The 72,089-nt window shown below is 49.8% G+C and overlaps 1 protein-coding gene across 1 annotated transcript; it reads left to right on the forward strand.

Annotated features, from left to right (window-relative positions):
• Positions 1-26,881: 26,881 nt before the first annotated feature.
• On the forward strand, positions 26,882-43,556 carry LOC119111863 (lactadherin). The gene is made up of 10 exons (XM_037235701.1): positions 26,882-27,125; positions 32,112-32,186; positions 33,017-33,210; positions 34,040-34,162; positions 34,646-34,784; positions 40,469-40,609; positions 40,960-41,132; positions 41,398-41,590; positions 41,943-42,176; positions 42,606-43,556. The coding sequence occupies exons 2-10, from the start codon at positions 32,114-32,116 to the stop codon at positions 42,875-42,877; spliced, it is 1,542 nt and encodes a 513-aa protein (XP_037091596.1). The 5' UTR covers positions 26,882-27,125; positions 32,112-32,113; the 3' UTR covers positions 42,878-43,556.
• Positions 43,557-72,089: the final 28,533 nt, after the last annotated feature.

Below are 72,089 nucleotides of genomic sequence, written 5' to 3' on the forward strand. Positions count from 1 at the left end.
GTGCGACCGCCAGACTGGCCGGAGACCAGTCCGGCGTCTGGACGTGATCGCACCCACCACCCACACCCGTCCTCTGGCCGTGTTCGCGCCAGTCAGGCACCTCTCGCGCCGGCCGCCGGTCGCCGGGCGCGGGGAGCGGGGACGGCGTGCACACAGCTGGCGTGCTGTCCAGGGATGGGCGAGGGCATCAGTGACCCGCTGCGTGTCGTGTCAACGACATGATTTCGCAGACGATTTCAGGCGTATGCTTCTCAAGCTGAGCTAACGTTGTGTTAGAGTAAGCGACTACGTGTGAGTGTGAAATACAGATGGCATTGCTAACAAACACTTGGTAGATTAGATTAAATGCGTTTTGTGCGTTTGTTTCATACGTGCATGTTCGGAACATACCAAAGAAAATATGCCCATCGTTTTCTCTTCTCCAAATTGAATAACGTAGAAAATCGGTCGACGTTTTTTTTTATTCTTGCGCGCTTTGCTGCACATATTCCACTGTTATATATGTTGCGCGTGATTTTAAAAAAATCATCACAAGCAAAAATCCTTGAAAAATCAAGAAAGCTGTCGCTAGTCCTGAGCTCCATCGTTCAGCAGGGCGGCGCGGGTGTCGCACGAGCCGTCTCCGTTCTCTCGAGCGTCGCATCCCATGGGACAATCCGTCATCACCCGGAGTGGGCGCGGTTCGCAGCTAACGGTCACACGTGGGACCGTGTTACAGAGCCCGTGATGGATCGCAGCCGAGAAACAATGAGGTATTGACCCAGACGGGCCTGGAAAACATCTGACTGAGTCAACAGGGCAGACCGAATTCCTCCGCCTGGCAAGATCCCGCGGCGAAGATGGTCAGTGCCCGGCGGGGCTAGCTGTTGTACAATGCGGTGTCGTGACTCCGACGCAGAAACAAAGGTCGTTGATTTTCTGAAATTGGAGTGTAGGCCACATACCAGGCGATTTAAGAACGCATAAATGCTTAAAAAAGCGATCAGACACAATGTTTTCCTCAAGGTATCTCACGTATTCATAACAAATGCCAGATGCCTTTGGCCGCCGCGTTGAGTGACGACGGAAGCGCTCACCAACAACGGCAAGGCTGACAAGACCATCTGGGGATTACCAAACTGCCTTTACTCTTCAGCGGTCTGTGCGCTGGTCCTTTTTTATGTTTTAGTTACAAATGTTTTGAAAGTGGTCCGACGACCCGCTGGCAGCAATTCTTAGTAAAGCTACTTGTAACCTGGTTGTGAATGTGAATATGGGACGGCTAGTTGCGCATCGCCTCCTGTGGAAGAACTATCCGTGCAAACACTGCACTCCATCGAAACTGCTTCAAGTTGTCCAGGTTAGCTGGCATTATTCTATTAAAACAGTTGCATTACCAGGCACTTGTAATGAGTTGAATGGAATCTTCCACATTTGAAAATATTGAAGCAAACATCAAAGATGATGAAATAAGCCCACTTATAACTGCTGGTATACTTTTGAGTGGAAAAGGCTACTCTAGGCAACACGATTTTCCTGTTTAGTAAATATGCTCCTCTAAGCGTCTTTGTTTGACTTCGTCATCGTATTTTGCACAACACTGATTGAGCGCCAATTGACATCCGTTATATTTATAAGTTGTACCCACCAACGTCACATATGAACGACCAGGCAGCTATATTTTTTCGGTCTTGATCGCCGTATAACCAATGGAATGACTGGAGTTGAATACCGTTGATATGACGTCATGGATGCCTGGGTAACCTTGAAATGGTCCCCCCCCCCGAAAAAAGTCTGCACATCTTCGCAGGTATGGAGCTCAGAAACTACAAGGATTCAGTTCTTCAGAAGGGCAGGGCTGTGAACTGCACCGAATGATCATCAAGATGTACTCCTTCTAACCCCGAAGCCAAACACGTATGCAGCCAACTGTCTAAGAGCTTCGTATGAGCTAAATTGGACCCAATAAGGTAACTCCGACAAAGCTTGGAAATTTGCGTAGGTCTTTAGTGCAGTGACGGTTCTCAGCTGCCATGGAGACAGGGAGTGCAGATGTTAAATGGAACCACTTTTACGTGATCCTCAACGGCTTGCAACATAATACAGTTCACTCAAAAACTGACACAGACGGCGAAATAACTCATCAGTTATGCTTCCCATAATGTTCCAAATTCCGCTTTGCTGCGTTTTGCAGGTGCAAGTTTAGACAGCGCATATCATAGCACCGGGTACTTATTGGTGCTGGTTGTCAGCTTAGATGAAGGTTCAGTCGTCCTTTTTTATCTAAGACTAGCTGTATCGTATGCGTGGTTTAGAAGAAATATGCCGGAATTGTAATTCAGCAGCTCTGGGTTCGAATCCTGGGGCTGACGCGTTGTTTGGCCCGACTGAAATGGACAGGTCAGCTGACAGCTGGCCAAGGAGGGCTGGTTGACCCAGGCCCGGCCGCAGCATTGTGCGGCACGTAAAATCCCCTGCATCCACGTCTGGTGAAAGGGCGGAAGCAAAGCTATTCGTTGAACTCAATGGCACCAGGGCACACGTAACAAGATATGTTTAGCTGGCGCTATGAACCCAAAGCCACGCCTGCGAACCGTTCGCAACAAAGTTATTGATAGAAACTGGTTGTCGATTGTATTATGCGGCTTGGCATACGCCATTAAGCTCAAGCAAAATATCTATCTCTCCTCTAGAACCAAACTGCGCATCGCGGAAGCATGTCGTCTAGCTTCAACATTTTGAGCAGTGGCTCAACATAGGACTGGTTTGGGGTAAGAACATTGGCTCTGCAGCTCACCTCCTTCACGCCTTCACAAACCGTCGAAGTGCAACGGCCGAGGGGCATGTATGCGCACGTAGGGCACTTTTACCTCCATATTCGCATGAATAATAGGGCTATTCAAAACAAATGGGAGGCCTGGATTAGAACTGGTGGATCATGAAAAACTGTATACGGTAGCTCTCATGAAGCTAATGGCTCTACCAACTTACATCGACTCATGTTATTGCGCACAGTAAAAACTCAATTAGCTGTCATGTAATCATCGGGTTGGCGAGTGAGCGGGTAAGTAGCGACTCTGTCAGCCGCTGAACGCCAGCTGAGCAGAGCTTGATGCGCGTGTCAGCGTGTAGCGGGCCGCTCTCACTGACGCGCCAGAGGTCGGGCGCCGCCGTCACCCAGTGTACGAAGTGGTGCAGGCCCAGGGCCGGCCAGCGGTGTAGCAGGATGTCTCTGACGGTCACGGTCTGATGCATGAGGAGTCAGCACATGTTGGTGGAGGTCCGAGGCGATGCTTCTGCGCTTAAGTGCCGTGAGCCGCCTGGGACGTGGGTACACGTTGGGAAAAGGGAACGGTACTATTGGTGGCCATGGTGGGGATGACATCGTTGAACTGAAGAAAATGCTCCTGACTGGGCTATGTGTTTATGTTTCCAAACTGTTTTAAATTAATAACTGTTTTGGAGGCAAGTAGGCGCACCCACTTCGAGCCATGCATGAAGCATAAATATGGTGTTATATTGGGATGTCGACAGTGTTGTAGATCAGGGAGCAAGACAGGTATCCTTGTATTCACAATTCACAATTGCTGCCTTGTGCCGCACAACCCGCTTGCATTACCTGAAATCTCCCCAGTTTCTAGACAAATGGCCGTGTAGCCTGAGTATCGAAATTTTTTATTTTACCCTTTCCTGCACCAGCGTGACGTCGCAGTTTCTCCGATTATTTCAAAACATACCATCGCTTGTTTACCATTTGACTGAAGCATGCAGGGACTATATCACGAAGTTCTGTTCACGGTGTTTGTTGGCGACAAGAGCACATTGTTGTGGTGCTTTATCGCGAAGTTGATTGTTATGTCATCATTGAAACAATTTTGAGAAGAAGCTGCCTTCGGGTTTCAGCCATCATTTTCATCTGTTCCATGCAGAAGAAGAAGCCAGCTGTTTGTATTTCACGCAGTGGAGGCGATATAATAAATCACTTGAATATTATGCTGTAAAAATTACAAATATCATTTCCATAAACCTATTTACTTCTATTATCTAGCTTCTAATGCAAAGTTAGCGATCGGAGAAGGTGAGCGAAAATACAACAGAAAGCTCGATCTTTGGCCTCTTGTGCTCACATCATTGAATTACACAGCATCTGGTGAATATGTCACCAGACGTGCATTCCCGGCCAGGTTTTGGCCCGCTCGCCGTCAGACAGCCACCTGTCCCATGACGTGCATTCGCGGCCAGGTTTTGGCCCGCTCGCCGTCAGACAGCCACCTGTCCCATACCGCACACGACGGTGTGTGCTCCGCTCCGCTCATTACATTCCCATCCCGATTACCGGCCGACAAATTACCATTTCTCGTTACCACCGGCGGCGGACGGCCGCACCGGAAGGCTTGGTCGGCTCGCGCCCTGCTCTCACGCGCAGGTCGGCGCGTGGGCCCTTGTTAATAGTGATGGATGGTGGCCGGGCCCAACGGATGGAGCATGCCAAACGACCCGTTAGGCAAAGTGCGTGAACCCAATGCATGCTTAATGTGGTGGGCAGTCAGTCGTTCTCTGGCAACGCTATGCACCAGGTCATTGCATGGAAACTAAGAAAACGTCCAACTCGTGCGCGGCCGTAACTGATGTCGTGCTTCGGCAAGGAACACTTTACTGTTAGTAGGCAGGTTCCGATCCACAAGTGCTAACAAAGTGTACGTTAGTGGGTGGGCTCTGGTAGTTGTAACGGCCTAGCACTTGACTCTTGACGGATCAGAAAGAAAACGATGAAAATCACAAAAAAAGGATTGAAACAAGGCTAACCTACAAACAGTACATAGCTGACTGAGCAGTTTCCTCAAATTGCATTCCCCGTGTCATGGCATGCACGCGGTGTTTGTAGTCTGCGGTGTATCAACCAGACAGATGCTGTTTCATACGAGCTGTTATTCAAAACGCGGCAGCACCTACGAAATCAAATTATACGAATGAGACTTCGACATGCAATGTGAACTTCATTCTTGACGAGATTTCGTGTAAGATCTGTTCCCACGCTTTCACCACCCCAATATCTTGCACCCCGCAGCATAACTTCCAATTAACGGAACAATACGATTTCCCTACATGGCCGGTGCGCGGATCTTGCTGGGGCGATGTTATGTGCCCGGGTGTGAGCGGCAAGGTCAGTCGTGCAGTTACGCCGCGCCGCGAGACTTCAGTGAGGAGTGTACACATGTAAATAGAAGCAGAGCGAGGAGAGAGGGAGAAAGGGAAGAGGGAGGGTGAGAAGAGAGAGAGGAGTAGGAGAGACAGGAGAGAGAGAGAGAGAGGAGAGAGGAGGAGGAGATTCGAGAGCGAGGCAGAGTTTGAGAGAGAGATGACCGAGAGTGAGAGATGAAGAGAGAGGAGAGAGAGAGAGAGAGAGATGAGACGAGAGAGAGAGGAGAGAGAGGAGGAGAGAGAGACGCGAGAGATGAGAGAGAGATGGAGCGTGAGAGGAGAGAGATAGATGATGAGAGATGAGGATAGCAGAGAGGAGTAGAGATGAGAGACGAGAGAGAGGAGGAGAGAGACCGAGAGAGGAGAGAGAGAGAGAGTGGAGAAGAGAGGGACCCGAGCGGACCGAAGACCGAGACCGAGACCGAGACCGAGACCGAGATCGAGACCTTGTCCGGTTGGACTGGTATCATATTCCGGACTTGCGAACATTTGAACCAGTGGCTCAAGCACATGGATTCCTTTTACAAATGAAGACCGGCTCATCACTTGAATGCTCACCGGATGCATCACTGTACTTGGGCTCGGAGTTGGACATAGGTAAGACTCACACTCAAAGATTCTACAAGCTTAAAGCTTGACCTTATACTGAAGTCAAAATCGATCAGGACTTAATGCGGCCTGAAATTAAATTGGACAGAGTCGATTCGTTGGTTACTTATCCCGAGCTATGCTATTCTCCACTGCCATCCTCGCCAGGCGGGGGAAGTTAAGCGCTTCTCAGGGTCCCACACATCACACAAATAAATACAAGCTGAAGGTTTCACCGAGGTATGACAAAACCATGCTGTTGCCGCCACGGGCCAATCGCAAAGTTACTTGAGGCCACGAAAGGTCTGTGTGAGTCGAGGGACACATCAAATTACCTTAAATTGTAACTGAAATGAAAATAGGCTAAGGCAGTGAATGCTGAAGAGTAAGGATGGAGAAACTGTATTTATACACTTTTCTTATTATCAGCACGGGCCAGGTCGTGCTACCATTCTCAAATGATGTACTTGAACAGTGACCTAGCATTCTTCTTTTTGGCTACCATAACAGATATGTTCGGCTCAGTGCTTGTGGTGGATGCTAGTGTGTGTGGCAACACCATCTGCCAGTCAGTACCTACCTGTTGACGCTGCCTGGACGGTCATTGGTATTGGCTCAGGCATGCTTTTGTTTGATCTAATTCCCCTCTCCACTCAGCCCTCGTATTATCCTCTCGGGGGGGATTCCCCGCTTCTATTCTATATATCTATTCCCCGGTTGAGATTGCCCGGTCTGTCATATCCTAATACTGCTGCAGTTTTCAGCGAAATGTATTTACCCTGTGGATAGACATGTCTGCTCAAGCTCTTTGACTTTATCTGGACCGGTTGCTTTCCATGATATTGGATAAGGAGTTGACAGAAGTTGAATTGAGGAACAGGCATATGAAACTTAGGCAGTCTGCACCTATTAGTTGCTTTGTAATCGCCGGAAATGGAAGAAAGCACTAAACTTTTGCCCGGTCCGGCCAGATATTCCAATAACATCAGCTCCGTCAATGATCACAGCCAATGAGAAAAAAAAGTTTCGGGCTCAATCGATTGAGCTTAATCCGTTAAGTCGGTTGTCTCAAATATGCCAACCTTGAATCAGGTCCCTGGCCGGTGAGCGATCTAAATGTTGACTTCGACCTGTTGCTTGTTGCTTGCTTCAAAACCCCAATTTATCAATCTAATCGAGAACTACAAAGTGTATACCAATTTACTCAACATGATCGCTCTCCCTGTATTTTTTTTTATTTTTTAGATGCCTCCCTGAAATGAATTTGCAGCTACCCAACCAGTCTGATGATCTGATGATTAGTATTGTATGTGCCTCACCTCAATGGTAAAGCATCCTTTTCGGCGCATCTTACGTGTTACAAATGTGCCATATTTGTAGCGACCGCTTTGATCCGTTGTCCGTTGGTGGCAGAGCCCGTGTGCATTAGCTTTACACGCCAAAGGCCAACATCTTGCTGGCAGACATGAAATTCGACCTTTTGAAGACCTTTTAGACAAATACCAGCACGTAATCTGGAAGTGACATCAATGAAGCCGCATCATGCTGAGTTAGAAGCCCATGCAGTTTTCAAGAGTTTTTCCTCGACAGAAATTATATCGCCATAGCAAAACGGTGCGTGTCTTTAATTTCGAATAGCACTTGAACGTGCCAACAAAAAAATGCTAACCGTTCTGCGATAGTCGAGCTAAGGTGAGTGATTTCAAAATGATATCGAGCCATTGCCCATTAGCATAGCTTCCATAAGTGGTGGCGGATGGCAGGTAAAAACATGAGGAAGATGCACCGCAGATGGTCTGTCTAGACATATTCAGCTGGCTGCTACTCTGTGAACAAATTATTGATCTGATCACGTCGCCTGTGTCACAATAGCTGGAGCCTTGCTTAGTAGGCATCCGGGAGTTCTTGGATGCCTTTTACCAAGCCGGTTATGAGCAAGCCTGTTTTTATCGGCTGCTGCTCACGATACAGTCGCTGGTCCAATTAGGATCATCAAAAACGACGTGGTTCGGCGACGGTCGGCCGGCCGAAAACCGCCGCCCACTCTTGACGAATGCACTCATGTATGGGGTTTTTGTAATGGTGGTAGTATCCTAACAGACATCGCGTATATAGCAACAATTGCATGCACACATCTCTCTAGCACTCTAAATATCCACCTCTATCTACCTTTCTACCTCCATCTACCTCTCTACCTCTATCTACTTCTCTACTTCTATCTACCCCTCTATTCTAACTCACCTTACCACCCCTCCTCTCCTCCCTCCCGCTGTTATCTGTCCATCGGTACCACGCCTGCTCTTTCATGAAAAGACCAGCCTTAAGCTAACACATGGATCGAACGCAATCTTAAATATTCGCTCACTGAGTTTGTTCATCACATGTGCAGAACTTGAGATCGTGTCTATCCCTTGTCTCATGTGGAGCACGTGGCGTACGGATCAATCTGAAAAGGCCCACTCGCCCTGTGCTATCGATTTAATACACAATCATTTGACCATTCAGCCCATTGGTTTAAAACCCCATTTATTGTTAGAAGAGGATTCGAGAAGTTCATATTTTACATGCTTATCTTTCACGCAAAGCCGGTGGTGATTGAAGGGATAACGCGGGTCTCACTTCGACTTTTCTAGCTGAAACTTCACTGGAATATAGAGCACTGATTTCGTATGAGCTGCGATTCAGTTAATGATGATGCACGACCGGGTCTGGAGGTTTATGGTGTATTATGGCGTCGGGTTGTTGATATCTCCTTATTGCATACCAAATATTAAAGGCAGATCCAAAGTGCAACAAAAAAAATATCACGTCACACGTCTGTTCTCCGATCCGAAGCATACAATGACGGCTGAGATCGATTCGGTTAGAGCGATTCCTTGCAAATATCCTATATGGTTGAACTTCTTAACCGCCAAGCTCACTGCCCCATGCGTTTTCGTTCACGTTCGTCGGCGTTCATCAGTGGCAGTCGCCGAACTAGTCAGGTCCAAACATCTGTATTTGAAATGTTTCTGAGGTGCGACCAATCGCCGTCATCCACGTCAGCAGTGGCGGCCAGCGCCCGACACGCCTGGGTGTGAGCGGGCCCTGTGGGGGCAGGGGTTTACGCTGATTGTAAACGCTGGTGCTATCATGTCTGCCTGATGTTCCTTATTTTGCTGTTGTTTTTTTTTCAATGCGACGAGCGCAATTCTATGGGCATAGAAACAGGATCGAAGGGATCATGAACCATTCACTTCCCGTGATAACTGACCACTAGTCCTAAGGTGATACACAAAAACTGACATAAAAGTGAGTTTACCCCTCCCCCACACACGCACACTTTTTGACACGCCTCTATGTCCTTGAGTACCGTGCATAGGGGTCTTTACATGTCACCTTTCAATGACAAGTACAGTAAAATCCGTACGATGTAAGAGCCGTTTTACTGTTGTAGGTGAGAAATCAAACCTTCCATAAAGTGAAGCCTAAAGGTGCCTTAGATTCAAAGTGCAAACAAGGCGAATCATGCTTCACCTGCTTAGAGGGTCCTTACGCTGCAAATATCCAGGAATGTATAATACTGCAAGGCATGCATTATGCATGGCTTAAATTGTGATGGATGCAAGTGTAAGCCAAATGCTTCGAGCAATTAGTGCTGCCACCCTAGTAATCACCATCGCCAACCCTCTACGTGATGGCTGCCTGGTTCGTTACCAGTCCTCTACGTGAAGATGAGCGAGTTCGTCACCAGTCCTCCGCGTGATGATGAGCGGGTTCGTCACCAGTCCTCCGCGTGATGGCGGGCGTGTCCGCCATCAGTCCTCCGCGCGATGACGGGCGTGTCCGTGACCAGCTGACGGGCGACCAGCCGTGCAGGGCTGGTTGCAGGGAGCCGGCCCGGTGACCCGAGTATAGCGGGTATAGCTCAGTCGTACGATCAGATAGCGCAGTATTCACGACTAGGATTAGCGGGGTTAATGCGTGGCTTTAGGGAACAGGAGCCAACTAGTCTTCAGCACAGAAGCGTTACTTACGGTCCGCTGGCATGCCAGCTCAGTACATGTAGCATGCACACAGGTATTCCGCTTCACATGACGGGGAGAAAATAGTCACTCAGGCTCTACAAGAAAAATGGTATCGAACAGTATTTGGCAAGTCTTGCATTGCAGTTTCCTTGCTGTGCTTCCGATGTAGTCTATTGGCTGCCTATGGCGCGTTGAAGTCTCGCTACATGCCAATTTAGCAGAACGTTGTAATACGATCGATCCTCAGAATAGCATTATTTGTCTGCGGAGCATTATATAATATTTGACACAAATTTAACTTCAAATACTTTAATTAGTTTTAAGCTTGTTACCTACGGTAAAGATGCTGTGTCAGAATGAGTACAAGCCACGACGAACATCACTTCGCCGAACATAAAAACCATGGCAGGCATTTTGACATCAATAATAAATAATCGTCAGGCGTCAATAATCGCATCAACCAATGCAATGATTTCGTATCAGAATAAGATATCACACCGCGTCGCTTCGTCCTGCAGGTGGGATAGCATCTGGAGATGGCTTTCGCGACAGACGTCGGTCCCTGTCCATCTATCAGGCTACAGTAACGATGGCGTCATCAAGCCATCGTCAGGCAATTTAGTGGCAACGACCTACTATTGGTCGGAGGAGGAAGTCACCTGCGGCCAGAGCAGGCCGATCGGACAATCAGCTTTGGCAAATATCAGCCTTGTGCAGACCGTCCTCCATATGAAACATGTTTATACCAGTTTGAAACATGTTTGATACTGCCTATCAGTCACCACTAAGTGTGCTGGAAGCATACGTCAAGGAGCGAAAGATTACACTCGATAGATAATGCCACAGTTGATAGATGGTGTTACAGGTGATAGTCTGTGTTATAGTTAATAGATGGTGTTTTAGTGCATCGATGATGTTGCAGTTTGTGTATGATGAAGCTGAGTGTTTTTATTAGAGTAGTTTTGTCATTGACTTGGCTAGGAGCCGAACAGACGTAACAACATTTATTTTATCTGCGAAACGTGGCTTATATGTTCCCGTCAGACTTTCCAAGAAAGGTGAGTGCCTACGTGCATTGCGTTCCACCTCTGAATTTCAATGATTAACTTGCTTATAATTTTGCAGTCAAATGCTAACACATTCAAGCGTTCCGCAGAAGTGGCCATCATCGCCAGCCCGCTTGCTACCAAAGTACGATCCTCGCTGAAAGCAGCGTCAACCAACACGGCAGCAACATCCCTAGAGGCAGAAAGCCGACGTTAACAAATTTAACAGACCTTTGTAGCTAATATCGCGCACCATAATAAAATATCCGGAGCGCACCTAACAGTATTTACGAACCACCCTACGCACTGACAGCCTTCAAGCTCGCTGTGTATGGGCTCCAAAGGTGTTTCAATGTCCGTAAGCGTTAGGCCCAGACTGATCACAATATCCATCACTGATGCGTGATGCCCGTCGCCAAAAAGTGGCCGTCGGCGCCATGTACACCTTATCTTATCGACCGGGTGTCTTGTCCAGTCGGTATCGGCACCGTTTTCAGCACGCCCGTGGATGTCTTACACTGCGACCTGTCATAATGACAAATGACAAGATCCCGAAGGCCAGCTGTGCGGGCATCCAGTCACCAAGCTCGCCGGGCCCCCGAAAACACGATTGGCTCATGTGTCCACTGCATGGCGTTCACGAGTCACCCTCCATGAGGAGCATTGCATTCATCGGCAATGAATCTACAAATGCTTTGTCGTGATGTACGCAAATTGTTTTTCGTGGAAACGTCGTGATGTACAGCTTTTATCATGATATTTTTGGTACAGCGTTCTGTGCAACTGCGAAGGGCTGTCTTTCCTTAGGTCCATGCCCAACTGTACACATATGCACGTGTTTGCACAGTTTAGAGCAAGGAGTATTCCCTTCGGAGTGTAGAGTCAGTTTCTCGAACTGGTTTTTGGGAACTCATTTCCTATTTTGAGCAATGATGTTTCCGGGAATCCTCCACCAGCCCGTTGTTTATTACCATAACAAGCATGGTTTCACAGCAAGGCTTTGTTTGATATTACCAGCGTGGTGCCCCAAGCAAACTTTAAGATTACATTCAGGATATAAAATATATCTTGTCAGCAGTGCCAATGCCCCGCCGCAGCGCTGTGCGGCGAATCGACCTTACCAAACGTCTGCTCCGTGGTGAGCCACCGGCCTAGCGCATCAGCATACCGCCACCAATGTACCGACGGCGGCGGATACAACTGAAGTGGGCGAGGGCAGTGGGTTCTTGCTGGCTTAAGGGGCTGTTTTAAATACCAAATTAAAAAATCATACGCCGCCACGTTTAGTTTAGAGAGTTTTGTGGCAAGCCTCCAAAGCTGCACACTTCTTTTATCCAGCGCACGAACAGGAGGAGATGGAGGGGGGCTGACAAGACCCTATTTTCTTGAATACATTTATCATTAGACAGATCATGTTCATTTGCGCAATAGCTGATTTAACCCGCGCCCGGCCAGGGGTATGAAGCAACCACTCCCGACTGGGGGAGGGAAGAAGTTGACTCCCCTTCCTGGGCGCTCCAACTTCCAGACTTCGCACGAAAAAACGAGACCGCTGCAAAGCTTTCATAAAATCCTGAGGAATACACAGCAAGTCGTTAAATTCAGGTCAAATTTGAGGTCACTGGAGGTCACAAAAAGTGCAAAATAGTCGTTCTAGTACACGCAGTTGAAATATATGTTAACACGCCAAGACGAATATTGGGGGCACATAAATAAGTTTTAAGACTGTGGGAAGTCCATTCCGATCATTTCTGTTCCCCGCAATGCTCAGGTCAGGTCAGTTCACCGCCAGGAATTGGTCTCTCAGTAGTCTGCAAGAAGGATACTTTTTGTCGTCGTTAAAAAGGTGCTCCTGACTGAACTTGCTTTATTAGGTGTATCTAGTGAAAAAGTATTCCAGACATAAAAACACCATTTGAGGCTGACCTTAATGTCAGCTTAGGTCAACTTTGGTCAAGTTGATAAACCACCCAAGCGAGAAAAAATGAAGTGCTACCAGGGTCCAAGTAACCAGCGCAATGTTGTTTTCTTTCTGCGATCATAAATAATGTACCGTACACCTACAAATAGCAAATATCGCCAAACTGTTGTACACATTATACACAGCCCCCTGAACGCTTGGCAATGTGTTTGTAACAAACTAAGAACAGGCATGTTGATATGAAATCATACACCATCAGCTTCACAAACACTATGGACAGGTGGTAACACGCGTCGCGCTCGTTCATCTAGCATCTCCGCTTCTGACATCATAGGTCATTGATATTGCATGACCTCATACGATACTGTATGACCTCACGTGACGTATTATAACCACATTATCCATTATAATTGTATCACAAGACGTTTTCAGTGAAGCATTTGAATTCTGCGCCAAAAATCATCCTCTTAAAAATGTCCATTTTAAGCCCAACGCGTGGTAGGCAAAAGGCTCCAATAGAAAAAGATCATGACCAAGGCCATGTTGTGTGCCCAGTGGCTGTATGATGATTGTGCATGTGAGTAAGGGCTCTTTTCCTCACATCCAAGGGCCAAAACTGCAAAAATGCGTGCAAATCTGCATTCTTTATAAAAATGATAAAAATAAGCTTTAATTCAGGTCACCGACCTCGCCCGTTTCGAAAAATTTGAAACGTTCAAACTGTAGGCGGTATTATGTTTTGCTACAGGGAATGCTCCACATTTGTATGGGGTTTTGAACTGAAATAGACACCTTGAGAACCTTTTGATGCAGTTTAGGTCATGTCCTTTTCAAGACCCAAAACGATTTGGTTCCTCAGTTACACGCCCGCAAAAGTGCGAAAAGCTTATTTGGAACCTATTTCAAAGTTGCTTTGGCATCAATGACGTCATAGAAACGTCATGCGATCGCGGTCATACTACAGGCTGTTTTCTGCCTATGGTCAGAACAGCATGACCGCTGGTACATTCGCAAATGCGATGATGTGGCACGTATGATACAATACGCAGATGATTGCCCGTTAGCAAGATTTCGCTGCTGAATGCGTGTCGCGAACTTAAGCGTGATCCCTTTCGGGTTGTGCGGCACTCGTCGTCAACGGGTCACTTTTCCTGATTTCTAGGCCACAGGTCAATGTTATAAAAAAGAGCGCCACTGTCTGCAAAAAAGTACGGCACCCAAAAAACGGGCACTCTCCCGAAAGTTATAAAAAAGAAGACGCGACAGCAAAACTGTCCCTTCTCCCTCCTGGCATTTTTCTTCTTCTTGTAGAAACCTCTTGAACCGCATTAACATGAACTCCCCTTGGGACTTTGTTTTAAAGGGAGGTCACGGTGAAATGCGGTGTTATGACTGAAAATCTGTGCGGAAATTGCGAGAAAACCCGCAAATTGATAGTTCCGCGAGTTGTGCAAGTGTGAGATCACACTTTTTTTGACAAAAGGGTGTGAATCGGGGGCTTGAAATGTGAGTGATCACTGGCGGTGTGTGGCAGTGGCTTGTATTGATCTTAACGCAATGGGAAGTGTGCGTGCGAGGTTTGTACCCCTGAGGGAAAACATTGTTTTGGTATTCTTTAAGTGTACTGTCTCTCAGTGAAATGTGATGTATTGATACCTGCCTCTGCCTTTATGTTTGTGTTTGAACATGACAAAGGAACGCTGGATATCTAAGAGAAGCACTAACACTGATGTTGCAGTGGTGTACAATTGAGGTGTACAATAATAATACCTATTGAGGCATTACAGCATGTAATTAATCCATTGTGCGTAATATATCATCATATCCAACATAATCAACATAATCCAATTCAATTAAGCAATTAATTTTTTGCAGTAGGGGCTGGTGCGTACAGCTCATTAATTCACATGCTCAGTATAGCCTCACATTATACGGCTTTGAAAAATTGTCTTTCCCTAAAGAATTCTGAAATTATAGAACTGTATTATTACTAAGGCACATTGTGCTGTCCTCACAAATTTTGTATCCAGGTGAGCATTGCTCGTGAGTAATCAATGCCATAGTCATTGCAACTTGCGTGAGATGCTGGGTGCTGATAAAGGTGGAAAAGTATTGCTGTTGGCATTACTTTGGATAGCAATTTATAATATTTTTATCATGAGCGTCATGTGCACTGGCAGCTTCACCACTTCCTTACATGTTGCCCATCCAACCATAGCTACATGCACTTGTCATGTCTCCAGCCTTGCGCAAGGTCAGCATGTTTGCAGTGTCATTGTACAACATGTAAAATTTTCCTGTTATTTTTTAGTGAAGCGGCCTGATGGCTGCAGCATGCTGCGTGACTGTGGAAATGGAAAATGTATTTCCATCTTTCTCACCTGCGTTTTGCGAGCAAGTTATGCCGCTTATTGGCTGTCTTCTTTGCTGAAAGTAATTTGCATATTGTATCATGTGTTTTTGGTCAGTCATATGTCAGATGGGAGGTTAATACAGGAATGCACACTTGACCCATCTTTTCATGATGGAATTGATTATGAAAGCAGCATGAATTGCAGTACAAAAACCATATGGTCGTTCACTATGCCATGTCGCAGTACAGCAATGAGGTAGTGTCACAATGAAGCTGTTGACCCGTGCCATTACATAATGTACCACATTGGTTGACTACTCTATGTCAAATATATGAGGCAGCAGATTATGATTTATGAATGACTGGTAACAACTGATTTAACAATGCCAAAGGACTATCAACAGCAGGAATTTCATTGCACCACAATGGTTATATCATGGTTAAATATTAATTGCATAAAAGATCCTAAGCAAACAAAAAAGTATGTGGGCGGTCAAACCTTGCCATCTTTACCATAGCAGTAGCAACGTTTTGGCAATCAATCCATAGCAACGTTACAAATTTATTAATTTCCGCATAGCAGCACATTTCCAGTTACAAACAATAAAGGCAGTAACTACTGTGCACATCGCATGATACCAATGTCAGGACAACAGCACTGCGCGCAACGATGGGTCGACAATAAAGTATTGACAAAATCCTCATCAAAAGCATAGCAGCAACAGCAGCAGCACAGCATGTCGTGCTTTGATATTAACAATCTGTCATAAAAGCTGGCGATCGCTGCGTGACGTATGTCAAACTGCCCACCGGAGCTTTTCTTACGGTCAGCACCAAGACAAACAATCCACAAATAACCCACCCACTAACCCGCCACCCGACACAGACCTCGCAACGAAAATGGCCGGTTGGCGTCAGCTTTCGTGTGTTTGGAGATATTTCTTTGGTCTAGCTGCCAGATTTTGCCAGGTATTGCTGTCGTCACAAAACCATTCCATGACGCCATCAAACAATGACGCAGTGGGGCCCAGTTTAACAACTTTTGAAATTTTGCTACTTAGCGTCGTTTTCGAACCTTGAACGCTTACCAATAGGCACAAGTAAGCTTTTCTCATCAAATCTGGTGCCTTCCTCAAAACCTTCAGATGTGGAGTATTCCCCTTAATATAGCAATATTGAGCAATGACAAATAACCAACAAACAGTTATGCGTGGTAAATTCTTTTTAGGGGTTGGCTTCCTGGAATTGATCTGGTGACTGACCATAGCAGATCAAAAAGCTTTAAATTTGTAAAAAGGATGTCGAAGTAGCACATGAACAGACATTAAAAATGAAGCAGTGCTGCAAGTGTTCTTTTTTCGCTGTTTTTGACAAACCGAAGAGAGGGAAATCATCTTCCCTAGGCCGTGCGCGGGTCGATGACTTTTTTCACGCCTCCGGACGATTTAAGGATGTTGTTCCAATAGGTCATTTCAGTCAGGTTTCTCAGAAAATCGACGATACAGCTTACTTGTATTAATAGCATAATTCATGTATGGGATATTGATACGTGTATTATCCAAATCATTAGGAAGTATAGGCGATTCTGGCGTCGGTGATGCCAACCCCGATTGTGCTTTAAAGTGAGGAGTCAGGTCGCTTGAGGGCAAGCTTGGGGAAAGATATCAAATTGTACTGATGGACGGGGTTTATGGCATCTGCACCTGCATGAATGTTTCATGAGGATCCCCCTCACGAAAACCATTTTAGCAAGCATTGTGCGACCAGTTATTGTTGGATCCTTTGATCAAGTTAACGCCAGGTCAGATAAATGTAAATTAGGAAAGTACCACCAGGCATGGCTCGCGCCGTTGGTCTATGCAAAGGTGCTCTATTGATCATTGTCCATTTTTCAACTCGCTTTGTTTACTGGTACTTTCATGGAAGCCGCACTGTTCTTGTTAAGGCCAAGCAAGATCCTGATTGAATTATTAGCGTCTGTATGAGGCATCTGAGCTGCTTTATCACAGCTTGTGTATTTTGATTACAGTTCCATCGTGGCTCTAGTACAGTTTGAGCGCATTTGCTTAGGACTGTCTTTCATTGCATGCTATCTGCATTGTGATTATTATTGGAATACATTGTAGGACATTGTAACCTTGTTTGATAAGCACCGGCTACTCAGAATGTTCCAAATACCTAAAATTTATCTGAAAAGTTCGTTATGATGAGCCAAATGACGTTTAGATTATCGTAACGTGGGTAGTTAGCACATAACGGAGTAAATATTTGGCTTCACAAGTAAGTTTGAGCTTTACCTTCCAATTGCGTACAATACTAATTATTATCAGATTAAATGCTTTGAGATAGTTCAAATTGCGCTTATCCCATGATTGCATCACATATATCTGTATAATACAGCAATATAATACAGGTATGAGGTATACGTGATCATAGCGACCTGGCTGGTCCCCGGAGGTCACATGAATCGCCCAAAAAGAAACCGAGTTCAGTCAGACTGCTTAGACAATGACCATCGCATCGGTTGTTTCCCGTCATCCCACCTTGTTCAGTACAACAGCTACCGGTAGTGGAACTATATTTCTTGCACTGCAAGAGACATTTCAACTGTGGTGGTGTCTCCGTGATCTGGAGGGCACCCAGCTGACACAGACAACTGATTCTGGATGTCTCCAGAACCGGAAGACAGCAATAAAGACGATGGTGTTACGCATTTACGATTCGTTTAGACGTTGGTGAATTGTACTAGCAAGATCATATCGCCTCATTTCTGATGCACCCTGTTTAGAGCATTTTGTGTGGCCTGAAAGGTCACCTATCAAACTGAAAACAAAAAAAAACAAGCATACTGTGATACCTTGAGTAACGAGCAGCACGCTGGTTTTGACCCATCCCTATCATACACTATTTGTCTCAGTTCGAAAGCTTGAACGAGGTCTGCCAGCTCACTCCCCCTCCTCCCTGGTCGGGTCATGGTGTAAAGCTGACACATTCGAGCGAGGGTTAACCCTAATTTCACCTGAAGTTTACCTGGAAGTACAAAAGAGGTGTGTAAATAGTTTAACCAGTGCTCTTCGCGAGGTCTTTGAGTGTACCGGGACAATTTATCGCTCTATGAATCAAACTGGTCGCCTGACCTTACCCTTTTGTTTAACTTTGAAAAGGTTTAAAAATCTCGTCACTGTCGATGATGCACCCAGAAAACGAAAAGATGGCGTAAGAATGAGTTTGCACTGTCGCGCGCTTAGTGAATCTAAGCGACATGTCGCATGGAATGATGCATTCCAGCATCCATACAGGGTATTCATTATACGATTGGCATAAACTGTTTTTGTGTCAATCGTGCATTCAGCAGTACAGAGCTACTGGGTTAAACTTCACCGTTCGGTGATGCCTCTCAAACAGTTCTGCTCACATCGCCGGAAACTGGATGTAAATACGGGATCCGGACAGAACTGTAGTTTTACAAAAAGAGAAATGAACGTATTCGAAACGCTATTGGCGCACATGGGTATGCTTAGAAACTTGCTAAAGACATCACAAAGCACTAAGTTTGATCATTTTAGTGTTATCAAGGTTGCATTATTTAAAATATGATTTATAATGCTTGGCAAATCGTAAGAGCAAATTGGTCACCTAGTTTGGCCAGTGATTGAAGCAAGAATGCCAATTAATGATTTAACCGGACCGTCCTCCGAGGTCCCCTGACAAAAATATGTTGTGGCCGTATGCACAAATCAGTCATCCCGGGAAGAATCTGTGTTCGGCGTCTCTTTTTGTTCCCTAATCCCGTCCCCGTTACATTGTGTTGGACATGTGCAAAATAATACCGCCATGATGCCAGCTGAACTATTTGTATAAACATCAAGATATTGCAGTTGATGTCAGTAAATATCAAAATATTGCAGTTGACACAGGTAAGCATCAACATATTGAGATTTACGGATGTAAACATCAAATATTGACGTTCATCTACGTAGCTCAACTGGACCCCCAAAAGGACACTATCGGCTTGGCACGATCCGCCCGTCAAGATAGAATTGACGGCAACGTCAGTCAGCGAGTCTTCGTTGGTTTTACTTGTGCCTGAGTCAAGAATCCATGCAATACACAGATTATTAGTGGCCATTATTTATATTTTCGCCAGGAAACAGTTGCGGCTGTGGCTAGGTGGACAGAGCACCCGATGTCTCAGTCTGGCCGACGTTGGTCTTCCGCTGGGCCCCGGCACGCCGACCCCGGGCAACCCGTCACGCAGAGCCAGCCCCGGTCCCCTCCCCCGCCCGGCACGCCCCGCCAGTCCCGGCTATACCCCTCCCCTCCCCCCCCCCCTGCCCGGCACGCCCCGCCGGTCCGGCGAGCTGCGCACTTGCCGCCCAGCCGTCTTATTGTTTTATCAAATTGGAGAGAGGTTAGGCTCCTCACGGCTCCCCGGTGCGGGCAGCGGGGTACAAACAGCGCCGACGCCGAGCTGGATAGCCTCGTGGGACACGTAGGGTGCTGACCGCTGATCTACACTGCGGCTCTCGCGCTTGTTGTGGACCAAGTAGGAGCAGTGATTGAGCGTACTGTGTGCACGCGCGTGTGCGTTTGTTCGCGCAAGTGTCTCCACATGTTTTCCACTTGCCATTTTGTCAAGGTTGCGGTGTGAAGATGATGCACGTCTTGGAAAATAGATCCATGGTAGTGCCGTAAATATTACATTTCGCGGAAGGATTACACGCCTATGCAAAGCAAAAGAGCCGCCGAGTAACCTTGCTTGGAGGTTCTTAACTTAATTTGGTACTGGTGCTGGGCCAAGTACGAGAGCATTAGACCTGTTACCACGTGCTAAATAGCGGATATAAAACACCTGGATGCCATACATTTAGAAAATAATGGGCGCACTCCGCTTTAATGGACACAAATGTTACGGTTTGAGTTGCACCGCCCACGATTGGCATTTACCTTCAGCCGCATCACAAAGGCGGCGCGCCAGAGCGCCGTTATTGTGTCGCACGCTGCAGCGGCGATGCCTCCTCTGCGGGCGGGTCGTCTGGTCGCTGTGCTGGAGCATGGCCGTAGGCGGCTAAGCATGCTGCCCTCCGCTTTGGCGCGCGGGAAGCCACCACCCTCATTAGGATTCTCGCTCGGTGCACGCGAGGTGCCGTCTGCCGCGATGACGGCCCCACGCGGCGCGGGAGGTGAGAAATACTCGTTCCAGATCGAGTGATAGCGCATCGACAGCGGTGTCGGTCCCTGGTTAAGTCGCGTGGCAGTATCGATTGGCGCCGCCCAGCCGTCGATCCGTGCCGGCCGCTGGCCGCTGGGCGCGGCGCCGGCGGGCCGTCTGAAATATGAACAGGCCGTTTCGTCTGGAGGTTACCCCCATATATGCGGTGGATGCGTCTGGCATCGTTAGGGGCTCAGGCTCGCCGTGCTTGTGCCGCTGCGATAACGTCGCTCAACGCCCGCTGAATCCTAATCAAATACGTTCAACTAACGCGTCGGGTGTTAGGCTCCGGAGAGGGTACCGCAGAACTGGCAAAGGCTGATCTCGGAGCGGATATGGCATCACGTAATTGGACATGAGCCAGCGCTATAATTAACTGGAACAGCAAACGTATCAAAGAAGGCATCATTTGACGACGCCCGATCTAGCCAGAATACATGACAGTTATAAATGTGTGGATATGTTAAAGTAATGCTCCTGTCCTGCGATTTTCGGATTAATATAATTAGGGCCTGGTTGTAGGATGCGTTCAAAACACGCCAGGCGGAAACAATACCACTGCTGTGCAAAGATTTGAAACAATTACCCACAAATGCTGCGCATTTTCCCTTCAGGTTTATCCAACAATCCAGTTGGATTGTGTGCATAATCGCCAGATGTCGACGGCCCAATCTGTTCGATTTTTAACGAGACCCGTGAGACTGCGGACTGATTTAAGACTCACGTCATTGACCCTCCACTGAACCAGCAAGAAGCGTCGTCCTACTGAATTCCATGGCTATCTTTGTGTGTAAATCGGTCCCAGCCCGGCTGTTTATGGGAACGATCGTATCAGTCGAGATTTCAATCCAGAGTTTCATCCGAGGCTCCCCAACTTTTTATGCGCACCCTACTAGGGTTTTTGTGCAAATGCTGTCCATGCTATACAACCCCTGCCACAATAACATGAATTCCAGAACGATAACCGCACAAATATCGCTTCAGGATAAAGAAATGCAGACTATCACTGTGCTCTCTTTGCTCCATCGCAACAGCACCGACCTGCTCCGAAACCGTTTGGCGTGACGTCAAATACCACTTGTTTGACGCTAATTCGGCATGACCACGTGCCAGCAGAAATCACGGTGATCACATGCGTCGCTTTTCATTAAAAGATAACAGCTCAGCGGGGCTACGCAAAGGGACAGGCAGCGCTCGCCACCGTCTGCTCTCATGACGACCATCTGCGGCCGTCTCTCGGGCCTCCCGCCCCACCTCACAAACCTGTTTCCCCTGCCGCCCCCGCGCGTCACCGGTCCCCACCTCCGTGGACCAACAGCCGCCGCTCGCAGTCATTGCTCTTGTTTAGATCGCCTGCCGCATCGGGGCAGAGATAGCATCGGCACTTCAGGGCCACGGATCATCATTACCAGCTGGTTACCGGCGGGGGCGGTCCCGTCCTCAGAGGCGGAATGGAGCTGGTTACCGGCGGGGCGGTCCCGTCCTCAGAGGCGGGATGGAGCTGGTTACCGGCGGGGCGGTCCCGTCCTCAGGCGGGATGGAGCTGGTTACCGGCGGGGCGGTCACGTCCTCAGAGGCGGGATGGAGCTGGTTACCGGCGGGGGCGGTCCCGTCCTCAGAGGCGGGATGGAGCTGGTTACCGGCGGGGCGGTCACGTCCTCAGAGGCGGGATGGAGCTGGTTACCGGCGGGGGCGGTCCTGTCCTCAGAGGCGGGATGGAGCTGATTACCGGCGGGGGCGGTCCCGTCCTCAGTGGCGGGGTGGGCCGAAGTCCGAGGTGCGGTCAGGGGCGGCCTTAGTGGCTTGCATTGGCGCCTCGTCTTCGGGTTAGTGGGCTGCGGTGCATCCTGGGCCGCAGGAGACATTGAACGACTCGGCTCACCTGGTCTGGTACTCACATGTGCTGATGTTGATGTGCCTAGATAGATTAAGGGGGGGGGGGGGGGGTGGAGTGCGGGCAGATGGCCAATGTGACCGCCAGAGAACAGACTCGTATGAACAGCCTCCATTCGCTTGAGCAGCCTCTGTTCACTCTGCGTGCGCAAATGTGACTTCGAACGCGGCCTCGGTTCAAGAGAGCGGACCTCACATGCAGTCCTGGAGATACGAATGTGGTCGCAGCCATTACATATGTAAACGACGTCATGACATATTGCAAATTTCAAAGTTCAACACTTCTCAGCTCGAGTACACTTCATCTCCTACTTGTCAGGAAACTATGCCATCTGCTGACAGCCAGCTCCACACTTTCTGAGTGATAGGTTGAATCAACGCTCGGATGAATCAACGGTCGGCTCAGTACCTCGCGATGCGCGTGGGTGTTCGGCGAGGCCAGCTGCCTCGGGGCAGATGTCTCTTGAGCAGAGCGCCTCCCGCGCGCGGACGGAGGCGCTGCCGCGCAACCCCCGTCCCGGGTCAGACGTCTCCTGAGCAGAGCGTCTCCCACCGCGCCGCCACACAGCCCCTGCCCTCGGGGCAGACGTCTCCTGAGCAGAGCGTCTCCCACCGCGCCGCCACACAGCCCCTGCCCTGGGGCAGACGTCTCCTGAGCAGAGCGCCTCCCACCGCGCCGCCATACAGCCCCTGCCCTGAGGCAGACGTCTCTTGAGCAGAGCGCCTCCCGCGCGCGGACGGCGGCGCTGCCGCGCAACCCCCGTCGCGGATCAGACGTATCTTGGGGAGAGCGCCTCCTGCCGTGGCCGGCGGCGCCGCCGCGCAACCCCCGTCCCGGATCAGACGTATCTTGGGGAGAGCGCCTCCCGCCGCGGCCGGCGGCGCTGCCACACAACCCCTGGCTCGGAGCCATTGGTCGGCTCCAATACGACACTGGGACGGCGCCCGGGCTGCCGTTGGCGTGTGCCCCCGCTCAGGAGGCCGGCCGGGTCAGAGTCAAGCTGCCGCTGCCCGGCCATTGAGGCGCGGCCGCCAGATCGACCTGTCTCCGGTGTCAGGGCCATCCAGCTCGCTTGGAGGCACGACAGAGTCCCGTGCGGGGGCAGCGCTGCGATGTAAGGTGCCGGCTGCTCGTCGCGCGCTGGCGTGCTTTGTGCTGTAAGCTGTGCGGCAGCTGATTTGCGAAGCTCAAAAGTCACGGACTAGCAGGAAGGGTAACGCAGGCGATGATAACAAGGTCGTGAGCAGGTCTGGAGAATGTTGAAGGGATAAAACACGAATTAGCACGTATTGTAAGAGTTGTGTCATGCAAAGGTCAGATTGTCTTGCTGACTGTGATTGCAGCAACCGTAGAACCCGGGCCTTAAACACAATGTGGAATCCACTTCCACAGATAGATTTTGGGTGTGAGTCAAACAGCTTTTTATGGACATAGTAAAACAAAAATGAAAACTCAAGTGTCCCTGTATTAGCTGTATTCTATTGATTATGGTTTACATGCATGGTTATCATTTGCATTGGTACGAAAAAGTACCAGCTATCTCGCAAAAGACTTCCACATTCCAGTGTTCCAGCGATTGGGTCCAAGAGCTTCGCTTTTACCACATCCTGCTTTGTCATACGGTTCGCGTCTGAACATCAGTCATGTGGCCGTATAAACATGATGGCTGTGCGGCTCATCGCCTTGCATTTAGTTGTGAAATTGTTCCAATTTAGATGAACAGATGGTAAAATCACAACATGAACGCGGCTCCTATCGTGCTTCGGTTCTTCCTTATATCCAGAGCTCATTATTGCCTTCCACCCAGGCGCCCCGGCTGCCCGATTACAGGACACCGTCAGCCGCGAGTTGCGTGTGGGGTCCGCGTGTGGGGTCCGAGTCCGAGTCCGAGGGGTCCGCGTGGGGGTGCTCTGAGTCACCGCTCTCAGAGCGGAACATCAGACGGCGCCTGGGCCGCCCGCCCACCGTCGGCCCCGCACCTAACTGTCGAGCTCACGAACACACGCCGCTGCTGGCAGACAGACGCCACTCGAGGCGGAGCTCGACCAACTTAAAGCCCAAGATTGATGAAAGGGGCCGGTACTGCCAGGTCGGTGCCGCCCTGGGCCTGCCGAGCCCGCGTGCTGAAAACATCGTTTCTGACATCATGCTTGGATGCGGCCGTAGTGCTGTAATCTACCCTAAGCTAATAGCTGGTGCAAACCTCGCTGTCAGGTAAATGGATCATGGGTGGAGTCTGTCGACTAATGCCAGCTGTAAAAATCGGCACCCCATTTTTCAGCACTGTTCATTTTACCTGTGAACTGTGCATGGCACTACGGGTTTGTACTTTTGACCAGCAGCTAATTAAGCTATAGCTTGGTTGAGCAGACTCGGTAAGCGTTTTTCATGTTCATGCGCATGTGCCGTGATCAAAGTCGTGTTCTTTATCTACCGCCATTATGATGGATGTTATCTTGCATTCGGCTTTTTGTTACTCTGAGAACAGCTGGACCCAAGGTCAACGCTCGTGCTATGATCCCTTAATAATCTGTTCAGTGTGTGCAACACGAGTAATCTCACTAAATCCCACCGATTACACTGTTCAGTACAGCGCACACCCTTTCAGCTCTTCCCATAATCAGTATCAAACAGGTCGTATGTCGGTGAAGCTATTCAAACTCGACAGAAATAATTTAACACAATGGTGACAAGGGCTGCTTGCTTGTTTTCGTTCGAAGTTAATTTTGTTGCACAGGTATTAGCTTTGGGCACTTGCAGGATAGGTCCCAAAAGTTGTCAAATGTGCATGTACGCTTTATATGATAATCATTGTCACTCTGGTATTTTGATGATGCACACATGTTTAGTTTAAACAATTTTTGCAACAACACGAAAAGGAAAACGTTATGCTTTCTTTTTTATTTTTTTTTTGTGTTGGTAGAGCTTTGAGAGACCTGCTTGTCTGCCAGTGCAGTGGAGGACGACAGTGCCTGGCTGGTGGGACCACCATGGACACACCAAAACACTGAACACTGGGTAGTGTCAGGACGACACCTGACATGCTGGATATTGATATCTCTTCTCGGACCACAGGCCCAAACACAGCCGAGCACGGCAGCAGCATTTGACAGGGGAACTGACCACAGCTGAGCACGGCGGCAGCATCAGACCAGAGACCCGACCACAGCTGAGCACGACTGCGGCATCAGACCGGAGACCCGATCACACCCGAGCACGACCACAGCATCTGACAGGGGAACTGACCACAGCTGAGCACGGCGGCAGCATCAGACCAGAGACCCGACCACAGCCGGGCCTGGCTGTGGCATCAGACCAGAGACCCGACGACGGCCGAGCACAGCTGTGGCATTAGACCAGAGATCCGACCACGGCCGGGCACTTCGGCAGCATCAGAAGCAGCATTACACAGGCCACGCTCATAGCAAGACGGGCCACGTCAATCGTGGTCGATGTTCAGCGAAGTTCCTTCGCCCAGAACGTATCTCATCACACCAGTATAAACGGTGTCGGCTGGGTTTTTGCACCACTGATGCCTGCTGTGGCATGCCAGATGGCAATGAACTGCGGTGGGTCGCGATCCGTCTATATGAGAAGGAAGGCGAGACGGACGAGTATCAGTCCCTCAGTCATTGGCGGGGCATATGACAGGTACTTGTGTGGGCATGCGAAACATGTCTGCTTGTGCTCGCCACCCGCGTGTCTAGCAAGGCTGTGATAGTCAATTGTCTCGCGGGAGAACTGACTTTTTCTGAACTTTGCGACGCGTGCCCCATTGATACTCAGTTTAGCTTTGCTGAAAGGACAGCGTACTAAGTGTAGTAGGCTCATCGGATGCATTGCAACTGATCCATGCGTCACTCAGTCACTGACACGTCTGGGATGTCCACACCAAACTATGGACGCGCCAGAATAAAATTGCTTACTTATATCTCACTGAAAATGACTACATGGAACAGGGCTTCCAGGCAAGCTAACATGGGCCTGAGACAGCTGAGGCATGCTATGCTACATTAGTAAATATATAAGATGCCTTCTGCGCTTGCGCGTAACATCATCAAGTACTCCAGCTTCCGTGGTTGGGGCCCAACTGGTAATATGTTTCCCACAGTGTGCTGGGCTTAATGCTCTCATAACTATAATGTGCTGACATGAAAACGTGAAAAATGCTAAAATTTGCCTCTTATCGAGCGTTAAACACGTCTCACGCTGCTTGAGGCCGGTCCGCATCGGGCAATTAAAATTATTATTCGGGTCTAAACTACATAATAACCACAACGTTTAATTAGCAAGATACAATTTGTTACGAACACCTGTCACCTCTAACCACTCTTCAGCACGCAAGAATCTGTTTTTAATGCAATCAAACTGCAAGTTATCTAAGGGCTTGTCGTCCCGGATTAATTTTGAAATGATATCGTTCACCGTCCCTGTTCGTGACCTGATAGCCGGTGTTTCTGCTAGCTTCCCTGTCAGCACGTTGTACTGGGATTCCGCAGTCTAGTTTCCGTTGGCCTGATTGGCCAGAGTGCGGGGGGCGCGGCCGGCAGAGGGCGAGAGCGGGCCGCTCAGGCCGGCCCCCGTCTCGGACCTCAGTCTACTCCGGACGCCGTCAGGGGGCGGGCAGCCGACAGCGGACGGCCGGGCCGAACACGGAGGAGGCAACGGGCGGCGCCGGCCGCGTGACTGCGTGCTGTCTCCAACGGCACCGGCGGACGCGGCGGCCGTCAGCGTGTGTGACGCGTCGACTGACGGGGCCTCTGGCACCGGACGGGGGTCGGCGAGCGGTCTGTGAGCGGCCGATGCGGCGCCATGTGAGCGGTGAGGCCCGCCAGTGACGCCCGCGGACAAACAGTGACGGGCGACAGCGGCCCGCGTATGGAGAGTCAGCTGTAGACAAACACACAGCCTCGTTGATTACAGGTGAGCTCGACAGGGGCAAATATTCCGCGGGCTTCGGAGGTAGCAATGGCTTGTTCACTTATTGGCACACATCTAAATAAATAAATATTACTCCATCGTCTCCTGGCATTTATACCAAGACCTTCGTTTCTAAGTCGTCCTCTGGTTTCAAAGGAAGCTGATGTTTGGTTGGAAAGTGCAGAACGCTTTTTAGAACAGACAGCTAATCGGAGGTGTGGGTATAACTATTTATCCAATAATTTGACTGAACGGTAGGCGCGCTGGTTCCAACTAATAGCATTCTTGGAAACCGCATAAATTATATCAAAAGTGTTTAAGGGCAAACGTTAAAAGATGGGAAGATGACAAACCCTGATGTTCAAGACAAACCGATTTGACCCTTCATTAATCAGATATACGAAGAACACGTACGGTGCACGGTTGTTCTACGCGGAAAACAAGCCAACCACCGCCGTCGAGGCTGCGTTGAGCACCTTGCCCCCGAATTCCTGCTTTCGGATTGCAGTTGCGTCGGCCCCAATCCGCAAGCCAGCAGCCAAACCGGCACCTAATCACGCGGACAGATCGGTGTCGACACGGGTGCTGGCGCCGGGGGCCGATACGGGCCGGGCGTGCACTCGCGCGCCGCACGCACGCGACCCCCGCACCCGCTGGACGCGTCCACCGCCGGCGGTGACCGGAACTCCCGCGGTGACCACGGCACTCGCCGGGACGCGTCCACTGCCGGCAGTGACCGCGGCTCCTGGCCGCGACACCCGCACCCGCCGAGACGCGTCCACTACCGGCGGTAACCGGGGCTTGAACGTGCCAGCGCTGGCGGTCACTGTGGCTCCTGCGGCGACGAGGCACCGGACGTGTTCGTCCCGGCCTGAGGGCGACCAGCCGGCTTGACAGCAGCGGTTCACCCCCGCAATTGACCTGTCATCGACCTGAGGCCAGGCCGCGGTCGCACCGCGGCGACAAGTAGAGCGGGGTTGACAGCCCGTGACCGAATGACAGAGCTGCCAATTAGGGTGGCGTCGTTTGAGAAAGTGGTTATTTGTGATAGGTGTATGGCTCTAAAAAACATGTCATTATCAAAGCGATGAGAAATGGCACATCAGCAGGACTGATATGCCCTTGGTGGCATTTTGTTCGTTTCCTGCGTGAACGGCATATTAGTGGGCATCTGCCACAGCAGTCATATCTCCTTTGCATGACAATGATATCCAACGTTGTGTCTCATTTGAATACAGCTCTTCCATTTTGTTGGGCTTTTCCAAAGGCTAGACAGAGAAAAACGGAATCAAATATATGTAATTAGTTTAATCGTCGTCGCCCTCTTTCTCGGGTATGGTACATACCGTATGCTGATAGGATACAAAAAGCAGAACATTTTTTCGCAGTCTGTCAACAGTAAGACAACCAGCTGCGATACAGCTTGCTGGACCAAATTTCGCTGTTCACTGGCTGTATGTCTGCATGAAGTAAATCGTGGCCATATTTTATGCTACGGGGCTACATAAAGTGGCGTGCAAAGCAGGCTTTAATGCTGTTTATGTGTCATAACTCCCAGAATGAATCAACAAGCTGTTCAAGCTATGGCGTAAACATTTTGCGGCCTGAATGCCTTTGTCATACGGGATCTGTCACCTGTTCACTTATTTCAAACATCCCCACACTGTCACTTACTTGTCGCCCGAGCTGCTGAGCTGCTGAGCTCCTGAGCGCAGCCTCAGCATCCGACCGCGGCCCAGACGCCACGTGAGGAATCCCGCCCCAGTCGAGTCGCGGAAGCCATAAGGCGTGGAAAGCTGTGGCACGCCGGCGGCCGCCTGCCCCCTACGTGCCGTGCGAGCGGGCCGCCCTGCTCCCGACGCCGGCGGCCGCGAGCCGGCGGTGTCAGCTGACTGCCGAGCCTTATGCCGCGCTCTCAAGGGCCCGCAGGCAGGAAAGGGAGCACGCTGCGCACAACGGCCAACGATAGCCAGCTGTAGGTCATGGTAAACAACGTTCCATTATTTTTTAATGGAATATTTATGCTTAATCTAGCATACCTGAGCCATAGGATTTTTGTGAGAAGTTCACAACCAGCTTATAGAAGTGCAATGCGACTTAATATTAGAGGCGAAGCTTCCGCTTCCGCGCGGCGGTGCCCCACGCGGAAGGACAAAGCAAGAAAGCGTCCGCAAGTGAAGGATGGAATGCGGTTCGGCCCATTGCCGTCCGGCCGTCGCTGCGGCCGACGCTCCGGCCGGCCCCGGCCTGCTCGTGGTCACTGCTGAGTCTGGGCAAAGGCCACCACCAGTCGAATAAACAGGAGCCCTGACACTGCCGGGGCGTGCACCTGCCCGACCGCGCCCCAGTGCCGGCGGCGCACGGCGAAGCCTCGCGAATTCGGGGAGCGGTCAGAGAATGGACTGCGGGCTGAACTAGGATCACTCTGGCACGAACATGCCATGTCCAGCAATGCTCCTGTGCTGCGTCCTGCCGTCGCGCCGGTGGAGGGAGCGGTCGGGGCGGCGTGGACCTGCTGGGGCCCCGCCGGCGGGCCGCCGGGCGGCCGGGTGCGGGTCGAGTCGCCGCCACATCACAGGGCCGCAGCGCCGGCCCCACCTCCGACGCTAACCGGCCATTAACACAAAATTACACCGATCTGCGGCCGGGAACGAGCGAAACAGGCGGACTCGGGGATAAAAGCACGCTGGAAGCGGCGCCAAAAATGGCGAGTGTGACGCCGGGGCCATGAAACACCTCACGCAAATTGCCACGTGCAAATTGGAAACGTGCCTTAAACAGGTAAGCGTGGGCCCGGGAAGGCTTCACAATCCGGTCGCGATTTCCGCGAGCCGACAAGCAGGCAGCTTGGGCTGTGTTAATACCTCGGTGGCGTCTGCGATCAGACTTCCTGGGATGTTTATCCTTACTAATGTAGGTGCCGACGATGAAACGTCCTGCGTGCTGCGTTGTACGTTAACGCCATCACTTCGGACTGCGAGTATCCGTACAGCTGGTGTCCGGATGGGCCCGACTCACACACCGTGCGCAATATCCGGACCGGGAGCGGCGGGTGATGAGGGGCCGACTCTCAGCGCAGCTCCTGTTCAGCGCGCAAGCTGCACGCAGCCGTCAGCGGCGGCACTCAAATCAACCTCGGCCCATCACAGTCGATAAATTAACTTGTGGTGCGGTGCTGCGGCGGTCGCGGCGCCGGCCGCCAGCCCGCTGACGAGCGGGTAATGACGGGTCGTGAGTGTCGCGCGCGCCAGCGGGGACGGCCAGCCGCCGGTGATAGGATCAGCGGACGCCGCCGGCCGTCGGTGACTTACGGCCGCGAGGCGGGCCGACCCTAAATTGCGCCGCGATGCCGATCTCGGGGCGTTTCTCACTTGCGTGGCGGGCAACAGACACGGTGGCGGACAGGCCGGCAAATTGGGGACGCCGTACAAACGGAGGCGCTGGGAGATGAGGCTCGTACTTGAATAGGTCGCTTTTGAATAGACACGGCCGGACGGTCGCAAATCAGTTGTGCTGGACAGGTCAGGTCAGCCAGCACTGTTATCATGGCCTGGCCTGGCATGTTTGTGGCCAGTTGTTCAGCCAGTCTCCCACGTAATTTTGGTCTCATGAGACTCAGGTACATGACACCAAATCTACGAATTTACCGCACATCTTAACAGCACGTAGATCTATCTCGCCCCAGTGAAGCTCGAACATCGTCTGAAGAGTTCACAGCGGTCGTGCAGAGCACTGGGGACAGAGGAGCCTCGCTCGGCGCTTGAACTCAACGTTTGTCGAAAAGCACACAGCTGGACTACGTTCCTCGCCCCGGCTGATTCTATCCACCTACAAAGTGCGCGACACTTTCCTCCACCTGGCTAACGAGTGCTCCGTTTAATTGGATCGGACGGCGCTGCAGTGTTTTCCTGATTTCGTTAGTAACGCCGCCCGGACGGCAGCGCGCCGGACCGACACCGCTCACTCCGTGTCAGCCGTTACGAAAGCGAACGTCAGGGCCGATTAGAAGGCGTTCAGATCTCGGGCGGCAGTCAGCTGTCAGGTGGTGGAGTTGTTCTTTGCTCCCTTCAGGCTGTTGGTCCATTCGTATGGTAATGCAAATGGAAATCGGCGGTTTTAGCTGGATTTGTCAAGTAGTGTGGTTGGAATTGTGTTCGTTGCATACGTTTTATTTTCTGCGAAGGCGCTCAACCAAAGTACAATATGATGTATTTGATGGTGTTCTCGGCTGTAGCACTGCGAAAATCATTCGTGTTTTGTTCATATTGTCTCTGTTCAATTGTCGTCAACTTTATATTAGCACATTCCGTAGACTGCCAACTAGATGGATGAGAGTGAAGGTTCCTTACATGGTGATCACCGCACGGCGGGGCCTTACTCATTTATACGTGCAAGCGAGCGCATCATGTAGGCAGGCGGACTGGCGCGTGTTGCTCGCCGCAGTGAGCAATCACTGACCGGTCGGGAAGCCGCAGCACCTCTGTTACCAGACGCGGTCGAGGGTTGGGAGCAGACTTTCGATCCGGTTAGTCGATCAAGGGCGTTGTCGGCCCTGCGAGGCTTCGGTCTGCTCACCACGGCGGCTGACGCACGACCAGCAGAGTCCAATGGGGCCGAGACAGCCGGCCTCATGCCTCGCTCGTTCAACATTTGTCTTTAAAGTTAATTTACGCGGTGATAGTCGCTTTGTTACGGAGCAAAGCCAAAGAACTCCGTAACGGTGATGGCCGTTCGCTCAAAGGCGAAAGCACTGCAATTATTTGACGGTAAGATCTTTATGATGTTCTATTTTCAGGGTATTATTTGGCATGTACTACCTCAGACAGGTGGGTTGTCACATCTTGCACATGGCGAGCAAGTTGTTCGCAACGTAATCTATTCTTAATTTAGGTTGTGCAGTCTGAACGTGACCGTGAGTCTTGGTATACCTGGTTTCTTGAACTGGTTGGCTCAGTAACATGATCTTTGCTGATGACTGTCTTCTTGCAGGCATGACGCGTATGTGGCATTTGGCATCCGCCTTGGTCCTATGGACCGCCATCGTCTTCCCCCTCACAGTCGACGGTAAGATTTTTGAAGGCAAGTTTGCTGTTTAGGGGCTGAATACAGTGCATGAAGAGCTCACCGCACCAACTCATGACATGTTGGAGCAACGCGGTTGTCTGGCCAGCTGAGAGCTAAGGAGCATGATAGCATGTTTATAGATAACGGCGAACGGTTGTTATCCTTAAGAAACAAGTGCCCTGCGAAGGTTATGAGGGCAACGCTGAAATCAACGTGCACGCATGCATATTTGCATGCAACGTGCATATTTTCTGTGAGGAGAATGTATCTGATATTATATAACGAAAACACGGTGTTTGCATTGTATTGTATGGGGACACGTTTTGTCTTAAAATCTCCCAAACACTGAGGACGAAGATATCATCCACGTACGCCTCAAGAATACTTTCTACTTCTTGCAGATGGTTCTTTATCTTCGTCATGAAGGGACAGGCTGCAAGTGTTGATTAGCAAGAGGCGTGTCGTTTGGTTTCTTGTTTACCGGACTGCCCACTGGCTTTTGTGTCATAGCTCTAGCTTAGTATTGCATCTGATGGCAAGGAAGTGCCAATCATTTTCCTGGCAAAGTCTCGAGTGATAACAGCTCCCTCCTGGTGAGAGTAACATCTGTACAAATGAGCTGGTTTTTATTGTGTATATCGGGAGAAACGTAATAACAATAAATGGCAGGGTTTCAAAAACATAGAACGCGTGAGGACGGATACGTAACGTTAAAAGGGGTACCTGTTCTAGAAGCGAGCAAAATAGTAATAGTTCCGTGCTGAAGGACGCAAGAGACTGGTGGCATCCTCACGAGCCTCAACCATAACACAGCCGCTCTGATTTCACAGGGTGCTCGGAGCCGCTGGGCCTGATGACGGGGGAGGTGGAGGACTGGCAGGTGGCGGCCAGCAGCACCCTCAGCTCGGACAAGAACTGCAACACCAAGTACGCCCGGCTGCACGGTCCCAGCGGACGGGCCTGGTGCGCCGGCTACAAGCGCGAGGCCGAGTGGCTACTCATCGACCTCGGCGTCGAGGCCACGGTCAGTGGGGTCAGAGGTCAGGCTACGAGCAGTGGGGTCCGGAGCAGCGGTCAGGCCACGGTCAGTGTGGTCCGGGGTTGAGTCACAGTCAGTGGAGCAGAGCTGATATCCTGAATAACAGGTCCAAGATGAGATAGTCTCATGGATGGTGGCATGAAGGTCATGTCAGGTCAGGGCAGGAGCGTAGTGAAGTGATCTTTATATCTTGGGTCAGGTTAGGTTACGGCCAGAGGGACCCATTTATACCGGTTTATGATTAGTGGGCTCATGGCCGGATTTTGTTTTGATCAGCTGGGTCAAGGCATGTATTAGCTAGGTGCTTCTTGCTGATATTGGTGACATAATACTTTCAGACACCTGTCACCGATCGATCGATGTCAAACCAGGCGAATGGTGGTGATGTCATGGTGTTAACTTGGATAGGGTGATCGGCATTTGACCACATACTGTCTGATCATGGTAATTCACAGCGAAGGTCCATTCTTCCACATTATATACCTTTGCAGCTAGAGAGTCACCCAAAAATACACCCGGTGCCTTTTTCGATGATTTAGTACCTTTTTGCGCCACTATGACGCACAGATACGCTCGGAAAAATACACACAGACTGACACCCTTTAGTTATGTTGTATGATCAAGGCATATTCAAGTACTTTTGTCATAGTGTTGCGCCTGATTCAGCAGAAACCGCGCAACTTGTGATAACGTGACGCCTTGCATGTCTGCATTAGAACGCTTATTTTCCGGGTCCGGTATGCTTACGTATGATGCAGTCGGACCTTATTATCACGTTTGTGCCGCATTTGCTGACACTGGCTTTCTCGTGCAGATTTCCAGCGTCATGACCCAGGGACGTGGCGATGGGAAGCAGTGGGTCACCAAGTTTGTTCTGTCGTACAGCGATGACGCCTATACATGGAAGTTCACAAACGACATCTACGGAAAAAAACAGGTATGCAGAAAATAATTTACGAAAAGCACGTGTACGAGTGCGTATGTGTGCGCAATCGTGATAATCATCGCCATATATCAGCATTAGAAGCTCTGCTGGTGGCACTAGCCGGCATTGGTTATGTCAGAGACTGATTGAAAAAATAGATCGAGCCACCATTAAAAAATATTAGGAAAATACTTGAACCACAGTAGGGTTTGTTATTTTTTTAAAACAGTTTTTTTTTGCATGTTTGCGTCACGGACACTGCATATGTTCAATATATGCAGTGTATGCATATATTCAATGTATGCAGTGTGATCAGTAGATTATGTGTTTCAATGATAACCTGCTGTTTAAGAACCCACATCGCGCGAAAACAGGAGCTGAAGAACTCTCTTACTAGCGTTTTAGATAAACTTCACATTTATGAAACGTTGGTTTGTCTGTGCTAGCAATTCGTTGCAGCTTTAATAGTCGCGGCTTTAATTATGGCCTCCGCAGACGTTCTCAGCCAACACGGACTCACACTCGCTGCGTCACCTGTACCTGGACGAGCCAATCACAGCTCGGTTCGTGCGCGTCCATGTGATGGAGTGGCATGGCCACCCCAGCATGCGCTTGGAGCTCATCGGCTGCCAAGGTAAGCCATGGCCCATCAGCAGCAGCAAATGTGAAACCTTGTGTGTGTGGCATGTTCGGGTTTGCCTTTAAAATCCATGACAGATTTTCAGCCGGTATAGGCTGCCGACATGCAACGTCTTTAATAGGAATCATGGGCGTAGGAACAGGGCGGGGCCAGGGGGGCCATGCCCCCCCCCCCCCCACACTTTTCAGGGTGGGGGCCAGCAGTGTTAACTGGTCGCCCACTTTTCAGATTAAGGGTGTGTTTAGTTTACTTTTGCACCACATTTAGATATACATGCTGATTTACCTAGTTCACCAGTCATCTTCCTCAAGATGCGTCAACTTTTTTGTTTTCTTATTGGCCATCGCTTAGTGTCACAGCCGCAGGCCGACGCCAGGCAGCCTATGGAGGCTGCAACGCCTGGCGTTCAGGCTGTTGTTGCTATGACTTGCGAGCGCGTATGTTCAAAACCATATTACACAGTGTTGTACCAGTAATCAATTCTGACTGAATCTTGAACATTTTAAGACGGACATGGATTAGCCACGTCAATACAAGCTTAGGACCCCACTTCGTCTACCATCTACGTTCAGGGATTCCTCAATATCTCTTAAGAAAACAGAAAAACACGGAACTGGAGCCTGTGTGACAATTATTAGACTACCTTTGACGATCAGAGATGTTGTTGCGCCAAGGAGGGTTCCTGAGCTGATCCGGGGCCAACTGCGCGGGTCAGAAGGCCTCCCGTATCGGGGAGGGGAACAGTGTGATAAAATATATCCTTCCAATGGCCTCCGTATCGACCAGGAGATCCCACCCCGTGTGGCTAGAATGACAGCCAGAAGACGCTTCGCGATGAGACGGAGTGGCCCTTCAGCTCTTGAACGGAACCGGTAATGTGCTCTTGGTGTTCTTCTCAAGGGGTCCCTTGCCCGGAAGGAAATAATAGGCTTCGTTATTGTTGAGTAGAGTGAAGGTCTCATTATTGTTGAAGAGTAGGTCAAAATGAGTTCAAAGAAAACGAACAAGGGCATCCCAAAGGAACAATGTTTGCCTACGAACGTTCATTTTTCTGTATGGATTAGTGAAAAAAGTACATAAAAGGTTTGAACATGCCCGTCCGCAACCTTGAGAGCAACGACAGCGATGGTCTGGGTTGCAGCTCCCGTAAAACCGAACGGCATCGGCCACTGCAAGTGCCACCAGACGGCGGACGCCGTGTTAATCTGTCTTCTGGACAGACTAATATTTAGAGAAACGCGATGATAGAGAATCTACCTTTACTTTTCTAGTTCCACCACCAGGTTCCAGCACCAGTTCGCGGTGCTTTAAGGGCCAATCCGTTCTTATCATCAGTCTAAAAATCGCACACGTGAAATATGCGCCCAGACTGCCTTGTAGATGTAAGATTTGATGTCCTGAAGCGTTCAAAGGTACTTCTTTCAGAAGCGTCATCATTTTCGTCCACCCGTTGACCACGGCTCAATATTAGCTGTTGAACCGACGCTGCGCGGCCTACGGAAACTGCAATGCCTGGTGTCGATATTTTTTAAACTAAGATTTGCGATTACTCATGCTCAAAATTATGTCACGCAACTGTTATTACTAACCGATTCAAGTGTTTAAAAGTAATTATTTCGGAACCGTCATCATTTACGTCCACCGGTGGATCATGACGAAAAGTTAACCACTGAACTGGTGCTCCGCCGACTATGGAGACTGCAACACCTGGTGTCGAGGTTTTTATTACGATTTGCGAGCGCGCATGTTAAAAATCACGTGATATAAATTGTATCACAAAATGATTCTGACTAAATGTTAAACATTTCCAGACCAGCATGGCTTGGCGATGTTAATACCCAGTGTTGGCCACTCGATCTGCAATCAAAATTTTCACCCTCAAATTTCGATTAAACGTATCAATCTACAGCCTACTTTCCCGATGTCCTCAATGCCCGTAGAACGCAGATAAAATATTACGAAAAAGCTTCTGAATTCTATCGGTTTGGAAAGAGTTCATTAAGCCATTGCAAATTAAGGACACCGGTGATTTATTCCATGCAGTCGTTAAACGCCTGATTTCTGCAGGTTATTGATCTGAACACGCGCTCGGGTGGGGGTGAAATTGATCAAATTGACTCGCCCCCGCCCCCCGAAGGTTTTTCCAGAATGGTTTCTGAACGGCGAGGCGCAACCGCACCATGTTTTGCATAGCTGTAGACCATTGAATAGCCAATCGTTTGGCATCAAAAGCTTGTCCTTTGATTTTGACCTATGGCAGGTCAAAGTCAGGCCATGGTTTCAGCGAATTCGACTTCTAGGGAATCGTTCAATCTGAGGCAACATTGGAGTGGTAGACGAAGCCACACATATCTGAGATCCTTTCTTAAGCAACACAAGTATTACATGAGCAAATTACGTTGACCTAGGGGTAGGTATAAAGGTCAGACCAAGGTCAAAACCGACCTGTTTTATTACTCTAGGGTTTGCTCTATGGGATAGTTTCTGGTGCTCACTTTCGAATTTATTGATAGCAGGAACCGCATTATACATCGTCCATGGACTTCTTAGAGGTCAAATAGGTCATTGACCTAAAATGACGCATGTCAACGTTTTGTTTTTAAAAACATACTGCCTAGCGTAACCTTTCTGGCTTATTCAAATGCAAAACTCAGAGCAGTCTTACATGATTTTTGTCACCATGACCTTCAAAAAGTCAAACAAGGTCACTGACCTGAACTGAACATGTGACCTTGTGCTCAGAAATAGTTATCTAGGTTCTGGGGCCACTTTAGAGACCATCCTGGAACTTGACCTTGTTTGACTTTATTTGCCCCAAAAGTCGTGATCTAGGAACCTCAAACTTTGGCCTAAGTGAGTTCACGCACAGGTCAACACACCCTGTGAATTTTGTGTTTATAGCTCCCTTAGTTCCCGAGATCTCAGGGGGTCAAATTGACCACTGGCCCGAGCAAAAGGTATCTAGCCGGCAACCCAGGCGCGTGTTAAAATGTAAACAGAATTGATTTGACGGTAGCTTCTGGTTTATGTTCTAGTTACAACGTAAAAGTAACAATAAAACGAAGAAAACCGTGTCCCTTGTGAACAAGTCGATTGTGGCCGGGGATGTTTTTTGTGGCGGCGGGGGGGGGGGGGGATCACCATAAAGGGGGTTTTTGCCAACCTTGTGTTCCTCTTACCAAGGCTCTGGTTACCTCCTGCCAACACACCAGAGCAGATCAAGTCATCTACGTTGAATGACGTGCAAATAAATCTCCATTGGGCCAATTCATACCTAAAGTAGGCAGCTTCCCGGCGACATTTTTTCTGGGGTAGTGTGGTGTAAGGGAAGATAATTCGGAAAAAGCACCGTTGCAGGTGTCCAACACGTGTTTTACATCCCAATTAGTAGCAATGCTGATCCAGAAATTTGCAACAAAGCATCCATGCCATCAGTTCACGGCCGTCAATCGGAGACAGCCGGACCAGGGCAGTGGCCACCGACGGCGGACGGGAGCAGGTCTCAGACAAGGAATATGTGACAGAAGGGCCCTCATTCTGCGGCTTGGTTTTCAAAGGAGAATCTCCAGTTCTATGGGTTTTGTCACTTGATTTTTGGCAGTTTCAAGTTTCCGAACTTGTTTCCGCCTAAAATGGCGTGACAAGTCTTATTTCTTGAAAAGCAGCCAGCGAAATGAGGCGCATGCAAAATCTGTTGTGCTGTAAGCCATCTCTTCACTTTCAAAATTCTCACCAGCGTATGCTTAGGCCCATATTTTGGCATCTATCCTGTGGAGACAGATGCCTCCTCAATGACCCAAAATGCCTATCCGCTCGTGGAATTTAGGCTCCCCAGGAAAGACAACGTTGAAATGGACGAATGATCTTGGGAAGCTGGAAAGCTTTATTTTCCGAATGCCATGGATGAGTCGGATAGGCAAGAGTGTGAAACCACTGAGAAACAGTTCTAGATGCATATCTAGCATAGCCGTCATTACATTTGAGTAAAGAATAATAACCTTCATCTCTACTTCACCCTCCTCGGTCATCGGGCATGTTTTCCAAAAAAAGGTTTCCTGAAGTACGCACTGGGCTTGGCCCCCCACTTTTTGAAACGCTCCTACGCCTATGATAGGAATAGTCCAGGAATGAGAAGATATGTTTGATAAAATAGTGCCATTAGATGCGATTAGAATGCTTTATTCGGCATAGTTCACCGTGCGTCTGGAACCGAAATTAAGCTATTAACATCGCTGCATGGTGTAATCTGGTCAAGACATTACACGCCGTAAAGAACCAATAGTTTGCACGCAACATTTCCGAAAATTGCCTTTCATTATGATGAAGAGGAAACACCGTCCCTTGTCTGTGTGCAGAATAATGAGTAGGTTTCTGCGAGAATAGTTTACGCAATTACTCAGCATCCTAGTATGCTGGTCGTGGGGCTTGAACGCACATGTGTACATTGACCGTCAAGTTTATTCACGCACGTTACAAATCTGCGCGTTATCATGGTATGCATGTACTAAACGCTCGGATAATCAAATCAGACAGGCATACAAGGCTGATGTGTGCCTGTCACCTCTCAGCTGTTACCAAGAGATCATGAGCCAGCCGATCAGCCGATCAAGAGCAAACCCAGGGGAGGGGGCAACGGGGCCATGTCCCCCATGGTAGCGAGATGGCTGGGTAGCAAGATACATTCGTGGGTTTCGAAGAAAAGCTGAGCGATTTTTGCAACAGCGAAATTTATTTGAAACCACTTGCTTGAGAAAATTTGATCACAAATGAAATGTAAATTTATTTCATAAAAATGATACCTTTTGGCTCTCCCCCTCCCAACTCGGCGTTGCTACCTCGGCCCCTAAGTTGGAGTACTAGATCCGCCTGAGCCAGGTTGAACTGGACGTCCTTTTGCAAAGAGGCGTAGGGAAGCTCTTCCCCAGTCGAAACGACACACCACAACTGATGTAGATTTTGTTGGATAACTGGTATCCCGGTTTCTACACCGTCCAAAGGCCCAGCAGGCATGCAATTGACCAGCGCTCTACTGTGCAATGCTAGCGTGTTTTTAGCTGACTTATGCTCCGGCGCGTGGACGACTCGGTCTTACTTTTTCGTTGTTCCGTCCTTTTGCGGGCTGGTGCTCAGTTCGTTTTCCCGTTTGGACTGTGTGTTGTGTTTGTTGTGTCGTCATCTGAACACTGTTGTCTTTTCTCGTATGTCGTCAGGACCACTGTTTTGTTTTCCCCGAATGTCGTCAGCTTATCACTGTTGTGTCCTTCCCAGACGTCGTCAGCTGCCCTCCATTCTGTTCTGGCAGTGTGACGTCACCATTGTCGTGCTCCGTCTCAGAGTGTCGTCAGTTGCCCTCCGTTCTGTTCTGACGGCGTGACGTCACCATTGTTGTTGTGTTCTGTCTCAGAGCGTGGTCAGCTACCCTCCGTTCTGTTCTGACAGCGTGACGTCACCATTGTTGTTGTGTTCTGTCTCAGAGCGTGGTCAGCTGCCCTCCGTTCTGTTCTGGCAGAGTGACGCCACCATTGTCGTGTTCTGTCTCAGAGCGTGGTCAGCTGCCCTCCGTTCTGTTCTGACGGCGCGACGTCACCATTGCTGTTGCGTTCCGTCTCAGAGCGTGGTCAGCTGCCCTCCGTTCTGTTCTTACAGCGTGACGTCACTATGGTCGTGTTCTGTCTCAGAGTGTCGTCAGCTGATCAGCGTGCCACCACACGCCAAGGTGACCGCCTCCAGTTCGCCCCGCTGGCGGAGGAGACGATCCTGCCAGCCAGAGGACGGCGTCATCTTCAGTAGCTCAGCCTGGTGCTCCAGGCACAAAAACAGTGAGCAGCGCAGGGCTGGAGGACAAAGTTCCGTGTGTCCAAACCTGGCCTTACTGGCAACGCACAATATCAAACAATTATCTGCATTAACAAGGCCTGTTAAGGGACAGATTTAAGTGTCTTGAGCAGTTGTGAGTTTGCTGGCGCTTCAGACAGATGGACACGACAGGGTTTTATGCCTATTTAGGTAAGACATGACAACTGATTGAGATACAAAGACAAATAATTTTTTTTATTTCGGCATGCAGATTTATCAGGCAACCAAAACATGGTCTACACATGCATGTGTCCCAAGTAGTTCACCATGTGATCACACGCAGCCCTTACAATGGCTTTTTCTCTTCCCCAAGGAAATCAGTGGCTTCAGTTCGACTTTGGCCCGCCACGCAAGGTGACCGGCATCTTGACCTTGGGCCGCGGAGATGGAAGGAGACAGCGGTACGTCACTCAGTACAGCTTGTCCTACAGCAACAACAGCGTCGTCTGGCACTTCTACAAGGACGACAACCACCTCGACCCAAAGGTCAGCAGAAGACACATGGTATGATCAGCCTCAAAGCACTTTCAAGAATCAGCAACACTTTCATTGTTGTCATTCACTCGAGCCAGAGAGTGTTCCAACGATAGTGATGGGGATCTTAACTGGCCTGGCGTCGGTGACCTTTACTGGCCTGGCGTCGGTGATCTTGACCGGTCAGGCGTCGACGATCTTGACTGGTCCGGCGTCGATGATGTTTACTGCCCTGGCGTCGGCGCAGCGTTTACTGTCCTGGTCTTTTCTTCGTTAGGTGTTTGCCGGCAATATGGACAGGGCCACCGAGCGACGCCACTACCTCAACCAGCCGTTTGTGGCCAGCTATATCCGGCTTCACCCTGTTGACTGGCACAAGCAGATTGCTATGAGGGCAGGAGTACTGGGTTGTCCCAATCGAGGTGCCTGTGGCCCCGGCTACATCCGAGTCAACCAGGGGTCACCCTGCCGTGAGTTTGGAACGGGAAAGATTCTAGTTTGAGTTACATGAGTACTTCTGGGCAAGAGCCAATGCTTGTCCGAGTCTAGAACCAGCTAGGACAAGTGAGATCTTTTACATGCTTTCTTCTATTTTTAAATAGACCACGATAACGGAAGTAACATTTAGCTTCATCTACAGACTTGGGTCGGCCACATCACGTTGCAATAAAAGATATTTAAGATGCATTGCAGTGCGACCATCACGGTAACTTTTTACGGGTGTGTGGTCCGAGCTATCTTACTTTTTGCGGGCGTGTGGTCCGAGCTATCTTGGTTTGTCATGGTCTGTTTTGTTCAAAGCGTGTTGACTGCATGTTGCAGTTGAGAACATGGCGTACCAGCGGCCAACCTGGGTAAATGACAAGCGCCAGAGATGGAAGGACTGGACCTACGGCAACTCGAAGCTGGCTGTGGACGGCGACGAGAGTAACCACCTCAACAAGTGCGCCATCCTCGACAACTATTACGTCGACAACCCCGTCTGGATGGTCGATCTGGGACGTCGCAGGAAGATGAACGGGGTGGTGATGGCGCTCTGGGACGGCAAAGGCGAAGGTGAGTGGCACGCTATGGGACGGCGAAGGCGAAGGTGAGTGGCATACCATGGGACGGCGAAGGCCAAGGTAAGTGACACAGTCTGGCGCGAAAAAAATGTGAAGGTGACCGATCAACAATGATGGAGAGCCCTTATCGACGCTTTCACAGCTCGTTGCGTGTGCGGTAGGGAAGACGGAAGTGAGAATGCAAAACGCGTGCGGTGAAATAAAGAGAACGTATGCCTTGCAGACGTCAACATAAGGAAAGCTGAACTTCGATGTGCTACCACACGCCAATACACAACTATCGCGATTTTCTCTTTGCCCAACTAACGTTTTGAACATCTACGATGGCCAAGACGGTATTACCGACACGAATTGGCATGTCATAACTTCTGCAAACAGACTTTGGGTTTCAACATCGGATAAGTTTGCTCTGGTGTTGCAGACAATTCAACTCAGTACCGCGACTACGCCCTGAACCTGGATAAGTTGAGCGTCTACGTCAGCAACAAGCAGCACGTGGTCAGCGTAGACGCTAGGTCGGGCAGCAAGTGCGACTATGTCAGTCGAGACAACAGCGCACTGTTCCGGCCCCGTCTGCACGTGCCGTGCCCCAGGGAGCTGCAGGGCCGCTACGTCTACATCAAGGCGTATGGCGTGCCTAACCGCTGGCGCAAGCTCTTCACGGCCATCCTGTGCGAGGTGATGGTGTACTAGAGCCAGAGTGAGCAGTGCCAAACGGGCGGCGCTGGTATGCGTCAGCGCCGACCAAGACTCGAAAACCCGGCTGTCGAGGCTTAAATCAGACGCACTTAGCTTAGCGGAATGCTGCGAACAGGAGTCATCGGCCCTGGAATGGCGACAAGCACGTTGCCGACCTGTGCTTGACTTCAGTGTGACGCGTCTTGTGGCGTCGTGGCCATTCCACGTCTGGTGTATTAGATCAGTGAAACATCATAGCGAACAGCGTCAGTGGAAATACTGGTCATTGTACATCCTCAACATCCCCCTTTACCTCTTATCGCCGCTTTGAATCGATGTCTCTGGGTCGTCCTACGGTGAGCGACCCCTTACGTTTCCCTTCAGTACATGTCTGCATCCCGCGTAATGTATCACCATCGACCCGCTGTCGACGCGGCGGCCATCATGTTCATATTTTACAGCCTCAACATCATGGCATGCTTGCTTGCTAAGATGATGCATAGTTATAGTCACTGGACTTACGATTACGGCCACGGTGAGACTTTTCGGCCGAAGGCGTATGTTGTTGCTTGCCTTGCTACTGGCGCTGTTACTCTTTCCTTGCTCGTTTCACATACCACGCCGTTTCGGCGAAGTAAACGACAACGCTCACACACACACACACACACACACACACACACACCACACACACACACACACACACACACACACACACACACACACACACACACACACACACACACACACACACACACACACACACACACACACGCACACACGCACGCACGCACGCACGCACGCACGCACGCACGCACGCACGCACGCACGCACGCACGCACGCACGCACGCACGCACGCACGCACGCCACGCACGCACGCAACGCACGCACGCACGCACGCACGCACGCACGCACGCACGCACACACACACCACACACACCACACACACCCACACACCACACACACACACACACACACACACTCCCACGTCGCACGATGCATTGTAAGTCCTTGAAGAAGTCCAGACGTGCTTATTGAGTCCTGACGTGCTCTGTGACGCAGCTTATTCGAGCACAGAAGATACGATGAGTGTAGCGTGTGTTCCCATTCCTCATCGTTAGAAGGCCTGCAAATGACGAAAACGTACATACATAGCCTGACAAATCACGTATAGAATAAAAGAGAGAGAAATGCGAATGGCTGTGTAACTGAGACCAGGAGACTTGATTGAAGAGGCTACAGTAATTGCTTACCTTGGATTCCTATTGGCGCCGCTCCCAGAGATGATGCCAGCAAATCAAATTAAGACCCCCTCTTCCATGCAATCGCATGCACCGACATCTATCGCCATTCTCAACACTCAAGCACGCTCCGTTCCCGCTTTTGGCAACCATCCACCAGCTGCACTTCCTTAACGACAACTTAAGCCGTGTTCTTGGACAAAGAAAGGTGAGAAGTGTTCACAAACTGAATGAAAAAGCAGTCGTGGTAATGGCTAATCAAGTGATGACTGCATTTGGAACGCTCAGCAAGTCTACACCTCACAACTTTTGGGGGACCCGATACCCTCACGTTGCAATTTTCGTCTGTGGCTTTCCTGCCGGTACCGTTGCAAGGTTTGTCTGCTGACTGGCTTGTGTGAACACATCTGCGTTTGCAATGCTGCCCTCGCCAGCGCACTTCCACCCCCGTCGTGCTGCCCTCGCCAGCGCACCTCCGCCTCCGTCGCTGCCCTCGCCAGCGCACCTCCACCTCCATCGCTGCATGCCCTGTCATCTCTTCGCCAAACTCGCCGACGCCGAGAGGCAACGAAGCGGGCGAACCGTTTGAGTCATCCGGGCGCGAACACCATAACCTGGGGAGCTTCAGCTGCAGCGTGGAGTCGCATGGCTGGGACCGGCACCGCCAGACGCGTGACATGACCCGGTGTAGCACCGCTGGGGTCACACGTCCTCTGCTATGTCTGGGTGCTGCGCTGCTGCCGCCGGTGAGGTTCGGGCCCCAGATGCTTTGCAAAGATTGGGATATTTTAGCGTTTTGGCCATATTTTAAGGACGACGAAGCCCGTGGAACCCCACTGACATTCTAGCCATGTTGATGCCCTCATTTCTATGAATGGCCATTTGATATTGTCATTACCTGGCCGTCCTATCTGCTTTCCGGTAGCTAAATAATGGCCAGCACGTTTGTGGCCAGATGTATACGGTTTCACCTAGTCGCTTTGCTTATACATACCAAATAAGTTTCCCGCAGACCGTTCCGTCAAACTTGAACTGATTTTGGTCATGATTAAGGGTTGCGCACACTTTCAAATCCTGCTCTGGCATATATTTAATTCACCATCGGCGAGAGCTGTTCAATAAGTTCCGCGTTGCAGTTTGTTACTAGCGTGTCAGCTTAGTTCTTGGCTTAGAAATTATGCCTCCATCACTTCATACCTAACGTGTTTAAGTAAGGCACCATTTAAGAAAGTCAACGTTAATGACCTGTCGATCATGGCTAAACGTTAGGCCGTGTAGACTATTATCCGGCAGACCTCGCTTGGCACTGCTGTTCTGTTTAAACAGAACGTTCTAGCGCGGCATTTCTGAAGAGCTAATTGTGCCTACTAGCTACCTTTGACAGCGACTAGTGATTATTTTTAATGACTTCCAGCTACCAGCGATGACAGTTGGCTGAGTTGTCGGCTTGGAAATTCTTGTGGTCGCCCATCTATAACCATTACGTAGTCCGTGCCAATCGGGAGTAGAATATGGTGATTTATTCATGAGAGATTGGAGTTAGGATGACAACTTAAGCTTGACGTTTCACCAAGATAGTTTAGAATATTCCGATGGATTACAGAACATGATACAAAGCCTTTCCAAGCCTTTGCGTGCGTGGTGGGAACGGAAATTGAGTACAATTTGGTTCCTGATAATGTGCGCGTTGCGCATGATTTAAATGCAGACTAATCTACGAGGAATATCACTCCTGCTTGGAGTACTTTTCCCAAACACACCAACATTACGTTTTGGGGCAGAATGACAGGGCACTGAAACTACTCTCTAGCCTCTTCAACTGTTCTGCAGGCAACTGAAATTAATTCGGCACGTCTCATTTTGCATTAACCACCTATCGACCCGGCCTGAACAAACGTCACGCGAAAATATCAGCTTCGGGGCTCAGTGAGAGCGCAATTCGACCTCTCCGCGTGACGCCGAGAGGCCGCCACTTTCCGACCCCAGGTGGTGACCACACGCCTGACGACTTTAAACACCTGCCCATGCATGCGCACACACCCAAACACCTGCTGCTGGTGTAGGAGGGCGGGGGGGGGGGCAGAGTTGACGAGTTCAGTGAGATGCGGCGATCCCGGCGCCGGCCGCGGCCAAGCGCGACCACGAACGAAAACAAATCGTGTTATGACTGCCGCCAGCGCGCCGCTTACGCCGGTGTGCAAGGGCTGTCAGCGTAAATAAACAGCCGCCTGCCGAGTGGTCACGTGACCAAGCCTGCCGCGTGTCATCGGAATGCGTCATCAGTCACGTGTTCGTCGGCAGTTGAGCGTGGTTGACCGCTGAGGACGTGTAGAGCCAGCGTTAAATGAAGTCATCGTCTATGTGCTGACGCCACGCATAACCGACGACCGTTGTCAAGAATTAGAGAGCAGGTGGGCGTCAGGTCGAGGCAGGTGCCTTGAATTGTTACTGGGTCGGCAATGTATCCAGTCGCGTCCATACTCGCGTTCAAAACTTATGCTACTTTATCAAGTGCACTGACATCTCACAAAGACTGCGGCGTAATTGATGGGATGAAGTCATCAGGCAGCGCGGTAATCAAAACTGTGGCCTGTTGAAGACCGTTTGGTGATGAGCTGAACCGTTCCAAGTATTGCAGCACCAATGCAAGTATGGCTGTTTTTGTGATCCTATTTTTAGCGCCGTTGCATTATGTTTAGCGCCGTTGCATTATGCTATTGTGTTCTCTGCTCAAATGTTGTCAGCATTTGTTGAAAATATGCTGACATGTGGCATGTTAGAAGGTGCGTTGTAGTATGCGTGCGTGGTCGAGTCTGGTGGCCGACGTTCCCAAGGCGACCCTGCGGACCAGCCGACTGATGTGAATCAGACCTGCCATTGTCTCCAGCGGCCGATGGTTTGATACAGCGTCCGACTGAGCAGCAACGCATCGAACAAAAGGTCGGACAAGAGCTGAGGCACAATTTGGCCGCAAAAAGCCTGGCTGCCGGTGCCACCGCTCATCAGACGGCGGCTGGACATGGTGCGACGGCCGCGGCAAAGCTCCGATGCTATCTGGGACCGGCGGGCGCAACAGACGGCGCGCCGACCGAGGATCCACGACAAACACGTCAGGCGGCCATCAGCCGGCAATTTAGTGGCAACGACCCGCTATCGGTTAGCCGAGGCCGCAGCCGAAGAAAGCCGATCACACGCACGGCCCGATGTAAATTACCGGCCGGCCGACCGCATCGCTCTCCGGCTCGCACGTGCAAAACGCCTCTTCGACGTCCCACGCCGACCGCAGCGCCAGTCCCCGGGGCCGACACGGCTGGAGGTGACACGGACCCGAGGCTGCGACTGGAGGTGACACAGACCCGAAGGTAACACAGATCCGAAACTGTAGCTTGAGGTGACACAGACCCGAAACTGTGGCTTGAGGTGATGCATACGCGAAGCTGTGGCTGGACGTGACGCAGACCAGAGGCTGCGACTTGAGGTGACACAGACCCGAAGGTAACACAAATCCGAAACTGTGACTGGAGGTGACAGACCGAAGCTGTGGCTGGAGGTGACACAGACCCTAAGCTGTGGCTGGAGGTGACACAAACCCAAAGCTGCAGCTGGAAGTTGTCCGATTACAACACGGTAGTTTACATCTCGTATGTTCTACGCCGGTCATTACATTAGAGGGCCTGAAGGGATTGGGCTACGTAAAAATGCGGTGTTTTTTTCCGAAAATGATAAAAAATGCATATTTTAGAGACGACTTTTGCATCCTCAACAAGTCTTAACTGAAACACTATCACTTGTAAGAAAAAGTGTCGTTCTACGCCTTATCTTGAGCCCAGTCGCTTTAATAACCACAGCAATTAAGATCGCTTGTCTCGCTTTGGGTCTTCCTTGCGGCTCTCAAATGTACATGTTTGTACACAGCGTGGAACTTTTTGTATCCATTTTGCAATCACATTTGACATGTTTGACATCTTACATATGCTGCTTTCGCGTACTATATTAATGGATTCGTCGTTGTCAGTCATTTAGATCTAGACAGAGTATGATAAGTTACTTTAAATTACCTCACTTGCATGTATAATTCATTCAATGGTAGTCGGACCAAGAGTGCCCTGTACTTGCTATCCCACAACATATCACGTCAAGACGGAACCTGATATTGCACTGCTCAAACTCTTCCGGAGTGCCCTGTACTTGCTATCCCACTACATATCACGTCAAGACGGAACCTAATATTGCACTGCTCAAACTCTTCCGGAGTGCCCTGTACTTGCTATCCCACTACATATCACGTCAAGACGGAACCTAATATTGCACTGCTCAAACTCTTCCGGAGTGCCCTGTACTTGCTATCCCACTACATATCACGTCAAGACGGAACCTAATATTGCACTGCTCAAACTCTTCCGGAGTGCCCTGTACTTGCTATCCCACTACATATCACGTCAAACGGAACCTAATATTGCAACTGCTCAAATCTTCCGAGTGCCCTGTACTTGCTATCCCACTACATATCACGTCAAGACGGAACCTAATATTGCACTGCTCAAACTCTTCCGGAGTGCCCTGTACTTGCTATCCACTACTTATCACGTCAAGACGGAACCTAATATTGCACTGCTCAAACTCTCCGGAGTGCCCTGTACTTGCTATCCCACTACATATCACCAAGACGGAACCTAATATTGCACTGCTCAAACTCTTCCGGAGTGCCCTGTACTTGGTATCCCACTACATATCACGTCAAGACGGAACCTAATATTGCACTGCTCAAACTCTTCCGGAGTGCCCTGTACTTGCTATCCCACTACATATCACGTCAAGACGGAACCTAATATTGCACTGCTCAAACTCTTCCGGAGTGCCCTGTACTTGCTATCCCACTACATATCACGTCAAGATGGAGACCAATATTGTACTGCTCAAACTCTTCCAGAGTGTCCTGTACTTGTTATCCCACTATATATCACGTCAAGACGGAAACTAATATTGCACTGCTCAAACTCTTGCTGACTTGTATCTAATGTCACAAATATAAATTCAGATTTGTGTTAATTTCAGTTTGGTTTCTGCACTCTTGAGCTCTCTTCGGCTCCTTTCTGTGAAGTGAACGGCGATTAATTGTTGTGTGAATAATCTATGATGCCTCGGGCCTCACGATGCAATCTGTGAGAACGAATTGTTTCTTTGACAGGGTGGCAATTAAAATGTCATATTTTAATAGCATCTGATGGCTATCATAGATGTGGCTTTGTGCCTGAATCAATTTTCATCGTCGGGCAAACAGAACTGCCGCCCAGCACTGAGGGGCCAAGGAGATGATGAAACGTTCTTAATGACCGCTTGCCCTTGGTAGGTAACCATACCTTGCATTGAACAACCACGCTGTGTGCTCCAATGTCAAATTCCTTATGGGTAGTATATATATATATATATATATATATATATATATATATGCACTTACATAGATGTGATTGTGTGTGCTTTATTGATATGGAGGTTGTTGAAAAAGGTCGGTCGCTGGAAAACCCGGATTCGCTGTTTATTATTAAAGTTATTAAACACAGAAATACAGGATCTTTTGCCTGCTTTACAGACAGTGCACTTGGAACAAAGCAAAACAGATGAAGACTGTAGCGGGAGTCGACTTGCCTAATGGAAAAACCTTACGGTGTTTTGCTCTAGAGTGTTTCCCTGTAGAAACTTAGCATGTACCGCTTTTTCGTGAAGAATGGAAAATAAAAAGAATTACATAAGCGATCAATATGTTTGATTATTGTGGATAAGGTCATTTTCATGAGAAAATAAAGCGATTGACGAAACGTTGGCTGAGCATGATAAACTTAACAGAGATGTGGTGTGCTTGGATTCTTTTCGCAATGTTGAGCTTTCCCTTCGTCTTAAACAATTAAAGACAAGGTTACGTAAGTTGTTAAGTGCATTTGTGATGAACGTTACGCATATAGATTAGTCAGCATTCATAGCCTCGTCCATCGTAGAACAAACAGAAAAATGGAGAGATAGAAATGATGTTTGTCTACATACTTTTATGGAAACGAACATCATTTGTGAATTCAAAATGGTCTGCCGATTCTACTGGACTTGGCAGTTTTTTTATAGAGAGCCACAGTTTTTACAGGTTACCAACATGCAGGGGATTAAACGAGGAGCAACTGGCGCCCACTTCTAGAATACAATGCACGTCTAATAAGACTTAAGATATGCGAAAAATACGCGAACATGCAATTTGACTCAAGTTAGCATGCATCACGGATACCACATCATCTATACACGCAGGCGATTTCAAGGCAACAATTTTAAGTTAACATGCACCACGCATCACTTATTCATGCAAATTATTATAATTTAACAGGCACCACTCATATATGAAAATAATTTGAAGCAAGCGCGCACCACACATCAATGTACTTATCACAAACGCATATATCGGCCATGATGGGCCCTGCGCGTTAAGGTCTAGTCGCCGACTTCTTATAAGAAAAGATTCACTCATTTTCCTGTCTGGATGATCATGTGCTCTGTAGATGCCTTAAGCTCTAAAAGGGGCAAGAGGTCCGTTCGGACCCGTTGCCCGGGCATCGGGTCCGTACGGACGCGTGATGCTTGCTGACATGAATTCGCCTGCATGCACACGCATTTTTCGCGTATTTTAATCGTTAGTTGGATCTGCACTATATGATAGAAATTGCTGGCAAGTGCTCCTTGTTTAATCCCCTGAATATAAGTGGCCTCTAAAAACCGTGGTTTGCTATTTAAAATATTAAAATCGGGTAGGATACACAAACAATTTGGCACTTACTACTGATATCCGTTTCGCTAAAAGCATGTAGCCGAAATATCACATCTATCTTTCCATTCTACTGTTTGTTCTACGAGGAATAAGACTACTAATACTGTTTTAAGTACAGCCAAGAAAACAACTGTCTAATCCGCAACCTTGGAGCCATATCTTGGAAGATAAGAAACAACGAAACTGCTGTTATTGTTCATGATCAGAGTTTTTTTATGCATGTATACATACATATATATATATATATATATATATATATATATATATATATATATATATAGATGTACATGCATATATGCATATATACATATAGATATACGTATATTTATTTATGTACATATATATATATATATATATATATATATATTGATATATACAAATATATATATATATGTACATATATATATATATATGCATATGTATATGTATATGTACATATATATATATATATATATATATATATATATATATATATATATATAGATCATCTATGTTAACTTGCGGCATGTTTCACAGCTAATAGCCGCTGCATCGTGAGGTACAACACACACATACAGAGCGCAATTTGTTAGGCACGAATTTAGGCAGATTTAGTCCATTCATTCCAGCTTAGTGTCACACGGGCGGCCATTTTAATGGCACATGTTCTCAGTTCCGCTTACCAATTCTTTCATGCTGGGACCATAAGTTCAAAAACGTATTTCCGGATCAATGGTTTCCGCTCGGGGATTGCCTATGCATGAATTCGGAGATTTCTCGACTCAAGGCATGTTTTCTCATCCAGGCCATTTGACGCTCTGAAATTCAAAGACATTTTGTTCCACCGCCCTTGGTTTAGACTCTGAAAGCCTCAAAGGTGAGTTGATCAGTTGCTTATCAAAGCTAAATCCATTTTTAGTTTCAATGATTATTCTAATGAATTCCTCCTTAGCAGGCTCCTTCTCCAAACATAAGGATAGGTCACCTAAATGCTGTAAATCGACTGATTCATGCGATGTTTGTTGTGCCTCGTGTGGGGCATCTAACATGGGTTTCACACCTCGGAACTTGCACGGTCAAATTCAGGAGCATTTCGGTAAATCTATCCGGTGAGAAAAATTTCATGTTATCCTGAACCCCTCCTTCATCCGAGAATATTCATCTACCTGACAATTCAGTTTTGACTTTTAATTTTGATATCGTAGGCAGAAAATACTCCGCGCTTGATGTGATAATCTTAGAGAGGTCATGCATGAAAAAGAAATGCTCAGTCTGAATGACATGACGCCATCATATCCACTGAAAATTCCTGCTTAAGCCTTGGCCATGTTCCATTGCAACTTGCAAGCTATCCACACGACGGGGTAAACTCAATGCATGAACTCAGGCTTTCGCCAATGATTTCCTCAAGCTGCAGGCTGGCGGCGCTGTCCAATCAAATCGAACGCTGCCATGACGCTCGATGTAGGCATGTGGTGTTTGCATTCGGAGCAAAACGTCGGTGATGGACAGATTCAAGAAATCACTCCAGCATACGTCGAAACAAAAGGGAACAACACTGGGAACCTGAAATACAAGTTGAAATGCAGCGGCCAGTTCCATCGCCTCAACGTAAAGGTAACGGTTGAAAAACACAACAATATAGTAAGCGCTCATGGATGTATACCCATCACCAAACACTCAGAATTTGATAGCAAGAATGCGTTTGGTTTATTTTCGTGGCGTTTGTTTTGGAGGAGAGCGAAGATACCCGCCAATCAACATGACAGTTTAACAGAACATGGAATGACATCCCCAACAAGTATTGATGATTCTCCCTGCCCTTGGTATGTCTGTTGTTCTTTTCGTGCGTTGACAGCTTCAGCGACTTCTGTTCCCTTCGCAGACGGCTTGCACTTTCTTGATTATGCCCCGCACGCTCATAACTAGCACATTTGCTCTTTCCTTTCACATTGAAGGAAAGAACTTCACCATGGACAATGCCACCAGGTGATAGGTGATGCTTGGCTTGCCAAGGCGTAATGTATTCCATTGATACCAGCAAAAGCTGTAAAATTCTGCTGCCAATGGCAAGAAGACACTTAGCAGAAGGTTATCACAATAATAATAATTTTGCCCAGTTGCTACCTGCCATGGTGTTTACCATGTATCCTTCAAAAGAAACACATCTAAAACAAAGCTCAGCTTTAAAAACAAATATTGAACATTTTGAAATGGGTGGACAACCGTCATGGCTAACTGCATTGCTTCGTTATGTCGACTACCTATTTAGATTATAATCTAGAAATTCAACAATGCATCACAGCTCTCAGATTTTATTGTTGCACCGTAATTTTTCGTTTCTGTGTAATTCATAACGGAAGTAAGGGAGAACATTTTTTGAAATGTAGTCATTCCTGGCGTAGATTTGTCTTTGTGGGCCTTGACCATGTTCCACTTCGGTACCGCCCCGTTAAAGGGGACACACTGTCATGACGTTCGATGGGTATAAAATCATGTACTCTTCGTGTACTATACGACCTGTCACACTCGTTGATAGCCAGACCCGGACAATGAGAATAGTGTGTGAATGTGTTTTGTGAATTTCTTTAATATGTGAATGGAATGGGCGAATGCCAACAAAGCTATTTCAAACGAAATGTGCATCTTTAGACACATTTGTGTCGCCAAGGCACTCAGTTAAACGTTTGACGATTGAATTTACCAACATAATATGGCACTCATGTGCAGACATAGCAGTTGCGCGACACGTTTATGGTCTTTTTAACATAGCGTCTGCAAGTGACGCAAAGACAACCTGATGTTTGCGTTTCTAATGTTACCTACCTTGGTTGAAAAGCACGAAACAAAGGTGTGTTTTAAAAAATGGAACAAGTCGCAGACGAAAGAGATTTATTCGAAGTTGTTTGTAACGGCAGTGTCGAGTGTAATGGTTTGTTGGTGTTACGGTCAAATATCCCACCCGCTTATGTAATGACGACTTCGACGTCCGAAACTTTCCTTCAAATTAACTGCAGCTGAAAAACACTACCAGTGGTGGTTATTCCCGGAGCTATTCTTTGCATGCGATTACCAAAGGGTCGACACGTGTCTTGAGCTAGTTACTGGGACCATCCGAAACAAAACTGTTTTGTCGGTCCGCCATAGAACGTGTGGCCAGGCTTCCTCTAGGCCAGGACCGGTGCGGTCCAAGGACCGGTACCGGCGGGGCAGCGTGGACAGCCGCATGTCCAAACGGCCGCTGACGGATGGACGCCGAAACGGCCCCCGGGGCACAGCGCCGCCGCCTGTCGGCGTGTGATGATGAATGAAGACGGACGTTAGCGTGGAAGCCCGCAGAGTGGACCGGGGCGGAGGCGCTGGCCGTCCGACGGACGGCAACCGCATCGACAAGCAGTTCAGCGGCGTCGCGCTCAAATTCTTCAATGGCATGACGGGCATGAATAAATCCAGCAGCGGTCAAGCTTGGGTGTTGTTAACTGTGAGGGAGACAGATCGGTCCTGTGTGGAGCTCCTCACGCCCTGATGCTGTCTCGTTACCTCCCTGACGAGGCATGGATAGTTCCGACAGTGAAACATGAAAACATGGTGCATAAGGCGCGTTAAGTATTCAGGGGGACACTAGTGATGGGCACTCGCTATTGCTGAATGACAAGTTTGAGCAGTACGGTCATGCTTTGGCCATAAAAAGGTATTTTCGGATTATATTCAGTCACTAATTTGTTCCATGCGTCAATTTCAGAGAAACGTTTTCAGAGGACCCTCCCGCAGCTGAGAGAGAATAATAGCGTAAGATGCTTCCTTGTAATGCTTTCTACCAGCATGCAAAACATTTTGAAGCGATTATGGCAACAAATGCGTGCGTTCACGCTTTCTACTTACAGGTTATGTCATGAGCAAGCTTTTCGATCTACTGGCAACGCATCTTTACTTAGATCAGCAAGACAATGAATTTTAAGAAAAAAGAAAGGAAACTGCCTCTCGTCGGATGCGTCATAAACTCCCGATCCCTGCTCCATCCGTATTCTCTGCTGCGAGTGGTCAAGGTCTTATTTTTGTGCTATATCGCCATCCTGGGAGCTCTCCCAGGCTCATCACTGGCACAATCAGCGACAAACTAGGCCAGCCAAGGGCCTCCTGAGAGCAGTGCGGTGGGCGCAAGCGTGTTTAGCTTGGTGGATGGAAAGGGCAGCTCGTGTTGTGATGCTGGGGCGTCTGGGAGAAGTTCATAATCAAGTCGCGTTATCTTGCCAGGACGGTATATTTGTGAGCGCACACTAATCCCCGCACACCAACCTGTCTTGATTAGTCTCCAGCTCACATGCAAACGCACTTGATCAGGATGCACCTCCATGACGACATATTAGCAAACGCACTCTACGCGTTTCTTTGACATCCGGCGAGATTCTCGCTGTCTTCCCGCTGGCAGTGTATCGTGCGAGCCGCATCAGTAACTGGTGGTCACCGCCGCGGCCTGACCGGGCGGCGATGGACGTCAGACGGCGGCAGCGGTCCGACCGCGCTGCTGGCTGACCAGGCGGCCTGATCACCTCCTGACGAGATCAGGGCCGACCCCGCATGGCGCTAACTGAGTCACAGTCAGAGCGACACCACGCCGCTGGCAGCTGTAACGATTTGACGAACCCCTCCCCCTCCCCCCCCCCCCCCCGCCAAGAACCAGAGGAACTTGTGTGTTTCTTTACTTTCCCTCAGTGGCTACCGGCGACAAACCGGTAAAAACACAACACGCCTGCCTTTTAGCCAGTTCCACGCCCTCTATCCCGATAGAACTCTGGTGACCCCATACGTTCTAATCAGTTCCCACACACCACGACGCCCGTGACCTGCATCTGCCCGGCCGCCGCTTGAGCGGGAGACACGCGGTCGGAATCGGTTAGCAGCGCCCGACCCAGCCTAATTGGTGTGGCGCTGCGAGCGGCGGCGGTGACGGACGCGACGCCCGCATCAAACTGCGCCGCCGAGTGTTTTATCGCCGCACCCTAATGGCGGACATCATCCGACGAGATTGGCGACTACTGCCGGCTGCCATCGGGAGACCGCCGCACGTCGTACCTGCGGATGGAACCCGGGGAGACTGCCGTCCGGCGTGCGACGGGGTGCCTAGGGATGGGACTGGGGAGGCTGCCGTCCGGCGCACCTGCTGCGACGGGGGTGCCTAGGGATGGGACCGGGGCCGACTGACGGGGTGCCTAAGGATGGGACCGGGGGCCGACTGACGGGGGTGCCTAAGGATGGGGCCGGGGGCCGACTGACGGGGTGCCTAAGGATGGGACCGGGGGCCGACTGACGGGGTGCCTAAGGATGGGACCGGGGCCGGCTGACGGGGTGCCTAAGGATGGGACCGGGGCCGGCTGACGGGGTGCCTAAGGATGGACCGGGGGCCGACTGACGGGGTACCTAAGGATGGGACTGGGGGCCGGCTGACGGGGTACCCAGGGGATGGGACTGGGCGGGGGGGGGGGCGGTGGCTGACGGAGTACCTGGGGGCTGTGGCTGACGGGGTGCCTAGGGGTAAGACTGTGGGTGGTTGCTGACCTGAGCGGACGTTACTGCGTGGCCCAGTGCAGCCGCCGACACAGCGGTGTCGGTCTAGCCAGCGGATTAGGGGCAGGTGTTGGCCGTCCATGTGCCCCGATCCTCCGATGACGGCCGGGACCTCGGGACCGCTGGTCGGGACAGGTCCTCTCCCCACAGCGTGGTCTGATCGAACCAGGCACCGGGAACCGTTGGGACCGCTCCTCGCCCCCGCAGCACGGCCTGAGACCAGGCACCGGGACCGATGAGACTGCACCTCGTCCCACAGCACGGCCTGAGACCAGGCACCGGGACCGATGAGACTGCACCTCGCCTCGCAGCACGGCCTGAGACCAGGCACCGGGACCGATGAGACTGCTCCTCGCCCCGCAGCACGGCCTGAGACCACCGGCGACGGATGGGATTGCTCCTCGCCCCCGCAGCATGGCTTGGGATCAGGCACCGGTAACCGATGACCGGGATAACCTGCACTTCGCCACGCCTCGCCAAATGTGTGACGTACGAGCTGTTATCGCTGCGCACAAAGCCCGTGAGCGAGTGCAAGGCTGAGGGTCTTGCCTGCTTTCTTCAAGCATATGTTGACGCGCGGACCAGTGACCAAACTACCCGCATGGACCATAGCCTTCCCCCCCCCCCCCTCGGCTGTGCGCACGGTGGCGGGACAGCGGTCCTTTGTATATCGAGAGGCATATCATTAAGGAGGTGCATGTGGATATCCGACGACTGAATTCGGCAAGTTTTAAGCGCGTTGCCAGACTTATCGTGCAATAGGGAAGTCTCATCCTGTTTATGTATACATTTGCTTGTGTTTTTTATCCGTCGTCCCTTTCTGTTGTTTTTGACATTCTGTTTTATCTCTCAGACTAAGGATACGCAATAGCCATATATGCATGTGGAGTATCAGGTGATGTCAAATAATGATGGGACTGCCTCTCGCCCCGGAGCACGATTTGTGCCCAGGTAACAGGGAGGGACCGATGTGACAGGTGGCGTGCGAAGGCACGACCTGGGCCCAGGCACCAGGGAGGGACCGATGTGACAGGTGGCGTGCGAAGGCACGACCTGGGCCCAGGCACCAGGGAGGGACCGATGTGACAGGTGGCGTGCGAAGGCACGACCTGGGCCCAGGCACCAGGGAGGGACCGATGTGACAGGTGGCATGCGAAGGCATGACCTGGGCCCAGGCACCAGGGAGGGACCGATGTGACAGGTGGCATGCGAAGGCACGACCTGGGCCCAGGCACCAGGGAGGGACCGATGTGACAGGTGGCATGCGAAGGCACGACCTGGGCCCAGGCACCAGGGAGGGACCGATGTTACAGGTGGCATGCGAAGGCACGACCTGGGCCCAGGCACCAGGGAGGGACCGATGTGACAGGTGGCGTGCGAAGGCACGACCTGGGCCCAGGCACCAGGGAGGGACCGATGTGACAGGTGGCATGCGAAGGCACGACCTGGGCCCAGGCACCAGGGAGGGACCGATGTGGCATGCGAAGGTCGTCACCTGAAGGCCTGCGGCCGACGGTATTAATGAGGCGGCCGGCTGACTCCCGGGCGGCAGTGCAAAACTACGCGAATCGCGTGCCTCGCACGGTATGTACTACTCGAATCGCGTGCCTCACATGGTATGCACTACTCGAATCGCGTGCCTCGCACGGTATGTACTACTCGAATCGCGTGCCTCACATGGTATGCACTACTCGAATCGCGTGCCTCGCACGGTATGTACTACTCGAATCGCGTGCCTCACATGGTATGCACTACTCGAATCGCGTGCCTCGCACGGTATGTACTACTCGAATCGCGTGCCTCACATGGTATGCACTACTCGAATCGCGTGCCTCGCACGGTATGTACTACTCGAATCGCGTGCCTCACATGGTATGCACTACTCGAATCGCGTGCCTCGCACGGTATGTACTACTCGAATCGCGTGCCTCACATGGTATGCACTACTCGAATCGCGTGCCTCGCATGGTATGAACTACTCGAATCGCGTGCCTCGCATGGTATGTACTACTCGAATCGCGTGCCTCGCACGGTATGTACTACTCGAATCGCGTGCCTCGCATTGGTATGTACATACCTTGGCATAGATCGGCGAGGAAAGTGATGAATCATATGTTGCGTGTGGTGCGGTGCAGAAAGCTTAATGTGTTTGAATGCATTCTACCTATGAGGGCTGGCTTTAACCAACTCACGATGCTGAGCCTCAACGGCGGCCTCTACCTCTGAGATTTCTACGGCATTGAGGAATAGCTCGCGCCGGTGAAACCGGACATCATGTGATCAGTGTGCTCATGCCACGGACGGAGACGGCTTCGACCCTAGTTTTGCCTTAAACAAATTGGCAGTCTTGATTACAGCATCTTCGTATTCTTCTTGTATTTGTTTCAATCTGGTTTCGGTAGGTTTAGGGGCCCTAACGACATGTTATTCCACGTGAATCTCCGACCTCTGTTGAAGCTCATTTCCTAGTTATACATCTTGCTGGGGATGTGACCTTTTGCTCTGACGCTATGATGCTTGAGAAGGATCCAAAGCTATTTTTACCTAGTCTGGACATAGATGTATCTCCCCGTTCGACTTTATGTAGCCGCTTTTTGGTCGTGGTGGATCGCATTTGATGACACATACACCCCTGTTCCGTTAATCGTGCTAACAAGTTGTTTTATTCCGCTAAAGCTGTTTTCCTCCAACGGTGAAAGAATGCACGGCAGCCAAAATACTTGTATACGTTTGTAAGTATTATGGTGCTCTGGCTGAGTGGTTAGCGCTTTCGTCCCCCACGTGGGGGCCGGGTTAAAATATCGGTTGCACCATGACCCCTGAGGGCTGATAGGGCCACCGCAGTCGCTGGCACTCTAAAAGAGGACGCATGTCGCGCTCCCTTTAAAGTGGTATGTTGGATGATACACATGTGACGTTCGTGAATGCGTATGGTTAAGTTCCGAGACATATAGTTGGGAAATGGCCATCACTATCATCAGGGTAGAGACTCTGCGCCGTGAAAATCGTAATAGATAGAACGGCGACGTAACATGTGGCGTGGAGTAAAAAATGTCCTTGGAGTACAAATTAAATCGAGATCACTCATATGAAGTAAATTAGGCTGCCGATATTGTGCTTTTCCATTTATTTTTAGGGGTTATTAAAATCGAGCTATTCCCAACACCCGAACCATTCACACTTTTACGCGGGGGAGTAAAATGCCGCCATAATGGAAGTACCACTACAACGCGCTCACCTACAATGAAGACCATGCTAAGGCCACAGTTTTGCAGAAGGGCTAGACTGCGAGGAGGGTAAGGAACTCTTGCCAAAAGTAGAAATACCAAACCGATGAACATGCTGCAGCTATCTGTTTATTTATCCCAAAACGACTTTCTGTTATTCCAAATATCAGCTGTATGACTATCGGCACCAGGATCTTATAAGAGAACGAAACTAGGAGTCAGCGGACAAGTCATGAACTGGAAACTACGTCAACAGATTGCAGTCCTGGGCGTTCTAACACCGAAATGCTACCTGCATGATAATTTGTCTTTTTTTACATCTCTCATCTTACCGACTCTACATGAAATGGCGTCAAATGATTTACGTTTGGTAAATAGAAGTAGACTGCAATGACATGATCCTTGCAGTTTGCTTTCCCGTCCTGGTCTCTTAATCCAAAATGTGATTTTCCAGCCCATCTGATGACTGTGTCTGAGGGTTTTTCAGCCAGGCAGGACTTCGAAAAAATGTGTCATGTGATAGACAAGGCTTTGGCATGGCTGTCCCGCGCCAAGCCGATGCTGTTCGGCCAGTTGCCGGTTGAACTTTTCGTGCTGGTCTGGTCAGACAACGTCAATGTTCAGGGCCCGTATGCTGCCGCCGGATTACGAGTCCTGCTCCTGTCCTGCTCCTGATCCCGGCGTCAGACCTCACGGGAATGTCCTGCTCTTGATCCCGACGTCAGGCTTGGTGGAAATGCCCTGCTCCTGATCCCGGCGTCAGACTTGGTGGAAATGCCCTGCTCCTGATCCCGGCGTCAGACTTGGCGGGAATGTCCTGCTCCTGATCCCGGCGTCAGACTTGGCGGGAATGTCCTGCTCCTGGTCCTGGCGTCAGACCTGGCGGGAATGCCCTGCTCCTGATCCCGGCATCAGCTCTGTCAGCCGCTGTCGCGCTGACCAGCGTGGCAACCACGGGCTCCGTTAGTCATTCAACCTGGTCACCGTCAGGGTCGCCACCTTGTCAAACATCCGCTTGAGCATTATCAACCTTGTTACCAGCAGCGTCGTCATCATCACCTTTACCTTCACTGGCTGCCGTTGTTGCCTTTCTGGCCACCAGCCTGAGTGCCATTGTCAGCGCCTTTGTCGCCGTCACCACTCTGGCCACCGTCGCAAACCTTGCCACCATCCTCACCGTGACCGGCGTCGCCTTTCCCACCATACCCGCGACCGCTGCCTTTCCCATTACTTCCGCGACCACTTCCTTTTCCATTGCCATCGTGGCCTTTAGAAGACCCTTTGCCACAACCGCCGTAGCCCTTAGGCCCTTTGTCATGGCCACCATGACCTTTGGATCTTTTGCGATGGCCGCCGTGTCTTCTGGGCGCTTTGCCATATCTGCCGTGGCCCTTCACGTACAGATTCTCTCCCAGAAACGGAAGAACGATGTACGTAGGCTGCAGGTGGATGTGCCTTCTGCGCGACGTGCGCCGCAGGTAGGTGCGCCGCAAGTACAGCTGGCCGGTACGCCGCGAGCGGTAGAGCGTCAGGCGGGGCTTCAGGAGCACCACTGGCGCGCGGCGACTGGTGGCCGCCGGCCTTCCCCGGCCGCCAAACAGCGACATAAGGAAGCGGGCTGTCTTGGCGACGGCACGGTGGACGACGCCGTCCGTGGCGAGGCTGGGGTCGGGAGACAGCGCCAGTACCTGCCGACGGAACAGAAGCCTGGCTGAGGCGACGGCACGGACGGGCGGTGCCTCTGCAGCCATGGGATACACTCGTGTCCATGTCTAAAAATGTGACTTGCGGCTAAGATGTCGATCCTGCTTCATCTGAAAGACACTTGACAGCCAAGATTAACTATCTCTGCCATTAAATATGATGCTGGAATTTTTCACCATTTAAGCCCAAATGTCAAAGTTTGTTTCAATTCCTACAAATTTGGGGCCGAATCCTGCAAATTTCCTCAATATTTGGTGTAAATATTTCGCCTCGGGGACGGAGCAATAACTGCGATGTATATTACGGTAAAATAACGGATGCCGCATCTAAAAAATAAGCAAGCGCGGATCATTATGTCGATGGGCTAATTCCAGATTTTGAGTGGAATTCCCATCAACATGGCGTGGTCAATCATTATCTCCTTGAAAGTTATCAATATTGCCTAATGATTGCACGGTGAGCTTCATCACCGTAAGCTTAAGCCTTGCAGGAGAGAATCCTGTCGAAACTGGCGGGATTTGCGACACACACATGACGGTCAGTTACCTCCAGTCGTTCCCACAGTTTTCGACAGACGTAAAGCACGTTTACGTCAGCTGGTTTCGATTTTCTGTTAAGCTGATAAAGATTCAGAACAGAGGTCGTAAGACCCAAATAAATCTTGCCCTGATTCGGCTTTCGTTCATAACGCAGGCAAATTGGGGAGTCCATGCAGACCCCCCCCCCCCCCCCAGTCTTTCCAAACCCCAAAAGTAAAGCTTCAACAAAAACAGCAGTGAATTGGTCCGAGCCAAATCTTGCGACCGGCAATGCGCTTTATGTTCCTAGGCCTATAATGAATCCCGACACCCCAGGTTAAGCGATAGTTTTGCCTGCAAATCAAGCTACCTCAGCTTTGCATGCCAATACTGCAAAACCATTCAATGTAACAGCATCAGCTTAAAGGCACGAGTTCCTTTTTCTAATTGTGAGAACATTGATATGCAGTTTTGCATGTGTTTTGAGCACGCATCTATCACGAGGGGCTCTGTCTGCCGCGCGCCATCGGCGAATTCATCGGTTGCCGCTCACCACTCGCGCCAGCCGAGGATCGCGCTACCAGCAGTGCTCCTAAAAACCGGCGCTTCTCGGAAACCAGATAGGCTAGGAACGCGTTTTTGCTGTTAAACACGCACAAGGAATGCGCCAGAGGCTATTAATAATCTGGGTGCGATTGCCCGGTATGTCACAGAGATATCATCAGAAAGCTTTATGTGGAAAGTCCCATTGACCTCAAAGCTATCATAACGAGGGTTAATTGGCATGGACTTATTAACCAGTCGATGGAATGTATTCATAACATGTTCAAGTTAGATACACAAGTTGTTTTAAAAATACCAGCCAGCAAACCGGCCCGCCCCGGCCAACCAGGGATTTAGCCCTCAAAGCCCGCTTTGCCAAAATGCTGAACCGGCAGTAACCAGTAAGTACTACGCCCATTCCGGTATGTATTTTGTCATTTCTCCTTCCTTTTGTGCCAATGCATGAAGTTTGCGTAGAATTTCATGTCAGTGTCACCTAATGCACAGCATCGGCTCCCTAATTCCAGCGATGTTGCGTGGACAGCAGTGATCAAAGAACCTGAGCAATGTAATTTATACCGTACTAAATTTCATCTTAAGCTCTGTGATGCGGGCTCTCGCTACAAAAGAGAGGGAAGAGGGTGTGATTTAAAATGACCTTTGACCAAAATGTACTAGATATTTTGTCTCTGTTCTTTATTCTGCAAACCATAAGCTACGTCTACCAAAATTGTACGCATCACCTGATGGCTTTGAGCTGACCTAGTACAGAAATACTGAAAATTCAAGTCATGGGAAGTCTTTTCACCTCATAAAATAGCACATGGGCACAAACTATTCGGATACGTCACCATCGCCGCAATGTGACGACCTGTATTCAAAACTCAAACGGAGGCTCTCATGTGGTGTTTGTTGTCTTTAACTGTGCAATCATGCCATACGGAATAAATGTAATATGGCAGCTTTCAAGTGATTCAAATTTTCCTTTGGCACAACCCATTTTCCATTCCGCAATCATGACCACGTCGTTAATGATGCTGTGTACGAGCAAGGGTAGCAACAGAATTCTTGTCCAAAAATGTTTGCGAGTTAAGTAGCATCATTCGCCTTAAACACTGCCATAAAATTACGTGTGATGTTATGTGCTGAAGCAAAACGCTTACGGAAACAAGAAATGCAACAAACAATGTTTTGTACATCCGTCCACATTTCACGTAGCCCGCTGACTGCGACTTTCGAATGTTCTGTGGAATGTTTCATAGACTTCATAAGCTGACCTGAATTTTTCGACCCAGACATATGTACAGATACGGATATTGGAATTGATGGGAAAAGAATCTAAAAGACAAACCGTGACACGACATATATGTTGAAGAATGACAATCGCCGTAAGAGTGTGACGTAACATGAGTATGAATCCCACTAATCGTGGTCGTAAGTTGTGTGCTCTTTAAGCATAACTAGACATACTTTATGCTACCACTTTTTCAATTCCGCAAACTATTACGCATGCAGTACACTAGTAAATGCCAGCTGTATTACAAGGCTAGTATAATGAAAGACACATAACGTTCCGTTCATTCAATTGGCACCCTCTTATATTAGTTATAATGTTGAATGATATGATGTATGTTATGATCTGTAATGATTCATATCACATCAATCATAAGGTACGGTTTATATATGAAAGAAGGAAGTTCAAGTGCTCATCGCCCTCACAATAACGGCCAAGCGCAGCGAGTAGCTGCGCTTATATTAACAACCCATCTAACTACTGCTCAATGAGAACATGACTAGCTTTACAAATTTAGGTTGTTACCTTAGAGTATTTCGGTGGGATGTTTGCCTGATGTGTAATTTGTGTGAACTGGTTTACTGATATGACATGTCTGCCATGGATTTTCTGTCACCGGTATTCTTGCTGCGAAAATCAGTCATTACTGCTCTACTCTGATCATAACTGCATTGTAGTTGGAAGCACGCTCTGGCCTATGGATTAGTTCAAAACATAAAGATCACAGAAAGCACATTTTATGCTTTTATAAAATTGGTCCGCAAAAGCGTAGCAAGGCAGGCGACCCAAAACTCGGCCAAAAGCCCTCGCGTTCTTGCGGGTTAGATGTTGGCTGGTTAGCGTGTTAAAAAGTTGCGTCTCTAGTACAAGTCTCTAGCATATAACCATGCTTCTAAATGATGTTTTTAGGTAATCAGATACGCTTACTGGTAGTTGTTAGCACAAAGGTTCTGTTAAAATGTATTTGTTTCTTAACCGAGTTGTCACATTGTTATGCGCAAAAGTGAGTTGATCGTGCAATTTGTCAACATTAAAGTACCTAAAGATTATTTCAAAAGTACGTCTTACTGGTGGCATGCATTATTGTACATTCATGTGTGTACACTGCACGTCGAAAATTAGATGGAACAGAAAAGAAACAGGTGACAGGGGAAGAAAAGGGGAGAAAGGAGGGGGAGAAGAGTGGGGGAAGAGAGATGTATTGAGGCAGGGAGAGCCGACATCACTCACCGTCAGGCCGGCAAGCACCAGCAGCAGGGAGAGCCGACATCACTCACCGTCAGGCCGGCAAGCACCAGCAGCAGGGAGAGCCGACATCACTCACCGTCAGGCCGGCAAGCACCAGCAGCAGGGAGAGCCGCATGACTCGGCCTGCCGGCGGCAGCTGGAGCGGAGCCCGACCGCCCAGCGAAGCAGTCACGGGACTCGGCGCGTCTTGTGGGCTGCGCTCGTTTATAGGCCCGCCGACCGGCCATGCGTGACGCAACCAGTGAGAAGACGAGTATACAAGCGACGGGCAGATGGGATCGTGGGTATGGCACAATCGCGTGCAAACGTGCCACTTTTGCCAGAAGTGATCGACATCAAGAATAATGGAAAGTTGACCTGTGATTACTAAACACAAGAATCATGAGGAATAGAGGTGTGATGCGTCATGTTGTCGAGCTTGTAAGATACGTCAGGGAAAATTAGGGCTTCAATGAATGGAACGGAAGCAAAAGTCAGAACTCTCTGACATTACATGTATTTCCTAATGCCGTTTTCATGTGTAAGCACCTTATTTCAATGAGCAGAGATTGGATTCGAACGAACTCTGTCAGAAGCCCAATCGAGAATCCCTTAAAGAAGCCGCGGTTACAAACCCACAATAATGTTCTCCTTGCGGTTCGAGGCGTCTGATATCATTACGTAACGTGCTGCAGTGAGTAGCGTACAATTTTGCAACCGCCGAGCGTCAGTTTTGCTGCTGCTTTTAGTTCACATTTTCTCCAGTGCCCCGGGGTCTCGCATTTGCTGAGGGATGGATATAGTGTATACTGTATAGTGTAAAGTATACTATAGTATAGTATAGTATAGTATAGTATAGTGGCTGCATACGTGTCGTTCCTTATGAGCGGTCGGACTATTTTGACATGAGCTTGGATGAGGAAATAAATCAAAAGAGGATCATCAAAAAAAAAAACTTGTGGTTAACGCAGAACTGATGTCATGGTTGTGGTTGTTATCTTGGTCGCCTAATTTAAATCTCAACATACTTCAGGATTGTATGTACATATACACACACATATATATATATATATATATATATATATATATATATATATATATATATATATATATATTATGTATATATGATAAACATACCGCACTATCAGATGAAAGTCCATTTGGATACAAAGCTTACCTAGATGTAGTTAAAGGTACTTTGGTGTTTGCTTCGTAGTCTTACAATGCTGAAAACGCCAACAATTTTTTCCTAGGCGCAGGCGCCAGATACGGACTGACGGAGGCAGAATCAAGCAGTACGAACATTTTGAACACTGAAAAACTGTGTCTAAAACGCACATTGGTAACTTAAACGGCCTGTTTTCTGAGGTTTAAAAGGGTCTTGTACGAAACGAGAACAAAAAGAACTTATGAGTGCCCCGCAGCTACAGCTTTTCTATTTCTTCATGTTTGATCCTTACGATCGGATGTGTCGCAAAGACATCTATTTTTTAGTTACGAATTAGGCTAACTCGGGTCGTTTACAAATCACACAAACAGCGATGTTGACAACTAGAAAACAGTGGCGTCCACTCCATAAATTGTTGCATGTTTCTGATAACATTTCGAAACCCAATTCATATGATATGCTTCATTTCTCCTCTTAACAAACGCAAACTCAGTACCATTATCAGCAAACCCGAACCAGCAATGTCGGTGAAAAGTCCCCTGCATGTGCAAACAATCAATCGAATCTTAGTCGCCAGTTCTGATCAAGCTCCGCCAGCTGCTTTGCCACTCGCATTAACACGCGCTTAGGTGGCCGGTTTGATACCCTTCGCTCGGGTGGGGGTCAGTTTGACCCTCCCCACTGAGATCTCAGGAACTAAGAGAGATTGAGGGAGCAAATTGACAGGGTGTGTTTAACTGAACGTGAAATCACTTGGGTCAAATTTTGAGGTTCCTAGGTCATGACCTTAGGGTCAAGTAAGGTCAAACATGGTCAAATTCCAGGTTGGTCTCTAAAAGGGTCCTAGAATCTAGATGGCTGTTCCAACTAAAATTTCACCAGCTCATCTAAGGTCAGTGGCCTTGTTTGACCTTTTGAAGGTCATGGTGACCAAAGTCATACAAGATCGCTCTGAGATAAGCGACATTTGGATAAGCGACAAAGATCACGCTAGGCAGTACGTTTCTAAAAACAAAATGTTGACCAGAGTCATTCTAGGTCAGTGACCTATTCTGCCCTTTAAGAAGTCTATGGAAGGTATGTAATGCAGTTCCTGTTTTCAATAAATTCGAAATGAGCACCAGGAACTACGCCATGCAGCAAGCGCCAGAGAAATAAAACAGGTTGGGTTTGACCTTGGTCTGACCTTCATATCTGACCATAGGTCAACGTAATTTGCTCATTCAATCGTTGTGTTGCCTAAGAAAGTATATCAGAAATGTATGGCTCCAGTCTAATTCTCCGTTGTTGGATCAGATTGAACGATTCCCTAGAAATTGCCTTCACTGAAACCATTCAAGTCTTACGTGTTCTGTCTGCCCAGACCAGACACGAGCGCTGCGAGACGGCAACTGTATTTACCCGCGAGGTGAGCGGGCGGCGCCGACCCCGGCGGGCGGCGCCCCAGGCAGTACATCGCCAGTCGGGGCAGCGGCGTACCAAGGTGCAGCAGCACTGGCGACGTGAGCAGGGGCAGCCTCAGGCGCATGCCAGTAACATCATGATGCATCTCCCCCCCCCCCCCCCCCCCATTGAGCAAATGCAAATAAATGTTAATACGCTTGCGAAACGAAATTACTGGCGACAGACTGCTGCTTCCCTGCTGCTTCTCTGCTGCTTCCCTGCTGCTGCTCTGCTGCTTCTCAGGCTGCTGCTTCCCTTCTGCTTCTCAGACTGCTTCTTCTCTGCTGCTTTCCTGCTGTTTCCCGTCTGCTTTCCTGCTGCTTCTCTGCTGCTTCTCTTTGATGCCTCTCAGAAAACGCGGCCACTGCGTGTTTTACGCGGACTGAAACTAAGCAGTGGCGTTGGGTCTTGTGTCTGGGGCACTTGCGCGTTGCAGGGCTGGGCCGCAGCTTCTGTCAGCAGCGGCAGTGACGACGGCAGCGCCGCTGTCGACGCGGGCGACGGCACAGCTGGTGGTGGCCGTGGCACCACCGATCGTGGTGCAGGCGCCGGTTCGCGCAGCTGCGGTTGCAGCAGCGCCGGGGGCGTCACCTCAGCATGGCGGCCAGAGAAGAGCTCTGGAGCCGGCACCCCGTGTGCAGAACGGTCAGCACGCCGCGTGGAACCGTGCTGTGTCAAGACCTGAAACGGAGGGATCTGCATCAGATGACGTCGGTTGCGACGATAGCGAGCACCCTTGAGCTCCACAAGGTAGCTGCGTCTAGAGAGCTTCTCTATGACGGTGGCGGGCTCGGACCAGCTTGCCTCCTTCTCCGTCTTGACCCGAACGTGATCCCCGGGCTGTAGCTGCTGAAGATCGCGGGCACCGCGTCTGCGGTTGAAGCACGTCTCCAGCTTCTTCTTCCTCTGCCGATCTCGGAGTTTGGCATGCCGTCATGTCGCTTCTCCGGTTGGCTGAGCGATAGGGGAGACGAGATTGATGTTCGCGTCCCATCAGGAGACGGGCTGGGGAGTATCCGGTTGCTTCCACAGGCGTCGTGCGGTAGTTGAGGAGGGCGAGGTGGGGGTCCCTCTGGCAAAGTATCCACTTGGCGGTTCTCACGGCCCGTTCAGCTGCTTCGTTGAAAGACGGCGTGTGCGGGTCTGTGATGCGGTTTGTGAAGCCGTAGGACGCTGTGAAGTTGGCGAACGGGCTTGAAGCGAACTGCGTTCCTCCGTCTGTTGTCACGAGGCCTGGCATCCCCAAGCGGGAAAACAGGCGCTTCAGACGCTCGATGACTGCGCTGCTGGTGAGACTCAGGAGGCGTTGTATCTCCAGATACCTGCTGAAGATGTCCACCGTGACGAGCCAGTTACAGTTGTTGAAGTGGAAGACGTCTGCTGCAACGTGCGTCCACGGTCTTGGTGGCGTTGGGGTTGTCACCAGTGGCTCAACGTGCTGGGCGGGCGCGTTCACCTGACAGACGAGCAGCTCTCGAGATGACGCTTCATGTCGATGCTGAGTTGAGGCCACCAGATCGATTCTGCTGCCCTCTGGCGACACTTGTTTAGATCGAAGTGTCCGTCATCATGTAGTCGGGTGAGCATTTCATCTCGCAGACTCGGAGGGATGACGATGCGTCGCCCGTGCATCAGCAGTGTACCACACGTTAGGTACAGGACGCTCATCTCTCCCCGAGAGGCGAAGTAGTCCAGCAGGTCGGGATGCTTCTCTCCCTCCTTCCAGCCAGAGAGAGTCTGCTGAACTACGCGCTGTAGGGGTTCGTCTGCTTGCTGCGCCTTGCTGATCTCCACCAGACGCTGCGGTGTGGCGGGAAGATCGCCGAAGATTCTCTCGCAGATTCCATGTATGTCTTCTTGAAGCACAGCGCTGATTTCATCCTGCTTCTGGAGCGGGTGACGTGAGAGGAAGTCGGGCACCAGGTGCTGCTTCCCTGGAACGAAGACCGCTGCGGCGTTGTATCGCATCAAGCGCATGAGCATGCGCTGGCATCTGATCGGCGCATCCACGAAATTTTTCGTGTTAACCAGCGAGATCAGAGGCTTGTGGTCCACATGCAGCTCGAACGACGGCAGTCCGGGCAGGAACATGTGCATTTTCTCGCACGTCCACGTCGCGGAGAGTAGTTCCTTCTCGATCTGGGCCCATCTGGTCTCGGTGTCAGTCAGGCTTCTGCTGTAGAACGCGACGGGTTTGAAGACGGAGCCGTGCTTCTGGAGAACACATCCTCCGATGCCGAAACTGCTGGCGTCGGCGCTGACCACCGTCTCTCGTGCTGGATCGTAGAACGCCAGAGCTGGAGCTGAAGTGACGGCTGCTTTCACGTCATCCAGCGCCTGCTGCTGCTGTGGTGTCCAGATCCATGCTGCGTTCTTCCTCAGAAGCTCGTTCAGTGGTCTCAAGCACTCCTGGATGTGTGGAACGAACCGGCCCAGGAAGTTGATTACTCCGAGCAGAGACCATAGTTCATTGACATTCTTTGGCGGTTGGAGCTGCTGGATCGCTTCGAGCCTCTCTTCGTCCATGCTGATGCCGTTCTTGGTGATCTTCATCCCCAAAAACTTTGCTTCGTTCTTCCGGAACTCACACTTTTTCTTGTTCAGATTGAGGCCAGACTCGTGGATCCTCCTGATGACGGCTTCGAGACGTACATCGTGGCTGGCAGCATCTCCGAACACCACGGTGTCGTCCATGTAGACGATGACTCCGGGCAGTTCGTCCAGCATCTCCTCCATCTTCCGCTGGAAGCACTCCGGTGCAAGCGAGATCCCCATCGGCAGTCGCAGGAACCTCTTCCTGCCGAACGGAGTGATGAACGTGGTCATCTTGGAGCTCGCCTCGTCCAGTGGGATCTGGTAGAAACCGGAAGAGGCGTCCAGCATGGTGAAGAGCGTCGCGCCACTCAGCTTGGAGGTCAGCTGCTCCAGAGTAGGGATCGGGAATACATGTCGCTTCACAGACTGGTTGAGTCTCTTGTAGTCAACCGTGATGCGGACACCGCTGCTCTGCGGCTTCGGGATGGGGACCAGCGCAGAGACCCAGTTCGTTGGCTCGGTCTCCGACGTGATGATGCCGTGATGCTCCATCTTCTTCAGCTCTTCTTCCACCGGCTTCATCAGTGGCAGCGGGATGTTTCTTGCAGTGGCAAGGGCGAATGGAACAGCATCTTCACGGAGCTGAATGCTGACCGGTGCTGTCTTCAGGAGACCTGCCTCTCCGAAGACGTCTACGTTGACTTCACCTGTGAATCTCAGTACGCCCAGGCGCGAGCAAGCAGACCTGGAGAGGAGATTATCAGCCGAGTCAACAACGTAGAACACTTCAGGCTCGGCTTTGTTTTTGAACATGAGTGTTCCGTGCAGCTTTCCTTATACTTTTAGCACGCTACCAGCACCTGTCAAGAGCATTTGAAGCATGTTGAAGCGGCGGCAGTTTCAGCTTCTTGTACGTTTTCAGCGTCAGAATGCCAACATCAGCGCCAGAGTCAACTTTGAAAGCGACTCGTTGACCATTTAGAAGTACTGAAACTCTCCATGGCGCGCAAGCTTTGTCTACTTCGTCAACAAAAATGTTGGGCGGCGATAGTTGTTCAATGGACTCTGTGCGCTCAATCGCTCTGACACCGTTGGAGCGACAAACATACGCAAAATGATCCATTTTCTGATAGTTGTCACATATTTTTCCCTTGGCAGGACAATCTTTCGGAGACGCATGACGTGCTCATCCACAGTATCTGCATGCTGTTGAAAAGTCGGCACGCTGACTATGCTGTTGCCGTTGCGCGGTGGAAGGCTGCTGTTGATGTCTGTACTGCTGGTGCTGCTGGCGCGGCTGCCTGTGCTGCGCCGGTGCACAAATCCCTACTGATGTCAGGCGGACCAGAGCTGTCACGGCCGTTCACGATCTCGACATTACGCATCGCCGAAATGACGGTATTTACAGACACTTCCTCCTCTAGTGACTTCAGATGAATTCTACGGGACAGCTCCTTGTCAGACATTCCTGAGATAAGACGATCTCTGATACGCTCATCAACGTCAGTGAAGCTGCAGTGCTCAGCTAGAGAGAACAAAGCTCTGATGTACGATTCATTAGTCTCGCTTGGGCTTTGAGATCTAAGCTCGAAGTTGTGACGCTCTGTAATAAAGTTCCTTTTCGGAATGAAGTACCCGTCTAGCATTGAGACAACAACTTCAAAACCCTCCTTCTGCTCAGCAGTAAGCTTTAATATTGGTACGATATGCTCAGCCTGCGGACCCATGCTGTAAATCAACGCGGCTACTTGAACGTCACCGTCCTCTTTGTGTAGTCCCGATGTCAGTCTGTAGCGGACGAACCGATCACGCCAGGTCGGCCACCTCTCAGGCGATGTGAAGTCGAATTCCTCAGGAGGACGAAATCCAGGCATCTCGACTTGGTTCACAACTCACACTGCTTGAATTAATGTGCTGCTCACGCTTGCTTAAGCTTACTATAGGTTCAATGCGGCTGCGCCATATTCAAGTCTTACGTGT

This window comes from Pollicipes pollicipes, unplaced genomic scaffold (genome assembly GCF_011947565.3).
Source record: "Pollicipes pollicipes isolate AB1234 unplaced genomic scaffold, Ppol_2.1 Scaffold_7261;HRSCAF=8764_pilon_pilon_pilon, whole genome shotgun sequence".
Taxonomy (NCBI): Eukaryota; Metazoa; Arthropoda; class Thecostraca; order Pollicipedomorpha; family Pollicipedidae; genus Pollicipes; species Pollicipes pollicipes.

Coding starts and splice junctions, on each gene's coding strand:
- LOC119111863 (XM_037235701.1), top strand. CDS start 32,114: ATGACGCGTATGTGGCATTTGGCATCCGCCTTGGTCCTATGGACCGCC. Junction 34,163..34,645: donor ACATCTACGGAAAAAAACAG/GTATGCAGAAAA, acceptor TGGCCTCCGCAG/ACGTTCTCAGCCAACACGGA. Junction 34,785..40,468: donor GGAGCTCATCGGCTGCCAAG/GTAAGCCATGGC, acceptor GTTCTGTCTCAG/AGTGTCGTCAGCTGATCAGC.